The sequence below is a fragment of the Syngnathus typhle genome, linkage group LG10, assembly GCF_033458585.1.
Source record: "Syngnathus typhle isolate RoL2023-S1 ecotype Sweden linkage group LG10, RoL_Styp_1.0, whole genome shotgun sequence".
In the NCBI taxonomy this organism is placed as follows: Eukaryota; Metazoa; Chordata; class Actinopteri; order Syngnathiformes; family Syngnathidae; genus Syngnathus; species Syngnathus typhle.
In genome coordinates, this window is record NC_083747.1 from 5432638 (window position 1) to 5504169 (window position 71532).

Here is a 71532-nt window from a genome sequence, read left to right on the forward strand (position 1 = left end):
AAGTCAAGAGGAGGCTCTGCTCTCCATTTCAATATTTGCTCATTGAGGCAGATCGTACTACAGATGAGGAGAAAAGTGTTTTGGCAGCTCTCATTCATCCGTGCGGGAGAAACCAGAAGCTCCCGCCTTGCCGCACAAAGCCGGGAACAGCTGTCTGATCGATACTCGACAAAAGGCTGAGAGGTTAGAGCAGTCAAAAGACTGTTAACTAGCCATTTTATTTGTCAGACATTTATATCATTGTTTATGGTTCACCGCATCCCTTTCACTTTGGGCCAGGCGGCACACCTGTGCTTGGAACACGGTCAAGGCCTCATGACACGGTCATCTCGTTTGGGGGGCGGGGGGGAATGGATGGGGAATAATTTAAGTAGAGTAGCTATGAAAGAAAAAAACTAGCGGTCACTAAAATAATACGTGTTGACATCATCCAGCATACCAAGAAAAGTATTATTTTATCGGTGCTTTTAAAACGATATTGTTTGAGTTTTTTTCAGTAAATGATTAAAAATTTTGTGTGACACAAAAAAAGTTAGATAAATGTTTTACGCCATTTGTTATATAAACACATAGATAACCTTTTTTTAAGAATAATTGATACTAATTGATTTTTAAATGTGCGGAAGGAATCATAAGCATGTTGCTTATGATTGACAGTTCAAACAAAGACAGTTACTGACTTGTTAGACTAAATTATAATGTATAGTTGTAATGTTTTAGGCAATGGAAGATAATACACTATAAAAAAATCTATTTATAAATCACAAATGCCAATAAAAATGTGTTTTTCTATCACAAAAATAGTTTTTTTCAAAGGCAGACTAGACTGCACAAGATAAAATTTCACCTTCATTTGCAGTTGTTTGGTCATGCATGTGTTTGATTGCATGTTGTTGTCTCACCTCAAGGTCGTGGTGAGGAGCACAAGGCTTTGGCTCACACGGGCTGGCAGAGGAGGGGACCCTCTCTGGGGCTCACCCAGGCGGAGAGGGCCTTCCTGCACATCCTTTGTCACACCATTTGGGGCCCTTGTGTCTGAGCATCCTTTCTTTCTGGACCCTCTTGGCAGCTCCGTGGACATCTGCTCTTCCCACCAAACCTCCTGGTGAAGAAGCAGCAAAAAAAAAAATGTTGAGGAAAAATAACAAAAACAAGCAACAGTGCGTATTATTTGGTATTACGTCAATGAATTCATCCATTCATTCAGTCTGTCAGAGATTCCAACCCTTGACATTCCATTAAATTTTAAAATTAGAAATAATCGCCAGATGAGTTTATTTACTCAACTGTAGATGTGGACGGAGCTTCATCTTTAATCGTGTTTAACAATATTAGCAATAATTTAAAACATCAGAATATCCAACACGAGAAATGGTTGCGACATTTTCATTCATCACAGCCGGTTGATCAACATACTTGGATGCTGCTGTTTTGTTTAGCAACAGAGTTCAGATAACAATTAAATTATACCAACAAAGCACAATTTGAAGTAATTACAGTTATAACATAGGTTCCATTTTTAACACTAAAAAGTAGATCCCTTTATAAAGCACCAAATATGATTAATTGGGGTATCCAAGCGCAATCTTTCACTTCCTTTATTGAGCCAAGGCACCTATTTATCACTGAACTTATGACGAATAAAATACAGTAAAAATGATGTCATATCAGTTGACTCAGGCTGACATACTGTGTGAGAATGAGGCCTGTTTAATTAAACAGCGATATATTGCAGGATGCCATGACTTAGCAACTGATTTATTGTACATTCTGTCATCAATACTGGATCAATAAGAATATCAAATAATTAGGCATAACTTCCTCAGACAAAAGTGGAAAACTCATGGAATCCTGTATTTGTGGTTATGGAGATTAAAACTCATTCAATAAGCAGGAAAGTAGATAAGGACTATACTGTGACGCCACAAGTGATGACCCCGAGTTAGTTTTTTTACTTTCCTCCACAAAGCTCCTCATCAAAGTGTCGAGTCGACAGCCACGGCTCCAGTTGTTTTGTGCGTGCGGCGATTGTGCCGCACGCAATATTGCACCCACTTTATTCGTGCTCAGCGGCCCGGAATAAGTCGCTCATTATGGCGGCCAAGGGGACAGGTTTGGAGTTTGATGTCATGGCGGTAATATAGCCCCAAAGAAAGCCTTCAATGGGGACATCTGTTCGGGGTGGCTTACAGTTACAGCCATCGCAGCAACCTGTGCACCATCTGAACACTAACAGGCCACTGAAGATGCGAGTGAGGCATTCTTAGATTTTTTTTTTTCACTGCTTCTTCACAGAAGCAACATACTGGCTGTCACGCCAACCTTTGACCTGGGCCTTGCTGCAATGATCACTTGCTAATTTGTCACCAAGGGCCCAGCATGCACCCCCACACTCCCCCTCAACACACCCCCTTGCACCACAGCCTCATGTGCAAGACTCACTCTTGTAATGGATTTATTTCAAAAATGGAATCACCCCCAATTATACATAACTAAACATATTTATTTCTTACTACCTCTTTTTTTTTTCTTTACAGGGCATCAACTTTGCATATTGTAATGGAGGGGGTTGGCGGAATGTCTTCTAACTTAGAGCTAAAGGAATTACAAGTGTATCATTTATGTCCACTGTGCACAGTCACACTGCCCCATACAGCCCGCATGGGGTTGTGCCGTGCTGAAAGACAACACTGATCGGTGCGCAACGGAGCGCAGGAGAACGGTATGTAGCTTTTATTTATTTATTTATTATATTTAATTTTGACATTATTGTCACAGTAGTATTACCAGCCAAAGTCATCGATCGTTTGTTTACCTCTTAATCGCCATCGGGGGTATTTTTAATGAATGCGCAGTCCACAACGAACTAAGTCTAATATATATTTACATTACAATAGGATTTTCTAATATGTTAAATTTTAAGATTTTTAATCCTAACAACGTGCAAATAAACGGTCGCTCCCGATTTGTATTGCAAAAAAAAATAATCAGTCTTATATATGTTGTTTTAAAAAAAAGTTTAAAATACATATTATAATAATAACAATGTAATTAGGCCTAATGTATGTCAAACAATAAATAGTATGGCATTAGCAACACGTTTAGAACATGATGCAACGTCATCTAAATCCGCCTTTTTCAACATTTGCACCTGTGCGACATCTTTTACATATATATATAACGGTAACATTTTTTATACACCTGTGAGCAAAGTAGTGTGAATTAATACTGGGGGGAAGCTTGTGTCCAATGGAAGAAACACAAGAATTAATCAGGCGGTCCATCTATCACGCTGTGTAATAAAGGAAGCGACATGGCCAAGGCAGATGATGTGATGAATAATCCCTGGTCGTTTTAATTAACTTTTCCCTGTCCTGTAATGACCAAGCTGGTCAACAGAGCCGGTCAATAAGCATGTTAATATCAAACAAATAAAAGTGCAGATGATTAAAAACCTCCCGTGTTATTAAATTTGAAATTCAAATGAAATGTACGCTTCCAGTACGCGCTGCATGCAAAGCAGAGTCGAACGAGAGTGGCGTGCATCTAAACGCTGCACGCACGCTTTTGCCCCTAAGTTACTTAAGGGTCTTCGGGGGGGGGGGGGGGAATGTCAGTGAACCCCATTCAACAGAAGCAATATTTATATTTGCTACCCAGCTTGAGCCATGTAGTGCAATCGTTTATTTCCATAAATAATCGAGACGCCAACATTATTACCAACCGGCACTCTTCTTTTTTTTTTAATTTTGCAAAATGTGTACCATATACTCAAAAGCGCCAACGTAATTGACGTCAATTATGTGAAAGATATTTTAATATAGGATCACAAGGGTGGAGAACAAAGCTGCCTTTATATGCTGCTCAAGTTTGTTTATATTAAGTTTAAACCATGCAACTTTGAATTTAAAGCGAAAAAGATGTCGTGATTAAATAAACACTTTCGGAGGATTATTTAGTATAGATGAGAAACGTGTAGTTAATGATACTTTGCATCTGTAAGCAAAAAGGAGTGAGATTTTTTCTTTTTTAATGAAAAACATTTATTGACGCCCTCATGCTCATCCTCCCTTGAAGCAGTTTTCTTCTAATTTATGGAAAGTGATGTTCTGTAAAAAATCTCAATAAGTGGCCCCCTAATTCCTCCCTCCTTATTCACTCTCATTTAACTTTACCTTCCTTCCGCTGTCTTTTATTATGGAGGGGGCGGCCTGGGGGGTGGAGAGCCCTGTCTATTGATGACCTCACGGGGCCGTGCGGCGGCCGCGCGGCACGCTGGAGCCGCTGATTGGACGCCCGTGTCACAGCGCCACTTCAAAGCCGGAGAGGAGCTGCGGGACCGTGGAAGAATGGGCGGAACGCATCATTGTATTGCTCACCTCTAAAAAAAAAAAAGAAGAAGAAAAGAAAAGGAAAGAAAAGAAAAAAACGCTGCTTGGATTCATAAATATAAAAAGATCCTCTAGAGGAGGGCTGTGGGTTTTTTTTTGTGTGTGTGATGGCAACTTCACTTCTAGGGGTGAGTCTCCGAAAAGGACTTTCTTACTGCTTCAATTAGTTCTTGTCATTGGCTGCTCCTCTCCTGCTTGGGGGTTACACTTTCAAATCTGGGGGCAAAGTTACAGCAAAGTCAGTGCTTGGCTTCTATTTTCGGTAGATGGGAATAAAGTTGTGTCTGGTGCGCTTCTCTTGTTTGTAAAAGTTTGTCCAGGTACGCAGATTGCTGATGCAAGATTCAAGGCGTCTTTTTTTGTTCATCGCATGTTGAAATCAGTGCGCTCGCTAACTTGCTGCTTTTGTGTCCCTTCAGGAGGAGCCGAGGTTGGGATCGACTCCTTTAGCCATGTTGGCTGCAACATGTAACAAAATAGGGAGTCCGAGCCCTTCGCCTTCCACCATTTCGGATAATTCCTCCTCTTTCGGGAAAGGCTTCCACCCATGGAAGAGAGCCGCCGCCAGCAGTTGCAGTCTGGGCTCCGGCCTGTCCGGCTTCGGGGTGTCCCGCAACGGCTCGGCCATCTCGGACTCGTTCTCCTCCAACGGCTCCACGGGCTCCAGCGCCTTCTCCCTCACGTCCGGCGCCTCACCCGGCTCGCACTTTGGAAACGACTACTCCGTGTTCCAAGCGTCCGTGTCGAACGGCTCGCAGGAGTCGAGCCACCAGCCGATGTTCATCTCCAAAGTGCACACGTCCGTGGACAGCCTGCAGGGCATCTACCCGAGGATGAGCGTGGCGCACCCGTACGAGTCGTGGTTCAAGTCGTCTCATCCCGGCATCCCCGCCGGAGAGGTGGGGACCACAGGGGCATCCGCGTGGTGGGACGTGGGAGCCGGCTGGATTGACGTTCAGAACCCCAACGGAGCAGCACTACAGACGTCGTTACATTCCGGTGGACTGCAGACGTCCTTGCACTCTCCCCTGGGCGGATATAATTCTGAATATTCCACTTTAAGTCACTCAGCCTTCAGTACTAACCCCTCTCCGCACCTGTTGTCCACCGGCCAGCACCTGATGGACGGCTTCAAACCGGTGCTCTCCTCGTACCCGGACACAACCCCATCTCCGTTAACCGGTGCGGGGGGTGCCATGCTCTCAGGGGGTCCGCCCGCCTCCTTAGCGGCGTCCCCGAGGTCATCGGCGCGGCGCTACTCGGGCAGAGCCACCTGCGACTGTCCCAACTGTCAGGAGGCAGAGAGACTGGGACCGGCTGGCGCCAGCCTCCGGAGGAAGGGCCTCCACAGTTGTCACATCCCGGGCTGCGGGAAAGTTTACGGGAAAACGTCCCACCTCAAAGCGCACTTGCGCTGGCACACCGGCGAGCGACCGTTTGTGTGCAACTGGCTCTTTTGCGGCAAGCGCTTCACGCGCTCCGACGAGCTCCAGCGACACTTACGCACGCACACCGGGGAGAAAAGGTTCGCCTGCCCGGTGTGCAACAAGAGGTTTATGCGAAGCGACCACCTGAGTAAGCACGTCAAGACTCACAGCGCCGGTGGGTCGGCGGGTTCGGGCTCTGGAGGCAGCGGGGGTAAGAGGGGGAGCGATACCGATAGCGAGCACAGCGCACCGGGGAGCCCCCGGTGCCACTCCCCGGACCTGTTGCACCCGGCCGAGGCGAGACAGGGTGTGGTGGGCATGAATGGCCTCTAACTCTGCTTGAATGTCGTTTAAAGTGTGTGAACCACAAGAAAGTGTCGGGAGATGTTCTGCAGAGACATGACAGTGGCGGACATTACTGTACGTACTGTGTGCGTAATGCTCCATCACGGGTGTCGTTGAGAATGTGAAAATATTGGCTTAGACGTTTCTCATATGTGCACAAAGTTCCACCGTCTGGCCTTTGGGATTATCTCGGACTTGAAGATTATACAATACTTTGGTGGATGTTTCATCAAAAAAGGCCAACATATTTCTTGAATTATCCTCTACTTTGGTGCACTTGTACCATCGCAACTGTCATGAATAAAATAGGCCTATACATTTCCCAATAGTGACATGCTAGGCAATATACTTTGGCGTATCCACAATATATTTATTAAGATAATGAGCTATAGTGCATTTGTCCATAATCCATTTTTAAAGACAGTGGATAACATTTCGTGTATGCATAAAACTTCATTTAATTTAAAATCAACCAAAACAGTTTTTACGAAAGGGCATTCAAGTGTATTTATACTAAAGTATATGCACAATAATGAATTTCTTTTGTAAGAGAATAAACCTATACATTTTTTTTGTATGCAAAATTACAATAAACAATGTTGAAAGAATGGGCTTATTTTGAAACATAAACGATCATGTCTTAAGAAAATAGGAATTCACTCTTTTTCCTGTTGAAAAATTAATGTGTATACACTCATGTATCCACAACGATCCATTTGTATTGAGAAAATAGGCCCCTACGTTTTTTTTGGGGGGGGGGGGGCTGACTTCCGCACAACGCTCCATAATAAGTGTATTTTATCGTGAAATTAGGTCAGTACACTAATAATTGAGTACATGATACTAAGCGTTCAAAAGTCCATGTCATTAATTGGGGAAAATATAGGCCTAGATGCATTATTGGAAAAAAAAAAAAACGTGACAGTGAAGATAACAGTGCAATGCTCCATCATGCGTGTCGTTTATTTAGGGGAAAAAACAATACATTTCTTTTTAAACTGACATGTTGCTGTTCTAATAGAAATATCCTCGTGTAAAAGTGGAGGGGAAAGTTTGGTTCACGCCTTATTGTGCATTTTTTGGAGGGGTTGCAAAAAGTTGTGCTGTCATACATTTTGTTCACGGGCAAACTCTGGCACTTTATATAATTGAGAAGGAGAGATTAACATAGCTCGGTGTGGAATAAAAGGAATATAATTATGGGGTGGTTTTATTATATCTGACCATCACACACACAAAACACACACACACTCCCAACACACACACACACACACACAGTTTGTGTCCAATCCACATGTGCGTCAAGGCAAGTTTGCAGTTGAGGAGGTCGATCGTGTGACTGCAAAATGTCTGTAAATATTGAACCATGTAGGTTAGAATATATACGCCCATGTCAAAGGTGAGTAATGTATTTGTCCAGGAGACGATTTTGTATAGCTATTTCTAGTTGTATATGGACTCTAGTAAATATTTGAAAATATACGGAGATGTACTTTGAATTTTTTTGCTTTGACATGTTATAAAATGTATTGTGGGGAGTTCTATTTAACCACGACCTTTCTTGTATTTAGGGGTTTATATGATTAGGCGCACTTTTGAATTTATTTGTAAGGTTTGGAAATGAGTTACAGATTACCCAGTCTTGTTTGTTTTTGTTTTTTTTATTTAAGTAAGCATGTTGTAAAGTGATTTTAATTTTACAATGATGTCATTTTTTTTCTCCTTCTGAGAATGGCTTTTTATGTGAGCCACTCAATAAAGTCAGTATGGACTGAGAATCACTTTGTTGGGTCGATTAAACGATTGGCAATGAGTTATTTTTTTCTATGAAGGGAAATCATTCTGTATGTTATTTTGAACCATTTTAAAGATGGGTTACTTATATTTACTTACTTTATATTTTACATTAACGGGGCCTTATTTTGTATTCAGTTTCAATAACTGCATATGGGGTTAAGTATCAAAAAATGAAAATACATAGCTATTTGGGCTGACTTAATTTATTGTTTATGAAAATTCCTTTAGGCCAATGTATTAGCAGCTCTATGTGTGAGTGCTCTAAATTTTTATTTCAAGTTTGACTTCATTTACACTATTTTAATTTTGGTTGTGAATGTTGCTTTGTCGTATATTGAAAACGTACTGAGATTATATCTATTTAAAATAATTCAGTCATGAAAAAAGCGTTTATCCCAAGTGACACTGTTAATTGCCCAATCAAAAAAAGTGACAACACTAACGCATTTTATGAATTGAGAACATGCACGTACCTGGCGGCTGCAGCCGGGGTCTGCGAATCTTATTTTGACTTAATGCAAATAAATGTAAACTACTTACATTTTCCCTTGTAAATTCAATTTTTACATCAGCTTTGTATTCAAGAGTAAAGTGGACAAAACTGGCCAAGTTTCACCTATTAAAGCAAACAATTTCTAGTAATTGCTCTATATATCATTTTATAAAGACACCAGTATGTATTTGATTTTTTAATTTAATTTCAATTTTATCATCGTGATTATAAACATCAAGGCGAATTCAATTTGCGCTCTGCATGCTGTATGGCTATTTGTGTTGCACAATACCTCGAACACGAGATAATAATGTAACAAAAACTTTAAGAACTATAATTGCAGAGTACGCGAAAGAAAGAATATCTAGGTGTTAAAGGCGGTATTTATACATTCCAATAAATACATTTTTAAAGTATTCTCTACTGAAAGGATGAACGTGCGCGTCTACTTCAATATGCAACCTTTTAGCGCCCTCTATCGTTTAAAATGCTTTTGCAAACTATGTAAATTCGGATCAATTTTTAACTTTGACAAAACTCACCGAAATCAAGTTTTGTTTTCAAATAACACATAATTATCCTGTTATTTGATGCTGTCAAACAAGAATAAATCTACCAATAGCTACAAAGAAGTAATTTGCAGTAGTGCTAACCCATGCTGCAACAAAACAACTTTGACCCTCTCATGTCAAAATTATAAATGTATTTGCGTCTTTATGCATTAATGTTAAAGATTTAAGTTGTCTTATTATCTCAATTTTTCACACCAGTACATCCATCCACACCAAAAGTGTCAAGAGAAAATGTTAATGCTTCATTTTCTGAAAATCAAATGCCATTACTCTATGCCTAGGATACAGATATAATAACAAAAAAGGTCAGAGGTGACACTCAAAAACGTCTATTTAAAAAAAACATGAAGCCATTACATGTTGGGTCAACTGAGATCCTCTCTGGACATATGCAGTCAGCTTACCGATGAGGGTATATCGTCATCAACACCAACTCTCCACAAGGATCAGAAGGCTGCCAATCGTGGATGAAGAACATAGCAGTTAGATGTGAATAGTGTTTCCAGCCAAACCACATATTGACCCAGTCAATTGAAACACAAGCAACAGTCTCAAGATCAACTGTTGCAACTCTTTTCCCAGACAAAATCACAGGCTTGGTAACTACCACTGCTACCAAATGGACTGATCTTGAGTTTTGGATAACATTCAAAGTACTAAAACAAGTCAGAGTGTTCGTACTAACTCTGACAGGGTACTATTTTAAAATGAGTGAAACAACCAGCTGAAGAGTTGCAATGGAAAAGTATTCTCAGATATAAAATAAAAATGTATTTTCTTTTTCAGTGACTGTAATTGGGCTCCATCTTATTTAATTTATACGACCTTTATTTCCCAACCTTTATCATACTAGGGCAGCCATTAAAAAAAATCTCTCAAATACACATTTAAAAAACAATACTTATCATGCGCATTGGCAAATCTTGTGAAACTTCACCTCAAAAAGCAACCATTAACATTTTAATCCACCAGTGAGTTTTTCTTTGCTTTTATTTTTTCATTATATCATATGGTAAAACATATTTTGAAATTTTAAAAAACTTACAACAGATTGTGTCCATATTTGGAGGTTCCACTTAATACAACACAGTATAGATAGTTTCAACTTAGACACTGGGCACGATTTTAAAGCCTTACATTGCACTGTTGTTGACTATTGTGATGCTATGAATTAACTTAACTGATTCAGAGTTGGTCTCCATATTGACTCAGTGAAACCAAAAAGCATGACCGTTGGGAATTAAAGGAATGTTAGTGCATTGGCACCACCATGTGGCTAAAGTGAAAATACCTTAAGATCATTTTTCTTGCAAACTGAAAACAAAAACGAAGCAAGGCTGGATGCGTTCACCAAATGCTGAAAAGCGTTCTAAGACTACTTATTGATCGCATTGATGGATGAAATTTGAATTAAAGTAAGCCATTGTCTGCAGGTGAATAAAGCCATGCGCTAATACATAATTAATTTACAATTTAAATGCAGAATAAGATTTTCAACTGTATTAATATGAAGTGCCATTTTACGTATCATCATATGCACAAATATATGTAGTTAAATCATATATAGCTTGCAAAAAAAAAATCATGGCCCTGTGCATGATTATAAACATGCCAGCCTTCGTGTAGTTAATGAGTAAATGGTCAATTAGATAGCATGGCTGCTGTCCTTGACGGGGTTAACTCCAGTTAACCTTCCTTTGGGGTTTTATCATACAAAAGAGCAGTGATACCCAAACAAAGTAAAATCAGTACTAAAAAAAAAAATCCTCCACAGACAACTCCTTAGTACTATTGGGGAACCAGAATAGCAGAATTTACAGCACTCTGCTGTATTTTTATTATTATTATTATTATTATTGTATCTAAATTAAATATATGTATTTGATTTAAATCACACGTTTTAGCTTCCAGTGCAACATATTTCGTCACTGGCACGCTTATCTAGAAGCCCCCAAAACCGCCGCTCAGTTTCAGGTGTTGTAATCTCTCCTGCGTAAACACCGAGATGCATTGTGGGGGATGTAGTCCCACACAGCGAACAGGCCCCTCCTCCACCGGGCAAAGGTGTCCCTCCTCAGACTCGCAATCCCAACATGCTTGGTGTGTGTGAAGGCAGAGCGAAACCGTGACGAGGACACGCTTCATAAATCTAACAGTTCATGCTTTTGGAGCTTTTTCTGACATCGCAGCAGAGGAAAAACTACAAACATCTCATGCCGACGGTGGGAGATTTATTCTGTTTTAAAGTATCATCGTTATATACAGCATGGCTCGATACTGAAGAGGCAGTTAAAGCGTTATTAATGTGTAACCACTGGACACACACACCTGTCAGGACGCTGAAACACTTCTTGTTTTGTGTCCTGGGCTACTTTCATTTGAATGTATATGAAAATATTATGAAAATCAGTTTTACTATATTTGCTCAAATCATTGGCTACATCTAGTGGTGAAAATAGACAGTATGGACAGTTCTCAACTAGAGGCGCAGAAAGACTGTAAACGTCAGAATGCCTGACAAGACGAACCTGTTTTTGTGCATTGGTAGTAAGAAAGATTATTATTGATGACTGACTCATTGTGACATGCATGTCATGAATGAGTTGAAATCTCTTTAGAGCAACAACGTGACGCTAACAAGTGAGGCTTTCTTCCACTTTCGGGTACTGTTTCCCTACAAGAGACTCTCTGTACTGAAGAAAAAGTAACTTGAGCAGTCAAGTCTTTGTTGTTTCGTAGTTATGTGAAAAGTATTTACTTGAGCCATAGGTGACAGGTATTCCTAGTTGCAACTACTTCCTTTCTCAAATCTAGATGACAAATGGTGCGTATGTAATGTAGAAAAATGCTGATACAGTGATCCCTCGCTACTTCGCGTTTCGTTTATCGCGGGTTCACTACATCGCGGATTTTTTCCAAATTAAATAAAAAAACATTTAAAAGTCAAAATAAAACTTCTAAATTGAGGAAACGTGTCTAACACCTTTAGGACAATGTAGTGTTGCTCTAAATGTTTGTTTACATTCCTTTAGAAGTCCGTTTTCACGTGTTAGCACGATCGTTGTGTTCACTTTATTGTTCGTTTACAACTTGGGGAGGTTAATATAAATTTGAGGAGTCTAAAGGACCTATAAGCAACATTACTGCCTTCATTTCAGATTCATTTTCTTCTTACCACAGTCTATTTTTTTCCCCCTATTTACAGATGAAAATATGGCAAACTCCTTGCCGTGTGCAGGGAGTCTTATACGAAGCAAATCTGAGGGGACATTGATTGATCTGGATGAAAATGCTTTGGATGGTAAAGATCAGAATGGTAATGTCTTTAAATTTTAAACAATATCATAAAGTCTTCAAAGCAGAATTATTGCTAAAATTATGCTTTTTAATAGATGGAAATGTGCCTCAAACAAGAAAAAGCTATTACAAGTCAGGACAAAATCCTTTTTGGAATAAGCTGTCTGAGTCAAATCCTTTCTTAGATGACATTGTGCACAGCAAATCAGATAAGCTTATTTCCAACACATCCGGCACATTCCACGAGACTATAAACCACCTGAACACAAAAAATGGGGACACTATCAGCACATCTTCAGATGAGGACAACGCAGGGCAATTCCTGGAAAAGAAAAACAAAGATAACAGATCGGGGAGATGGAGGAGCGCCAATGACCTTCTGGATGGAAATTCTGAGCAAAAGGCACCAAAAAGGGGAGACATCTTCAAACCACCACAGCCTGTTTTAAATCCTGATTTTGAGTGGCTAAAAAATGATAGAGAAGCCTATAAGATGGCTTGGCTGAGCCACCGACAGTTAACTCGCTCCTGCCTGGACCTAAATCTGATAAGTCAGAGTCCCGGATGGGCTCAGACTCAGGCTTCAAACTTTCAGGTCATCTGCAAAATCGGCCATGATGGAGGCACAGTCCAGCTGCCAGACTCGGAAATCAGTATTTCTGTCCCAGAAGGCCACGTCCCTCCTGGTGAAGTTCAGGAAGTAACACTGAAGGCAATGCTTGACCCTCCTCCTGGACTCAACAACAACTACATGACCACTATGAGTCCACTTCTGGAAGTAGTCCTCAGCAACATCAACACAAAAAGTTCCATTTCCCTGAAAATTAAACTGTCCGGAGAAGTACGGAGAGACCCGCTGAGTCAGCTCCTGACCACAGTGGTCGGACTCTTGTCTTGCAAACGAGAAGGGCCCTATATTAGAGTGAATGACTGTAACATTGTCGAGAACATGATGCAGATGAAGCTCCAGCAGCTGAAGACACATTTTTATGTGATAGCAGTTGCAGAGGCCTCAGCTATTCAGTCCCCGGCTATGTCAGTCTGGGATTACCTTCACCGCCAAATCACTGTTGCCATCTATGGCCCCAGGTACATCCATCCGTCTTTCAAGGTTGTAATAGTTGTGTGCTGTCACAAAGAGGTACCGTCAAAGCTTCCCTTTTCAGATATTTGTCGAGGTAACAAACAACTGCCTCCACTCGTACTGCAGCTCTGGGGAGTGCATCACTTTAGGACTGACAATCTGCATGACCTGTTTGTTACCACCACTGTCAAGGGCTCCATGTTTAGAATAAGACTTGAGGACAAGGTGAAAGAAGTCAGGCAGAGTCAGCTGAAAATACGAACAGTGCTGCATTTACCGGTGGCCTTATCTTATCCTAGCAATAAAGACATAGGTCCATTTGAGTTAGACCTGCAAATAACCGAATCAAACTCCAACCCCATTGCGCATTTCCAGGTCCCTTCGCCTCCAGCCGCACCCATTCGATCGGAAAAACGCATGTCAAATCAGACGAGTAGAAAAGTCGTCCAGGTGTCGAGAACATCCTCAATTCCCGAGGATCGGTCGCCAGATTTCCCTATATTCAAAGACGGACCTGTGAACCTAAAATGGTACGGTGTAGCCCTAAAGTCAGTTCTCCGTCAATCACGTGTGGACTACCTTCTGGAGTACTTCAAGGGAGACACCGTGGCTCTCCTATCAAAGGCGACTGTTAGATCCGTGGGGAATTCAAAGGGAAAGGAGTGGTACATCGCATTCCTCAGGGGGAGAACTGGTTTGATACATTGCAAAAATGTCAAGGTCATTACTGCAGATCAAGTGATTGACTTCACCGGAATTCGCATGAGCACAGAGGTGCTCCTGGACAACATGACTCTGCCCTTCATGAAGCTTACATACATGTACTCGGATATCCAGACACTAGTCACGGAGCATCTGACCAACTGGAGAGGTTTCGCAAATGCCTTAGGGTATTACAATTTGTCACTGGACAGTATTACTCGCAGAGTTGCTGAAACGGAGGCCGACAAGGTGGCCTGTGTGCTGGAAAAGCTGAAGGAAGACTGCCACGCGGAGAATAGTGGCAAGAAATTCCTACACGAACTTATGACTGTAAGTAGAACGATATTTCACATTCACATTGTCAACAATCGGCAGTTACGATTTTGTTGTCATTAATCTGACTAGTGTGTTTGTCTTTTAAGGGTCTGTTAAAGATGGACAATATCAGTCTTGTGGCCCAGCTGATTCAGAATACGGTTATCCTGTCAACCGCTGTGGAGGTAGGGATTCGATGGAGGGAGCTCGCCGATAAAATGGGAAAGCTGACCAGTTCTCAGATTGCTGTCTATGAGGCCCCACACAGAGGAAAGAATGGAGAAGTTGGGGCTCAGGTCAGTTTATCCGTCTTCCAGTTTTTCTCAACTGCAGTTATTTTGACGACACTCTGGCTTATATGTTGCTGTTGATTCATTTTAAAAACATCATAAAAGTGGCACAAATTGTATTGTTGTTCCTCAATGTCTTACAGTTGATGTGGAAACCTGCTTACGATTTCCTGTTCTCTTGGAGCCAACGTTACGGACACAGTTACAGAGACATGATTCAAGACCTTCACTTGGTCCTAGATAAGATGAAGAACCCCGCTACCAGACAGTGGAGGCAGCTGACCGGCGCCCTCATCACAGTCAACTGCCTTGATCTCTTTCAGGCCTCTGCATACCCAAAGATCTAAGCACTTTGTAATCAGAGCACCATCCCTGCACTTCTTCTGTTTATCAACTGTCTTTGCCCTTTAACTGCAACAGTGAAAATAATGAAGGCCGGTTTATTCATCAGTACATTGTATTAATCTAAATGAGATAACACTTAACAGTAACTTTTTAGCACTGAAACTGAAATTTACTTTTTTTCTGTACTCATAAAATGTTAACATTAATCAAATAATTATGGTTGCCATATGTTGTATTGTTTTTTTATTATTATTATTATTACTGTGCGCTTCCAGACTTTCTTTTGAGTAGAGGTTCTATCACTTATATTTGAAACAGTTGATCTGAAACACACAGCAACTCTGTTGAGACACCAAGTAATGTGAAAGTCATTTACATGCATTAAATTGTATGATTTATATATTTCCTAAATGCTCTCCCAAACAGATATGAACATGTACTTGTAACATCACATTGTGGAAAGCACCGTAATGTCCGATACACAATGTTGCCAAATATTTTTAAGATGCACTATGGATCAAGTAATGCCATCCTCAATAAAGTGTTGCATTTGATGGAAACAAACATTAACTGCAATAAACCATCTGAAGGAATCAAATATGAAAATAAATGTGACTTTGTATGTACACGATGTTGCTGTAGTGGTCTGATTTTATTCATGCTTTTCTTTTTGCAAGCACTATTTAAACTTCAGTTACAGTTGAAAGCACACGCTGCTTAACTGAATTGATTTTGGGTGACGGAACTCACCTGAGGCAAAATAAATCTGCAAATTATAACAGGAAATAGAGCCAACTGATTTGGGTGATTTTAGAAATGGAAATTGAGGTCAAGGGCACACTGGATTTAGTTCAAAACATTTAACAATAATGTAATTTTTAAACAGTGGTTGAAACCTAAAAAAAAAGGCTTTTTTAAAAGTACTAAAAATATGCATTAAAGACATAAAAACAAGCATCAGAGGTGTGTAAAATGATGGCAAACAAATGCAAAACAGGATTTGGCCAAATAACACTCAGGTTTATTTTAGAATTGACTAAATAAAACACTTTAGTGATCAATGCTGAGGTTTGAGTAGAGTGTAAAGCTTACTTACATTGCAAACACAGTTGAAACTCTAAAAGTCGATTTCAAATAAGCCGCCTTTGCATACTTTCTAGGTGTGCGTCATTCGGAAAAAGCCTGGAGCTTACGCACACCTCGTTAAGTATTTCCGGTCGACAGACGTGACGTTTAAAGTTATTAAATACAACTTAGGAATTTTGCATGGTCAATTTTTATATGGTCACTGTATTTTAATAATATAGTGCATATATTTCTTTTAACTCAACAGGTTTCGGTCTCCTTATTGAAGATGAAAAAAAGACGCTCAAAATATGTCATGACATGTTTTAACCAGGTGATGGCGCCATTGTTCAAACTATATCGAATAACTCTGAGCTGTTCAGAATTATCTACCAGGGCATAATAAAGAATAATATTAGTATAGTTCCTTAATATCCGCATCAGCAGATTTAAAATCCCATTTTGAAGATTTGCTGCAAACTCGAAGCTATAATGGAGTAACGAGCCACTGCAAATTAAGATAAGTGAGCTTGGAAGTTTGTGGTAGGCTGCTTTCTGCAGCCAACAAACTTGGGAGCCATCCACAAATCACTTTGTATGAACAGAAGCATTCCTCTGTCCCCCTTGGGTGCACCAGGCTTCATTTGAGTTGCCGCCATGATTCCATGATATATGTTGGGGCCAAGAAGTCATTTGGCTTTCAATTTATTAGCTTGCTGATTTATGCTCACTGCGGAGGCTGTGATGGAGACTCCTACCACAACACCCACCCTCTTTTACTTTACACCCTAACAATCTAGTAATGGATGACGTGAAAGCTGAGCAAGTTGGGTAATTAGAAAAGTCAGGTGGGTGGGGAGAAAAACATTATACCAGTTAATAAGCATGCACTTCATTTATCAGGGAGGATTGAGTCAACCTGATTAAAAGTGTGTGGGGGGGGTAGTGATAAGAGTCGCAGTGTTTGAACATAGTTTGTGGCCTGCGAGGAGTGTGCTTCTTTTTTTTTTTCCCTGTGCTTTGTGGATTTTCTTTCAGTACTGCCGCTTCCTCAAGCATTCATTTTTTAAAAACATACCAAGATTATTCTTTTGTTCCATTCAGAAAATCCCTGAAACATACGATTGAGAGTTAGCAGCATTTTTGCGGTGTTACAAGGTGTGCGATGCCTTTCTTCTGACTAACAGCCTGCACGGAGCCTCTTCCAATGACCACCGCTGGGAAGGAGGAAGCTCCATTACCACATGACTCACTGAAAGAAAGAAAGAAAGAAAGAAAAAAAAAATACAACGTGAAGTGTTTGGCAGCGTTTCGGAGCAGCTTTGTGAGTAATCTTTGTCCACATCCTGGCCGCTTGACTTTTCTCTCACTTTTTCCATCTAGCGGTCTTACAGAAGTTGAATTTCATGAAACGAAGCACACAAATGAGCCCTTTGAGCTTTGCGAAACATCAGCGGAGAATCAGTCAGTGAAACCATGTTAAAAGGAGTCCAAATTATTTATAAAGCCCTGAATCAGCTCCTTCTTATTTGGATCCAATGTAATCCTATGTGGTGGTCAAAAGTTTTGTCAGGTGTACAGCGACGGTGTGGGGGATGTGCAGAGAGCGTAGTTGCTGACAGGCCTGATGCACCAAGCGTGACACTCCTAGTCCACCAGTGATCTAAAAACCAGATGGAGTCAACAGGGTTAGCGTTGAGGTATGCTGATAATCAGCAATGTGAGAGTTTCCATAACACACATGCCTGCCATCGTAAAGTCTCGGATTGATGAACTGCCACCGCCTATTGTTCCCAGCTGACTTTGAGTAAAAGGTCGTCCAGTAGGCTTTATTATTATTTCTTTTATATTCATATGTTGGCCTATTTGCAATGTCTAGTGCTTAATATGTGCAGTCCACACTATTATTTCACTTGTTTGTTCGAATTTGATGATAGTGACAAAAAGGTTGTTTAATGTGAAAATAGTTTGTCTATATCTTCCTGGCAATTAACTGGCAACTAGTCGAAATGTTATCGCCGTCTTTCAAAGAGTCAGTCAACTCAGATATAGTCGAATAAAATAATGTGGTGGGCCAGACCGGGCCCTCTGCCCTTATGTTTGACACCAATGCTACAGTCGCAACATTAAATCTTGGTGTGATTTCTCGTTAACAAACTAATTCACAATTTTGAAGCGTTTGCACCTACCCAGAAGAACCTCACACTACTTGAAGCTGTTGCTTCAAATTATTCGAGGTGATAATCAAGCTTGAATGACATCACGCCTTGATGACATGCCCAGCTGGGTGACCACACAACTTCCTCCATGATGAGTGAAAATAAACACAACTCCCAAGAGCAAATACACAAAAAATCTACAATCAGCTGAGCGCTTGGGGGTAAATCTCTCAAAGGATGTGTCCTTGGCTAATTTGTGTCAACCAAAGGCAGGCTGAAGGGTTCCTGTTCCAAAAACAACATCGCTAGAGAGGTAGCCCATTGTGTCCTGGGTGAGGAGGAGGAGAAGGGAAAGGAGGAAGAAGAGGTCGCAGAGGTGAGCAGAGATGCAGCTGCAGTTCACGGACCAACCTCGCATCATTTATAATCACGTCTCTCGATGCATTATGGGATATGCTCGTCCGTTCTGAACCCTCGACCCAACGAGTGGAATGACAAAACGAAAAAAGATAAGATTCCAGGCTATTTAATATAGAAGTCAGCAGGATCTTCTGCTGTGTTGTTCTTGGCGAGAGATGGGAGACCCTCCTCCGCCCAGATCATTCCCCGAGTCGTGACACACTCGCCCTCACATCTTCAGTTGATTCGCCGTGATTTGATTTAGGAGTTTGATTCATTCCGTGACCAAGTTCGTAAGTCAAATTGCTGGAATGTTAACTACGTTTTCATCATCGGAATGACATTGGTTAACATCCGCTTGTTGCTTCTTGGACGTGTTTTCTTTTTCGACTTTTGATTATGAATCTATTGCTTGCAAAATAAATATATAGTGTTTGGATTAGGACGTCTTTAAAAAATATATATTTTATATTCACTACAGAGCAGCGGGCTATTGTTTATAAATTAACATGGCTGATATTTAGGCACAAGTGATTTTGCCACATCAATTTCGCTTAGCAACAAGAGGCCATGCAAATGTGTTATGTAACCAGGAAAAAGATTAAGGGGCGATTCTGTTGATTTATGTGTCTACAGTTTGTCTAGTACGGAATCAAAATTTGATCCCGCTTGTGATGTTGTTCTAATGACTCAGGGATTATTTTTTATTTATAACATTTCCCTTGGAAGATACATTGGAATTCATCTGTGCCCCACCAATACAAAAACACCACTGTTGCACTGATATGTTGCCCAGTAGATAAATCTGTCCGATTTTATTTTTTTTTTATTCCGAGAGCTTTACACAAACGCAGCATTTTGTAAACCCAACGCAGCACCTGTTTAAAGCAAAGCCGCGATAAAGCTACTGTAACTCAGACGTTTTCATCGCGTGGGTCACTGCACTGGTCAGCCTGCTGCAGCGGCCCGGGTGAACGTTTGTGTGTGGTCTGCTGGATGCCGCCGAGCTTTTATAGACAGCAGAAGGCACGGCTCACTACGCTCCAGGTTTGAGGATTTAACTGCAGCTGAGGAGCCAAAAACACACACGCTGAATTTCCACTTCTAAAACAAAATGTAAGGGAAAAGTTAGTTAGTGTGTGTCAACTTCCACTACAGTACATCAACCTTCATTAAATGGGAATGCCTTGCCTAAGGGAGATTCCCTTTCTTATTGGCAGTACAAAAGTCATATTTTATTACTATATTTTGTCATAGAGTAGCAAGACGTTTATTCACTGCAAAAAAAAGATCAGGCAGCCTAATCCCAGTAATTCGTCGAAGACGATTCACAACAGAGAGAAATTGACGAACTGATATACTAATTAGTTTTCCCCTTCCAAGTAAATCCCTCCGGAATCGAATGTTCTCTCCCAGCCTGCTCTGCCACACTTTTCTTCCATGAACCTCTGCAGTTTTCTCATCACTGCCATTCTGATGTCATCCACATCTTCAAAACAAGTCCTTTGGTGACTCTCTTGACTTTCGGTAAAAGGAAAATAAAATCACACAAACGGTGCTTCTAATCAGACACGGATAGGATCAACACGCAAACATATGTTTTTGCCAGCGTGCCACTGCTGACGGCAGGCCTTGGCTCAGACCGAGTGCAATTGTGCAACAAGCAGGAACAGAAACTCGAAGCCCGATTAGAATGGGCAACATCAAAGCCTGTGTGCTTTAAAGACTTTCTTTTACTGCTAGGTCCAGGAGTCCTGGCTCCTCCATGTCCAGACGGCTTATAAAGGCTCGTTTTTATCCTCACCTCCCTTCTCGACACCCCAAATCATCTCTCACAGGACTGCCGCTATCAGAATAAAAAAAAAAAAAAAAAATCCCATGTCTGGATTTCTCTCCTGAATGGCACATTCTGTTACTAACGACAATGTTGTCATCCATCGCTTAACCTCGTTAGCGCCCTGGGGGTTAATTGACCTCTCTCGCCCTTTTTTTAAAGAGCCCTGTCTTTCCTCACGACGCACAGCTGATCCATCTCGGCGAGCTGGCATCGAACTCCGGCTCGCTTTAATGGAGTGAACGCGGATATCACAGGCAATTGTGGGAGCGTCATGGCTACATAGAAAGGGACTGCGGTTTGTTTTTGCAGCAGATACGAGTGGGCCGATAGAGAAACGTTGCCTTCCAAGGCCCCAGCAGAGAAAACAGACAGGTCTCTGTGGATCTGGCTGGGATTCAGATCGTATAGTGAATGAGATCCCGAGCTGCATTGATGTGACCTCTGGGAGGGCGCGCCATCACGCTCATTTTTAGACCGTAATGAATACTTAAAGGATCACAACGACCGAGCGGGAGCTCGTTGATAAGTGGATGAGTGGACACACGTCATGGCGTGGACTTTTTTTGTATTTGCGTGTGTCCTTTCCCGACAGTGGGATGAAGGTTAGGTCTTTATTAAAGATCAACACCGGTGGAGTTGTCCCGTGATGACATCATGTAGTTGAGAACCAGCTGTGTTTTCTCAGAGTCACTTCAGCAGCAAAGAACTGAACTCGGCAGTGCAATCTGCCAAGGATTATAAATATAGAGTTGGCCTAAATACAAGCTTCTATTTTTTTATGTATGTACCGTGCAAAAAGGCCTGCGCCACAAGCTTTGTTGTTTGAATGACCTTTTTTAACCAGTGGCATAGTAAATAACACGATGCAGTTAGCAGGATTACAGGAAATGAGGACAAAACCTATCTATGGAGAGGAGTAGCGACATTGGGTCTAGCGAGAACGTGAGATCTGGATAAAAAGAACTGCTACACTATTTTATGTTATCAGTGGTTTAGTCATCATATTGACCATGTAAAAACCTGAGACTAAATTCAAATACAAATCTCTCCACGATATGAACCACTAATCCGCCATGTTGCCAAGAAGCTTCTCTTTCCACATAAAAACATCACTAGCCTGGAACCCTCCAAAGAATTTGTTCCAGGCTGCACGTCGACCTACACTTTGTTCGTAAATTCAAACAAATTTTCCCCTTGGAAATAATAGAAATGGAATAAATCTGTTCTTTGTTGCAACCGTTGCCATCGTAACATTTTTAATCACCATGTTGAAGTCATATTTTTGACACAAGTGTTAAAAAGGGATTGAAATCAATTCAACAAGTTTGATACTCTGGAAACCATGCAGAAGAAGATCATGTAAGCGCCTGGGAGGTGAGTCTCATCACATTCTGCCATTTAATTATTGATGAATCGTTGCTTTAGCCATTTTGTAGTGAGACGATTTTCTATGTCGCTTTCTAGTTGTTTATACGCTTTTCCTCCTCTGAGGACCTGCTCCATAGAAAATGAATAAAGACTGCTCCTGACCTGCAGGTAATAGGTACTTGCTGAAATCAGTACCATGGACAGTGACAACCCACAGGTGTGTTCACCTTGACAACACACTTTCTGATTCTAGTTCGTCACCTGGATAAACCTTCATTTTAATGCTCATTTATGATCGATTTAATCTTTTTGTTACAATGTAGCCCAAGTTCCACTTAAACAAGCATGTGTGTGTTATTGGTACCTGGAGGTGCTCCCTTTGGAACAATACTTCACTCTCAGGCCTCCGCGAAGATGTAAATGGATGGTTTGGTTGGTGTTGTGACCTCTCACCCCGAGTGCCCCCCGTTTCCTGAACCAGATGCTGCTCCCGTGGACCGGGGCCTTCTCAACCTAAACAAAGTAATCCTCCACTAAACAAGATGGATATTGTATCACCGTGCTAGTAAATACCAGAGGGCCTTGCACACAAAGGTGCCTTCTCCTCTCCATTGGCTATGCCGACTCAACAGGGGGGCTCTGATGCGCGCATTGTTTCATATCCATATGCACAAAGACATAGTGTAGCCTGTGATTTATGATGCTTTTTAATGATCCTTTTAAAATCGACATTTGTGGCTTATAACCAAAACATGCCCTCTTGTGGGGAATATAATTAGAGCATGAGGGAAAAAGTTGGCCAATTTTGGCTGCATGTGCAATGTGTCAGATTGGGCTCATGCGTGTTGCATAATGAGACGCGTTTGATCTCCTTGGGATTAGGTCAGACTATGGAAACATTATTAGCCAACGTCATGTGGGTTGCATGCATGGTTGCATAAGAAAATGTGTGATTCTTGGGGTCTGTGCAGTAAAATGAAGATTGCAGATTGTCCCAAAAAAAAATTGGGCTGCGATCTGACCGAGGAGGCAATTTGTCCCTTGACGCAAAATGTTACTGATTTGGTTGCGTACGCTTTTAGTTGTATTGGTTTGTCTATGTTATTTCTTCTTCGAATGTAATGGTGTCTCATTTGTACCGTCTAAAGTGCTTGAAACATGAAAAGGTTTAGGAAATATGTTAACGTGTCATAAACAGATGTAAAGTGAAGGGTGATAATATGCAGATATGATTGAGGTTTTAATGTAATAATATGCTATCCAATAATACTGTGGTTGAAGTGGTGTGCAACTGTACTATTTTGGTTACCAGCTGCATGGGTCAAAATATTGGACCGAGAGACAGACAGACAGACAGACAGACAATGCAAAGATAGATAGAGATAGATAGACAGATAGACAGATAAGGCAAAAGCAAACAACGATTTCTTTTCCCTACTATGATGTAACGATAGAGAACCGTTATCTGGATTTCTTTTGTCACAAGAAGGCCCACCTCTCGAATGACGTCGCTTGCCGTCTCGTCCAATCGCGTGCATTCCCAAAAAGTTTTAAGCCTATAAGATGAGGGCAACTTTCTCAAGTGTCAGAAGATTTGTCCTCCCGGAGGCCTATCTATGGATACTTTGGAGTCTTCTGACTGCACAGACCTCCAGGTGGACTAACCAGAAGACTTGATGACAGGGAGGTAATATTTGGACTCTTTTAGAGGGGGCGCGCTATTTTCGTGTGGCGAGTGGAGATGTCCGAGGAAAATTTGGGGGAAGAGTCGAGCAGCTCCCCGGTCTCCCCTGTGGACAGCCTGAGCAACAGCGAAGGGGAGGCGGACACCCAGCCCAAAAGAAGCGCAAGGAAGCGCAGGCCGAGCAGGAAACAAGCCGCTGAAGACTCGGACAGCCCCATCGCGGCAGGGGGTAAGCGGGGCAAGAAATCGAGCAGCAGCGGCAGCCCGCAGTCCCTCGAGGAACTCCAGAGCCAGCGAGTCATGGCCAACGTGCGGGAGCGTCAGAGGACTCAGTCGCTCAACGAGGCGTTCGCGTCCCTGCGCAAAATCATCCCCACGCTTCCCTCGGACAAGCTGAGCAAAATACAGACGCTCAAACTGGCCGCCAGGTACATCGACTTCCTGTGCCAGGTGTTGCAGAGCGACGAGCTGGACGCCAAGATGTCCAGCTGCAGCTATGTGGCCCACGAGAGGCTCAGCTACGCCTTCTCCGTGTGGAGGATGGAGGGCGCCTGGTCCATGTCCACATCTCACTAGCACCGGGACGGCTCTGGCCCAACATGGTAGGCAGGGCCGCCGTTATTTTTCCCCACTAGATTGCACGCATGTTTTTTTCTTTGCTGATGTATAGTCCAATATAGTTCCCCCTCCCCTCCGCTAAAATCAATGCATGCCTATTTCTCCGTGCAAAATAAGTTATGCATATTGTCAAATATAGTTTTCCCCCGACTAAAATGCATGCCTGCTTATTTTGCTTGCTAAGTTTCTCCCAGAAATGGCTAGAATGCATATTTTTTTCTTTGCTGTGGTGCATCGTGCATATTGTCAAATATTTGTGTTCACCTTGAAAATGCATGATGCATTATTATATCTACTATATAGACGACTTATAGTACAGGAAACAATCAGGCAAACTACCTGATGCAAATTGTTTTTCTCCCAACTATAGCACAAGACAAAATGGCAGTTATAGTTACATTTTGGGCTAAAATGTAAAACATATTTTTTAATACAATGCATTATAAGGTTCTCTAATATTTGTTATGCAACTAAATTGTAATGTCAATAATTATTCCAACTAAAATGTCAAATATGTTCAATTAAAATGCATGTTAGGAAATGCCCCATGTATGTAGTTGAAATGCATGATGCAAATAGTCTTTTTCTAATGTGTCACGTGCAAGTAAAATAACACTCTGAACTGATTGCAATGACATCCAATACAAGAACCTGAGACTTAAATCATTGTGTGTGCGGTTGACCCTCACAGGTGACTGCTGATTCTAAACTTCTCACATTCTGACGGGACATACCTGGAGTCCAATGCTGGATACATGGGATCACTATTTAAAGCAAAGACCACGGAGGTGCTGTAGGGGATTTTTTGTTTGTTTGTTTTTGCAGCCCCCTCACACCACCCACTCTGTTGACGGTGTATTTACATGTTGTTGACGACGAATGTTGAATATATCACGGCTGACGCCTGTTAAGAAGAATTGCTTTTACTACATGTATTGGGACTTATTTCTGCAAGCAAGGCAGTGTAACTTGCATGTGTGTGTGCGTGTGCGCGCGCGTGTGTGTGTGTGCGCGCGTGTGTGTGTGTGCGTGTAATTCTCTACTGGTGGTGTAGCCCACATATAAGGCTGTCTTTGTGGATCAAACCTGTGCAAAAAATATTTTCAGAAAACATTTATTTATTTATTGGTATTACAATTAGGAATACATCCTGTGTCTGAAATATAAATACATTCCTATTTTTATTATCACTTTTGTAAATGTTTGTATATTTTTTGCAATAAAGAAAACGAGAATATTTTTGCCTTAATTTTTCTTTGCTCCTTCTAATTGACGATTGTTTGTCAGGGTATTAAGATGCACGTGAGAAACGATCTGGCACGATGACAAAAGCAGATTGACTAAAATGCCACCTCAAAAAAAGTTTTGATTACATATATAATTGCTAGATAAAACAAAAAGAAGTAACTGCAAAATACACTGCCTTAATATACATATGCAAAATGACGTATTTATTGCTCAGTATTCCTTTGCGTGTAAATTAAAGTCATGGCTTCTACCCACACATTTGCATAAATAAATAAACACTAAAGAACACATGTCAACATGCTAAGTGTTTTCATTTAATTTCTTTTTTTATTTATTCATTTGTTTTCTAAGCTCAAATATTGTAAATGTAAACTACCGATGCTGCGTTAACAAAAACCTAGCATCCGGAGTGCAGCGAATGCATTTTCTTATCGTTCCGATATTCTAATAATCTAAATTGCGTCGGTACATAAACTGACTAGTTTTTTCCAAACTACAGTTTACGTGGATAAATTAACCAACATGATATAAAGCGACTTCCGGTGTCCCGGTGCGTGCTGTCACCGCTTTGTGAAACGTTTAGGTGACGTGGGAAAGTTTTTCTCACTGTCCAAAAAGAAAGCCGTGACCGTTTGAAGGTGTGTAATTGGCCTTCGAGGCATGTATGGAATTCCCAGATGTCTATGAAATTTAAGGAGGCCGTGAAGGTAGCGTAGACTAGGGGGCCACTTTTGCTGTTTGCGTGGGCGGGAGGGGGGACGCCACAAACCCACAAACACATCCACAGGCTCTCGATTGACTTGGTGAATTTTACATTTACCTATCATAATAATCATCTTATATTCCTATTGCACTGAACGCACCACACTCGCCTTGAAATTGAACTAACGCCAATTTAAAAACACCTTTTCCCCTGGATGAAGCAATCTTAAATATGTTTCCTCTTTTCAGAAAGCAGTTGCCAATTGAGGCACACAGAATGAAACCTATTTAGAACAGATGTTAGGCTTTTTTTTTTCTTTTTTTGGGGAAGGAAAAAGTCACGTGAAATGAGCAGATGTTCAGAGTGTAGTGAGACTCACACAGTGCATTGCATCGCAGTGCACGGACGGAGGGAACCCGCATGACACGCCGAACTGGAGCCGAACCGAGCCCGACATCACGCTTATCAGCCATTCAATGGATTTTTATCTGAATGATCGCGTGGGCTTTGGGAAGTGGACGTGGGCTCATCTGCATGTGGGAGAAAAAAAAAAAGGTAGGGTATTCGAATTAAATGTGATTTATTTAAATGTATTGGAAAAGATTGCATGCCTGCGTTTTGTACTGTAAGTGCTGACGAATTTATGAATTATGCCACGTGTAGAGATTTGGGAATTTCTGTAAAGAGGTCAACTCTACCCAAGCTGTGTGCGTGTGTGCGTGCGCGCGTGCGCGCGCGCGCGTGCACGTGCGCGTGAGTGTCTCAGTGGGGCGCATGAGAATTTTCATGCAGCTGTTTGAGGAGGGAAACTAAAACCAGGCTTAGTAGTGACAGTATCTAATTAACAGCTATGTATTTCACTTGATTCTATGACTGTACAATAATTCAACATGGGGGAAAAAAATCAGATTAGCTTTATACAGTTTGTGGGGAAAAAAGCACCCATAAATTATAGTATTGTTCTGTAACGTTGATACCTGAGCTAAAAGTAACAAATAAGAGCTATACTGATAAAGAACAAATAGTATGTGATTAGCATTATCATCTTAGTAGTATCACCAGATCTAAAATAAATAATCATTTTCTATTTGTTGAAAATATTTTTCAAACAGTCCCATATACGTATCGGAATATAATTTCCCCCGTTACCTTTGAATGTATTGTCACTATAAATGACTCGTGGGATTTCTTAGGTTATTTCTAATTGTGCCCTATCAATTTTAATTAGCTAAGTTTGTCCTCTTTCCTGTTCTTCTGAATTTAAAATATAATTAAACATTTACTCAATAAATTATGCTGGATTTAAAAAAAAAACATAGAGTCAATGTTAATCTGTGCGTCAAGAAAAGGAATATTGGAACCATGTGTGCATAAATACAAAGTTCTTTGCTGGCTCTTTCAGAAAAGAGCAGGTGCAGCTTCAAACATGTCTGTGGCTTGAGAGTAAAATTTTCCAGAGAACCTAAAAATAAAACAAAACCGCCATGCACACTCGCACATACTTTTATCATAACTAATGTAAAGCTAACACTTATAAATGTTTTGTGTAATATTGAACCAAAACTTTCAATTTTATATGTATAATTATATATAAAGAGCATGTAGGTCAAAAAGTTTGGCCCCTAAATAAATAAATAAATAAATAAATGCTCCGAATAGGTTGCTATTTTATTGCCCAGGGGCCGTGTGTTTACAAAGTAATTTAAAAATTCCATTAGTGACATGAATTATGTTTAACAATAAATAAAAAAATAGAGGTTGCAATTTCATGCTTATTATAATGTCGTTAACTAGACAGCAGGTAGTTTAAAAAGAAAAACTTAAATCCGATGGTAGTAAAGGAGATCATAACAATTAGCATTCTCAAGCCCCCGTAATCGATGCGGCATAAGCCTTGCAGGATGCAATTTGTCATTTTGACAGTTGGCATACTGACACAAAGACGTACAGTAGAAAAACCATCGCCACGAATGACAGATTGGGGGGATTGGTTCCCAAACATTTAACATCAAAAGAATACTTAGGTCTTCTAAAAGAGGAAGTCTTTAATATGTTAAATGCACCCTCACTGAACACAGAATATTTATTAAGTTTCCAAATGTACCGTTTTTAGACATCTCAGAGTCTGGCCATTTTGCCATTTGCTGTCAAGTGAAAATGACATTGCAGTTCCTCAAGTCTCAGGTAACAACCAAGCACAAGTCACCTGTTTTCTGAGTTTGGTCATGTGACATTTGCAAGTTCAGCTTTTTGGCACTTTCAGCCAACAGCAAGTGACAAAATAATGATCATATTGAATGCTGCATTTTAGGCTGCATAGAACATTTAAAGAAAATAGTTGGCTTGACTTCCCTTGTGAATAATGACAAAGTGTAATGGACATTAAAATTAAATCAAAAGTGCAAGTTCACAAACAAGCTGTTTTTTAAAGATTAAATGCAAATCTATTTCACCGAAACATTTCAAATAACTTACTGTCGTGAGTCTTTTACTTTGTGGTATTACTACCCCGATATTGACCTGGGTTAGCTGATTGCTGCTCAAATTTGCAGATCGATTACATCCCGGAGAGAAAAGAAACCAAAACATTAACTTTAACAGAAGTTATTTGCTTTCAAAAAAATCTCTTTTAGTAGAAATCTACATTCAAGTGAGCAAAATAAGAATACGTGGTATGTTTTTGGCTACACGTTAAAAAGCGTGTTTGCTTTTATAAATCAGTTTCAAGGCTTGGGGACGTAATGCATTTTTCACTTGGAAAATTACATATTTTAGCTCATAATTTGGCGGCGGAGCTTTTCATCAGAGCCAAAGGCTGTCTCGTGGTGAGGGATGACGCCATGACTCAGACACGCAACCTGATTTGAATCCTTTGATACCTTTCTGAAGGGTCCGGTGGAAACCTGCTCGACCTCGGACGCGTATGATGCGTGCCACCCAGGCTGCAGACAAGACACAAATCAGTATGTTTAGGAGGAGTACACAATGATGTCACGGACAGGAAATGGCTGGGAAAAGGCTTGGCACCTCCTGGAATTGGCTACATCCCCATTGGCTCAGTGGAAAAGCTGGAATAATAAACAGGCAATCAGAAGGCGGCGTGAGCGTACACAAAGGCCGTGCAAAACTTTGCAGATGATAAAATCAGATTTTGGGGGCTCAAAGGCGATGATTATTTGTGGTCGTCGGTTGCCCATAAATAGTGGGCCCCTCTCGGAAGTATAAACACCAGATCAAACCATTTCAAATGTTCTTGTTTATGTTCAATCAAGATGTTGTTTATATAAAATATATGTTTATAGATCTATATACACACATCGAATAGATGTGAATTATATTTATATAGAGTGGAATCTCTTCGGGGGAAATAATGAGTTGTGGGACAGGTCGACCGCCACTGATTTCAAGACGTATTTTCCCATAGGAAATGATCATTGTAAAACTTATAAACCATCAATTAAGGGTTTTATTTTATTTTTTAAATAAACTATTGAGCATTCTGTACTGTTAGATGTGGGTAAAAAGATGTTAACTACTGGAAATCAAAATAAACATGCCTTGGATTCTACTAAAAAAAAACGTACTAAAAATATTTTGTGGGATTAAATAGAAATATGCGGTAGGATATATTAAGCATGTTAAAAAAGCAAAAGAAAAAGCAAAATAACTTCAGCCTCTAACGCTCACTGATCTAAATAAATGCTGCAAAAAAGAAACAAGTCCAGAAAACAAAGCAACACACACGCAGAGTTAACCCAGCTCAATATCTTAATACCTCACACTTTGGAATCTCCACTCACTGGCCACATCATTAGGAACCCTGGCGCAATTTATTCAACAATTTTTATTGTTGTACTTTGCAATGTTGTAGCACTACATAGCATTACGCAAATAAAATTGCTTGCCTCCGTCTCAAAACTTTCCTTTGCCATCAATATACGCTTCCAGCATGTGATGAAACGTGCCCGTGTGATGCAACTCCGATAAATAAATCTGTTGTTATAACTGATAGCAGAGACCTTGATTTAACTTTGATAAGAGTTTTGGGTCTGGCTCTCGATTGTTTAAGTGCATTAGAGAGACCTGATCCATCATACAAGCGCCGTGCACATCCTCTTGAGAGCAAATGCATTCAGAAGACAATTTGTCCTTTTATTGCAGTCGAGAGAGAAAGCCGCATTGCCAGAGGGGATTACAGACACAGCCAATTCCTGATCCCGTCCCTGAAGGCGCTTGACTCCCCGGGTATTAATCCCATGTGCCTTCATTAACCTGGTGGCCCACCAATAGCGGGGCTCACACTGATAATTAACGTGTCATTACCTCCACTTACAAAGATCCCCCTGTTGCTGCGACACAGTTTCAAACACTCTTATCCCGTTAAGTGGATTCCAGGAAGGCGGGATTCTTTTGTGGAAGCGAGGCAAGTCAAATTGACCATCAACACCCTCTTCTTGAGCAGACGCTCGGCGCTTATGTCAATAAATTGGAGAGAGAGATACACTACATGTGAGTTTCCTTGAGTTTTTTAATGAAAGAGAAAAAAAAAAGTGGTATTAAAGTCTAAATACAGTTCTGAGGTTGAACGCAATCAGTTACGGGACGCTGGGCGACCTCCTGTTTGGATTTAGAGACAATTTTCCTCATAGGAAATAATGGCGATGGAATCCCTCTTTCAGTTGCAGTAGTTGTTGCCATAGTAACCCATTTATTAACTTTACAGGCAAAGCATTCTTTAACTGCAATACAGCATGTGAAATACATTAAGTGCTACATATTGAAATGAATTACGATTATAAAGCTACAAATTCATGCATGGCACTTTCTCATATGAGTAATAAACAGGTTAACCATCTTGATAAACAGCAAAAAGCCTGAACTCCAGAACTCTGTGCTCATATATTGGCTTAATGTGCTATAATCACTCAAAGTTGGCAAAAATCAACAAGAGCAGTGCTCAATTTCACAAATATTTAAAAAAATGACGATGTGTGGTGTAAACATGCAATGAAGTATGCTATTGTGTTTATCAAAATCAACAGAGTTTATATGGTGTCAAATTTAACATATCCCAGGGCACTAAGAGATATATGGTGCAGGCTCAGAAAGCATAAGAACATAATAGAACATTCCACGATGAAAACCGACTCCATCAATCATGTTTCCATTGTTTACTGTGGTGAGACGTAATAACAAGGCTTGTGTTTGTTGTGTGGTGTTGCTTGGTTGTAATGTGTATCTGAAGATTTGACTGTCCTCTCTGACATTCCAGCTGGGGCGTCATGGCGACACACCATCCCTCTGATAAAGGAACCATTTGGATGTCAAGAAGAAGTCATATGAGAATTTAGTTCATGTAAAAAAAAAAAAAAAAAGGAACGCTACACATTGAAGACATTTGATTTGTTTCTACGCTGAATGTTATGTATACAGCATGTCAGCCATGTTTGTGGATTGAACATTTGTCTTTTGGGCGTTCACATGTGCACGGAATCTACACAAAAATGCTTTTGATGACAGAAAGGAAAATGTTTAACTTTGTAAATCCTATTTTGGTGAGCAGGCGCAGGTACGCTCGGCGCAAAAACTGGAGCACTTTCGGAGTTTAGTTTACCACGTTTGGAAGGCTGCGCCAGATGATTGACTCTTTGGTATTTTCAGATTTTTCTGGGAGTATTTTACAAAATTCCAGCATTTTTATTTATTTATTTATTTTAAAAATGAGGTTTTGTTAAGAAATAAATAAACGTTTTTTGTTTTGCGGACAAACCAAGGTATCCTTGGCCCCACCACGTCCCCCCCCAAGGAAAAAATCTTAACTCCGCCAGTGTACAATTGTAAATCCCATAAACCTAGTTATCAATCTGAAACTTGTATATTCAACATCAAGCTGGCAACATTTTGGTAAATTACCTTTTGATTCCTTTTTGTTGCAATACATTGTATATGTCAATGATGTTGCATAACCTGCATGCTGGGTCTTGGAAAAGTTTTAAAAACCCTACAAAAAAAATCCATTAAGCCGTAATGTAAATATTATGTAAATGTATATGTAGGAATACCCAATAAAGTCTAAAAAAAAAAAAATCTTCAGAGTCAGGCTGCACTTTTTGCTGATCACCCCACCACAGGTGACTGATAAAGATAAAGCCCTGCTTATCTGCTTGTCATCGGGGTGCTCCTCTCAGCAGATGACCTTCGTAGTAAATCAAGTTCAAAGAGGACGACTGGTGTTTGGCAGAACGTTTTACATGAAAAAAGTGTTTGGTCAACCTCTGCCTCCACCTTCTTTGATTTGGAGCGTTCTGTGACCCGTGAAAGAGCAACAGCAACCCACTCAGACACACTTGATAAGCCACTTAATGACTTTAAAATCGTTAAATTTGAAAACACTATCAAAACAAAGGGAAATTATTTACAGTGCACTCACAATCATTTATAAAGAATGTTTTTCCGAGGGGCTTTGCGATAAATTCACATACAGACATCAAAATAATTCAATCGTAAATTGGCATTGTCATTGCACAACATGCAAAGCACCAACTGCTTGAATTTTTGACATTTTTTACTCTGTGATGATTTCAAATCAACATATGTAGGCAAAGGGACTCCAAAGAATGTTAAATTGTTTTATAAAAAAAAAAAAAAAAAGGACCACGCAATATGCCTCCACACTAATGTGAAATAAGGACACGCTCACGCAGGCGTCTGTGTTGCACCTACTGTGAATTTTATTTATGTTTTATTCTTTCCATGTAATGCAAAGACAAGGGTGTCCAGGCACCTGTTAGTGCAGCGTATGGTTCACATTCATTTACAATTCCCGGTAGCATGAAGATCATAGCATAAAATGAATACTGCAGCCTATAAAGTATCATTAGCACAGAAATGCTCTCAGTATATTTTTTTAATATTCTCAGGCCACAATGCCCACCTGGCATCCCACTGAGATGATGAATGTGGTGTTATTATATTTCATTGTTCCTTTGATTGAATTCACAGGCACCAGGCAGGGTCTTTAGAAAAAAATGATGTTGAGATAAATTGAAAGTGATTGCCAATGAGTCATTCTGGGTAGGTTTGGCCACAAAAACACTTGGCTAGGCTTAAAGTTGTCAAAAAGCAGTTTTGAAAAATGGAACATAACGTAACTCAAATGGACTCAAACACCCTCGTTTATTGGCCTCATCTACCACCCAAATTGACCATCCAACAGGGAAGCTTTCGTCTTTAAACACTGACCAAACTACCAGCGAGGTTGTAAAAGTATGGAACTTAAACAAATCATTTATGACCTTCGGTACTCTCTGCTTGCCTCCTAATTTACAACACTGAACCTAACACCTGTTTTCTTGGGAACTTACTCTACATTCGGCCAATTTTGAAAAACAATCTGCTGCTTTTCTGATTATTCTCATACAGCACTAATATCTTTGGTCCTGGTTTGAACATTCCTTGAGGCCATTTTTAAGTTTATATAACAGAGGTGGGAGGAAGTCAAGTCTTCATCTCGAACAAGTCCCAAGTTACTGTGAGAAGAATCAAGCAAGACAGGTCAAGCCCTCATTAAACTTCAAGCAAGTCATTACTTGGGTTAAGAAAATCATAAGTCATCAATTTAGATACATTGCCACATTAGAAGCTTTGCACTCAGTATCTGCTAGCTCTACTAATACATAATCAAATAAGTTTTCTTAATAGGCCCAAACTAAGTCTTCATATTACCGATTTATTTTGGTCCTTTCAACTGAATACAAAAAAAATGAGACTTAGATAATTTCACCAACTATGTTCTCCATACACGTGTTTGCACGCACTTCACAAAACATAACTCAATCTACTCACAAAAACAAAACAAATGAAAGAAAATTTGTAACTTAAATGTGAACTAAACACAAATCTTTCCCTTGCAATATGTTGTATGTGCTCCAACTATTTAAAACACGGCAAGCCAGTAATCAGATTTTTGCTATTTGTAAAGACAGAATTGTTGCTATAGCAACAAGAAATGTATTGATAATTCTGCAGTCGCAAAGAAAATAATTTTCATCTGTGATTAATCCCATTGAAAAAAAAAATCAGCAAGTGTACCTAATATTGTGGCTTGTAGCATGCATTGAGTCTTTCTCATAAATGTAACTAGATAGGTCTCGTTTGTCAGATTTGACGAGATGATTGATACACAAGAGATCACCGGCAGAGAAACACGAGAGATTTGTTTTCATTTTGTCCAAACATCCAATCAATTTGACAAGTTGTGAATTTACCTCAAATTCATGCATGAAATATGCATCCATGATTGGTGTAGATTTATTTTGTTTTATTCCTCCCCTAAGTTGAATATCCAAAGTTTAAAAAGCTCGTTGATTATTGAACTAATCAAGTCAGTGTTTATTTTTTTTTATGGACAGAGGCAGGTCAAGAGAAAGAAATGAGTCCACTCCTTTATTTAAAAAAAAAAAAAAGTACAAAATAAAAACTAGACTGAATGTCAGCGCAAAAGCATTTGACTTTCTGTTGTTTTTGAAGCAGCCCACATCATCCAAAAGCTAAGAAATACACGTGGTGGCTTCATTTTCCACAGCCGACGTCTCAACTCTGTTGGAAGCACTTCAGGGAAAACAGAAAACGTGTTTATTCTGTGTTACAAGCATATTATCACGTTAAGAGAATGATTAATGTATTGTAATTGGATTGCTTTTATGTGGACAAAATTTGAAGTATTGCTCTGACGTTAGCGGAGAGTTTTCGTGGGGGGTATATGGAATCAAAAGTCTCATTTTGGCCTGTAGCTTAGCATGAAAAGTGGCAATACATCACTCAGTCTCTTTGCTTTAACCTTGACACAAAAACGTGGAACACCAGTAAAAGTTGTTGACTGTTAACTTAAGCAAGCAGATGCAGAAACAAAACTAATTTGTACCAAAGTATTCATCATTCATCTGCCGCGTACTATTCATACTATATGTTGTTTCAGTGCGTTTCTTTGACCTTTGACACTTGGCCTAGAGAGATGCAAATCCCCAAAGAACATAATGGCTCCCTTCCTGTGTAAAAACGCGGCCGTAAAGGACGATAATTAGGGTTGTCATGGCGACAGGGTCCGGCAAGCTGATGGTGCCACGATCGCTCAGAGAACTTCAAACGCTATCAAAGCTCCTGCCGGGCCAGTACAACAGTTCTGGTTTGAATTAGCGGCAGACTTCCACGCTCGCTCTTTAAATTCAGATCAATATGGAGGACCCCCTTCTAAAAAAAAAAAAAAAAGACAAGGGAGAGAAAAAAGCCCGTGCTAGAGTTCTGGTCCAGACAGACCCAGGGTTCTGGATTTCATTAGAGACAATTATCTTATCTGTTTCATCTCACGGCTGCCCCAAAGGTTGGCAGGCGGACCGGCGGGCTCTTTGCAGTTTGAGAAGGCCCGCAGCCAGACAGAGGCCTGTGGATGGGGTCCTTTAAACACTTGCGTCCCTGCTGCTAGTGATCAAATATTTTCATGCTTTTGTGAAAAGATTTTCTTCTTTCAACCCCACAGGACACTAAAAACACAACATGGCTGCTGTGGCTATTCTGGGATTTTGAACATATGAAGAAAATTCGGGCCATCGTTGTTAGTTTTGCTCGCAGTCGACGCTGCATGAACGTGCCTGCAGTTGAGTCGGGTTTCTCGAAGCTGGTCTTCATCAGTGCACAGTGCGCGCCACTGGTACCTGTCAACACCGCCGTTACATTTTACAATGCAAAAACATTCAGTGAAGGTGCACGATTTTAAAATCGGGGGATGCAAACTTTGAGTTGTAATATCAATGAAGAAAATTTGGATTGTTTTGTTTCAATTGCTGACGGTTTCTGAATCAAGATGAATCACCTCATCTGGAAATGTTCAAAATATCAGGAGGCTTTGCCGTCTTACGGACATTAGAGCAGAAGATACAATTTTGGCAATCAGGTAAGCCACGGTGCCACAGTTTAATCCGAGACTAGAGCGGGGACGATGCCCTGCCGGGTCGGATGAGAATCGGGGGTTGGGATTGGAGGTAAATAAGCTGAGAGAGACATGAGGCCCAGGACCCGGAGCCTGAAATTGAGAAGCCTCCTCATCAAGGGTTAGGGATCACGGGGCTAGACTTCCCTTCATCAACGCCAAGCTGGGAAATGCAGAGGACAGCGGGGGTCAGCACATCGCCTGCTGTGCGGATGTTACCGTGGCAACCAACCCCAGGGCCAAAGAAAATAGATGACAAGTACAATAATAAGAGGTTTAATCACCAAGATCACTTGGCTGCAGGGTTTGCAGAATCGCCTCTCAAGGCTCCCAAATCCGACCGCCCCAAAAAAAGTGCTTTCAGAAAAAATGAGTCAGTGGGGTGGTGGATTTCGTCCACACTTCCAGAAAGCAGGCAACCTTGAGGGACATGCTTGGGAGACTCTCCATGAGCAGCCATTGAGAGATTCCAGTCCACTTCCACCGGGAGATATTTATTTTCCGGTTCTTTGTACTGGGTGCCCTGCAGATGGAATCTCGGATTGTCTTTAAGGGGAAATTTTATGACTTATTAACTGTCAACAGTTCATAACCTCAGAGGAGCTATTTAACGTTCTCCTGTGGTCGCACCAGAGAAGTCCATGTTTGATTTGGACTGGAAAGATATTTGTGTGTTTTCGCTCTCCACCCTGCCCACGAGCGCAACATACAAAAAAGAAAAGCTGTAATCAGCTTAGACATCATGTGAAGATAAGGAGAATGTTTAGTGTGAAATCACATGAACAAAACTCTTCTCATCCCAGACTGTCTTTGGTTGTTCTTGTCTTCTAGCCTGGATGTTATATCGGGCTTGGTGGAATAGTGTCGACGGTGTCACTAAATCATTTATCACCAGCCAAAAACAACCATGATGAATAATTGAGTCCAGATGTAGCTGGTTCATGCAAGATAGCAAGGTTCATTTCCTGTCTGTGCTTTGTAAGACAACCTATTACACCTCCCAGGCAGCTGCCGGCTACACCGACCCGGCCTGAACATCAACACTCCTCAGGTGTCAGTGGAGGAAGCACTCAGCACGCACAATTTCTATAGATTCAGCCAATCACCAAAACTTTTCGGCAACTTTGCAATCTTCACTGTCTGCATGGAATTTACTGTGTATTTTCAAAATAATGCTTCCCACAAGTGACCTTAATTGAGAAGGTCAAGAGACTAAAGTCCAAGTGACTAACATGTTAGCAAAGCTAACATAGTATATTTTCAAATTTGTGTGGCAGGTAATGATGGGTAAATGATCCGACCAGCTCACTCAACATTAAAACTTTTTTTTGTTGGCCATTATTGAGGCGCTGTAATGGATTAATGGCATATTCATTAATTTCATTATTCATTTTATTTATTCATTCACTCATTTCATAAATGGATTAATGGCATATTCATTCATTTTTATTTATTTCATTATTAATTTTATTTATTCATTCACTCATTTCATAAATGTATTAATGGCATATTCATTCATTTTTATTTATTTCATTATTAATTTTATTTATTCATTCACTCATTTCAAAAATGTCTTTGGGTCCTTGAAAAGCACTATATAAATTGATTGAATATTATTATTATTATTTTAATGCCTCAAGCTGATTTGATTTAAACGATTCCCAGGAATCTGGAATGGATTGTATTGGACTTTTCCATTCCTTTCATAGGCTAAATATTTTTTACTTACATGTTCATATTAAAATGTATCAGTTACATGTAGAAATGCAACTCTAAGTCTTTTTTTTACTCGCACGTGGCATTCTAACAAAAACTGACGTGGTCCTCAGTCAAGGTGACAGCCAAGTTTGTTTCATTGCTTCATAACCAAATGTAACCTAAAGAGTTTCTAACATGACGCACACATACACTTGCAGCCAGTAGCAGTTGCTTTGTTTATTTTACAGGCTAAAAGATGTGGAGGCCATAACTCTAAGGCTGCCTTAAAAGCATTCTCTTCCGGGCCCTCGGGCTCCATGTGGAAGTCATTAAGGCTTCCATGCAGGTGACTGACACTGAGTGACCACTCCTCATGAGCCATACGTGCGATAATGAAGCACAGCTTCCTATGTTAACTTTATATTATTTGACAAAGAGTGGCAGATATTTTTTTTTCCCCAACTACTCCATTGTCAGAGTCATCAGGTATGTAATGAGCGGTACCAGGTGAATGTTATGGTTCCTCAGTCCTTCTATATTCTTCTGACAAATCTGGTTAAGCTCAGATTTAAATTGAGTGACATTGACCTACATATCTATAGCTGGGAGAATTGGAGCCTTTCAAACTGAATTCAGGGCATCCATCAAATCCTGCATTAAGTGTATACCAGCTTGCAAACACAAACACTACGGTGAATATGTTCCTCCCGACAGAATGAATCTAGAGATGGATGTCAGGATTGTTTGGAGGAAAAGGTAAATAGTGAAGTGGCTTTTGGACTTTAATGTTGTGTTTACGCTGTAATTAGTCTTCTCAGAATGAGCCTGCTGACAGAGGGCTTGAGACTGTGTGGCATGATAGAATAAACTCCAAACAGCCCCCGTCTGAAGAATCCTTCAATGCTCATAAACTAAGACGCCTTGCACAAACTACCGCCTCTCGTTTTCCGAATGGGTGGTCTGACTTTTCCTCGTCTGGCTCTTCCACCAAAACCTCTTCCTTCCACTTGTTTGGTCTTCTGTTTATGCTACTCATTCCACTCACTTATGTACGTTTACATTTTGGCCTTCATTTTTCTCCCTGCCCCTGTTTGACCTTCAAGCTCCTAAATGCAAAGAATCCATTTTGAAATCATACATTTAGAGATTTGAGTCAATCAAAAGTTGACATTTTAAGAGAAGCTGCAATTTTCAAATATGTCTCCTCTCAAAAAGAAAGTTTTCATGATGAGAAATAAATACAAGAGACACTTGTTTTACTCCATCGTAGTAATTTATAAGTGTCTCCCTGTTTTTTGCAGTTTCCTATGAGGTGAGTTGAGCCGCAAGCTCCAGCCCACATGGGTTATGTCACTACGGTGTCCACCTGAGCAAACAGGACTAGGAGGTTTTCTGGGGGCAGACCAGCGGGGAACGAATTGGTGAGGTATAGGTCCAACCGAGTGACAGCCTATGTATAATAACATTAGTCTTCCTCCTTCAGGACACAACTCTGTTCTGTTTTTTCTCTCATTTTTTTTTTCTTTCATGGTATTACCTCCAATAGCAACACATTCCTGTCATGCCTCACTGCTGTTCCCTGTTTAGAATTCTCATCACAAACGCCATTACACGCACGGGCTGGAGTCGACCGGAGCACCCGCCAGGGAGAGACTGTGGACCCGAAAGTTGTCCAAAGCCTGCAGTAGAAAGATGAAGGCGTTCCAGCAGTTATCCTCACGCAGACTTTTTTTAAAAACCTATGAGTAATACTTGAATTGTCCGTAATAGGAACACAATGTTTTTTGAAGAGCGAATAAGCGATGACCTCACTTTTTGTATATATATTTTTTCCTGACACTAAACTGTCTCGATATCAAAACTGTCTTTGGTATACTGGGATGGATGAACCCCTCTGACTTCCAAGCGGACGATTTATGATTATGAAGTGGAGCCGCCTTTCAGGATACCACATCTTTATAGAAAGCAGACCTGCTCCAGTCTCCAGGCGCTCTTTTAAGTCGGCCCAAATGCGGCACCAGAGGACCGGAGCAGCCGTCACTCAGCGGACGTTCTGGATTTCGTTGACCCACACTACAGCGTGTTAAAGAACAGAAAGTTCAACACAACGAACTTTAAAGAAAGAAGCGGCCGGCAATAGTCACTTAAAGTCTGGTTGATTTCATGAACCTGTTGTACTCTAGAACGACAAACACATTGTCCAAAATAGGCCTTCACATAAAACTTGTGATTTAAAAAATAAAATAAAAATTATGATGACGTCTCACTGGCTTGTATCGAAAATTCAATTTAATGTTCGTCATCAATTTGGACGATGCAGTCTGTTTTAAAACAAAATAGAGCGACATTAGATTATTGAAAAACAATTCCACTTTATAACTGTAGGGGGAGCCCAGTAGTGACTATTCTTAATTGCACACGTAAATGTAAACACACCCAAGCACTTTTACAACAACAAGCAATGAGAGGAAATCACACAAATTAAAGCAGGCTGGCTACATTTGTGTGGCAATTTTCCGCTTCCACTACTGGCACAAAGCAGCCTCGGTCATGGGACATTAACACCCGACCATACAAAGTGGCATGCAGTACCAGCCCAACCGCGACAAGAATTGATCTGTCATTGACCTAAATTCACAACAACAACTATATTGACTGTGGATGATTTGTCAGATTAAGCAAGGAAACACTTAGTCACACCAGCGTGGGCATGCATGCCCGTCTGGTGGGGTGACACATTCTTACATTACTGTTGTCGTGATGAAGGCCAACATCGTGCCTCAACTCTGCAGTTGCTCGGTTGAAACTTTTATGCAGCTCCAAGCTGTCACCCTGCTGTTTTTCCTAAAACAGGAAATTGTATAGTTTATTCCTAAATATAGGTTGTGTGGGTTATACAGTATTTCTCAAGGGCACACTTAAGCATTTACTGTATTGGCTTCTGCAATGCAAAAAAAAAAGACTTACAACAATCTGGATGCCAATGTGATTGCCACTGTGGTAAAACAAAGGCTGAAGTAAGTCTACATACGGAGATTTAAATGTAATGTAAGTACAATAAATGTACACTGCCTTTCAAGTCCAGTGCTAAAAGATGAAATAAGTCTAGCCATGGGAATGTTCTAGAATTTATAACAATATTATATTTCTAAATGATAACAATGACTCGTAAATGTTCATCAAATTTCCAAACAACAACTGCAAATAAATTTTCCAGATGTTTTCTGCAAGTAAATTTTCCAGATGTGCTGACTGAGATCATCATCATCAATATAAAATGTGATATATTTTGTAACATTTGTAAATTAAGGGTTAGGTTCAGCCACAGGTGGATTTTTTTTTCTTCTTTATAGATGGTAAAATTTGTAATGCACAAGCTTTTATAGGTTAAATTTGAAAAACAAAAATGACTATCTCCAAAACTTGGTGCTGGAGAAAAGTTTGCTTTTGACAATAATAAATAACTCAATAACTCAGTGAATAACTTATGTTTACCTAAGCATGAGTATTGTTATGTAGCTATTAAGATCTGCTTTGCATTTTCAGACCACAAACTCTGTTGTTGCTTAACGAATTCTCAAAGTGGAAGTTTTCTGTAAAAAAAAATGTGGATTCTATGCAAACAGCCCCTCTGGGTGTAATAGTATGTTAACGTTAGCGCTCAGTTGATGCTATTCCAAGTATGAACCACATTGTGGCCAAAGAGTCTACCATTTATTATGATTATGTTCTATATTCTCAGGGACTTCTCCTTATGTCACTCTTGCATACCGCCATTCGAGCCTTTAGCTTTACCCCGTCAGTAGTTTGAGATTGAGTTCGTTTACTCCGTAGAGTACCATTTTCAAAGCGTAGCAGTAAATGTACAAGTCGGGCCACCCATCACACACTTGAGGCGTTTCATGCTCTGCAGTGTATTTGACATCATTTGGAAACCAAACAGATGAGCAAACATGGCGACGGCAACATTAATGGACCTTGAAGCGCTGATTTCCCAGCATTGGTGACCTGCTACTGAGTAGACTCTCATGTATGCACGCACAGATGTTTCCCAAAGAGGTCCAGCCGTTATAGCATGTAGACATGCAAAACAACTTCCATGCATATGGATTTCTGACTGGCATAGTACTGTGATTGAACTGAATATAGGGAAATTTGATCATTCCAAATGTTTTACTGTCTGTGTCATATTAAATTATTAAGGTTAGATGTTGTATAGTTGTTGTCACACACTTGTCTTAAAACAAGGTGTACAGCTGTTGCCTACCTTGTTGAAGATGGAGATGTCCAACATGGAGGCAAGCAGGCAGAGGTACAGAGGTCGTGGCAGGCAAAGGTTGTCGGCAAGCAGGTGGAGCCAATCCAAATTGTTTGTAATCCAACAAAGGATAAATAATCTGAATGCAATGTTTCAACATAAAGGGTTCCAAGAAGTCAACTAAAGTTTGCATCCCAAGTTCTCCTAGATTCCAAAGGATGCAAGCTTGAAGCAGTAACAAACTATATCACTACTATCTTCCATTGCCTAACTGAGGATGACTACCATGCGGGAGCAGCCATCTTTACCTGGTCAGGTAACTGATCAAGTGACTGACCAGGTGACCAAAGGCTGTGTCAAAATAAAAGTCCATGGCCCAAGGCCAGGAAATCTTCACCAATGTTCAAAATAAAAGTCCATAGCCCAAGGCCAGTCAATCTTAACCAAAATAAGAGTTTAAGCGAAGGAAACTAAAATGGCTCCAACATATAGCTAAGACGTGTGGTTATGACGAACATATTTACAATGGAGCTAATTTTCAATAAACAATGTTCAATTTCTAAAATCTAGTTTTATGTGTTATTTTTGTCAAAAACCATTTTGAACAAAAACTAGAACATCATTGGTTATTTTGTCGCATATCATTTGTCACACTGTGTAGATTCGACAAGACAAATCCCAGTGGTCGACGGCCACAACCCTCAACTGGCAAAATGAGTAGTTCCGAGCTGGATCTGCTGATGGTCTGCTGGCATGCAGCTTCGGAAGAAATCCTGTTTTTTGCAAGCCCTCGGGATGTCATTTCAGCCAGCAGTGCAAGTCAGGCAACACTTACAAGCACAGCTTGTCCGACCATTTGGAGAGCGGCAGACTAGTTTTATGGTCTCTGTACTGGACGGGGTAAAGACATATAAAAGTGCCTGGTCACTGCAATCAAAGCAAAGAGACGGCAACCCTGTGACGCCAGAACTGCGGTGATGGTGATTCTCACAGACACGAGAGGCCAAGTTTGTCAGGCCAATGGCGAGGTTCCATCGCAAGGTTCCACAGTATCAGTCGGGTCAATCAGTGGCTGAGACAAAGCAGTTCCTAAAGCCAGGCAGTCTTTGAACCCAGCAGGGAGAACTCCCCCGGGTCTCTTATCTCATTAAACTTGAAAAGGTATAGTAATCCTTGAAAGGCTAAGATAACAGTAAGGTTGGCGCTAGTCAAGGAGACTGACAGCATTATTAACACTATCTCCGATGGGGTCATCAGTGTTTTATCAAAGAAGACAGAAGGAAAAGTTATGGACTTCTTTCTCTGCTCTTAAAAGGATCTTTTCTTTTAAACTTCTTCAAGGAGGTGTTTTTTTTCTACTGTGGGATATTTTTCTATACCGGGAGTTTTCTTTTTAGATCCTACTAATAGATTTTACTTACAAAATGAGCTCAAAATATTCAGAAATAAAATATTCTTCTCCTTCTCAAAGATCAAGTTGTCATTTTCTACACTTCCTCTGCCTTCTGTGTCCTCTGAATACATTCCTTTTGTGAAAATAAAACGCTTCAAAGCGATTACTGAAGTCCCCATTTCCCCATTCTGCAGTACATGCAAGCCTCCAAAGATTTAATCTTGCGAGGTTTATGATTTAATGGCAAATGGCAGCCAATGAAGGACAAAACGCTGGGCCTTGGACAGGCCAATGCATCGCGGGCCACAAACATTCAGTCAGCTTTCAGCAGCACGCCCATCTGACATCAGCCCACCTCCCTCCTTCTTCTCTTTTTTTTCACGCCAGGACACAAAACACTTCTCCGTCGGCCGCCAGTGCAGCACTGTCCCACGTTTCAAGTGCAGTTTAACAGCACATGGAAAGAAAAACACCACGTCGTACCAATGGGTGCCAGATTCATGCAAATCTCAAGGCGCACGCTTGAAAGCTGGAAATTTTCCTTTGCTGTTCTAAGCTGTCTGTCATCGTCAACATTGGTGGGCAGGAGCTGGCAGAGTAGAGTTTCACTGAATACATGTCTTTACTCGTTTATCTCGGAATTATGAGGCCATGATCTTATGTGATGTCAAACGCTCAGCATATATTGAGATTTGTGGATAGCTGAGCATTACCATGAAAGAGCAGGATATGTGGTGAATGCTGTTTTACCTTCTGCGGACGCTGTAATCAAAACATGACATCAATCTCCTACAGCTTGCATATGATTGACAGCCATCATGCTGTGAACGGATGAAGCACTCGGGAAAACTATGCTCGAGGGCCACAATCGACTTAACATTGCATCCATCCATCCACCATTTTTTTTGGAGCCAAGCTAAAGTTGATCACAAAAGACATTTTTGTCTTCAATGAACCTAACTAGCATGTTTTGGAATGTTGGAGAAAGCATACCAAGATGCAAACCTCTTGATTGTGTGGAAGATGTGCTATTCACAACTTGCTGCCCCATTGTAAAAAATAAAATAAGATGCAAAATAAGTATGACGGCGATCGGGGTGTTTCCTCAGTTCACTTTCTGTTTCTAACTTGGACTTAAAGTTGATGTGTGCTCCAGTGGTCTTTATTTTGGCATGTGTCCTGCCTCATTACATCAAAATGTACAATGTTTAAGGGAGCGTTGGGCTGGCATCAAAAAGAGAGCAAAAAAAGTTTAGCCAATGCTGTAAAACTTTAACATAAAATTCTATTTAATTTGTCATTTGCAAACGGGAGAACTGTCATCCTGTGGCATGGAGCTTGAAATGCAGGCTGCAGTGAAGCTGATCTCCAACCTTGTGGTCCTCAGGGCCCAAAGAAACATTCCACATCTTTTTTTTTTGAGCGTACTGGATTCATTTTTGGAGTCAATCAATCAGTCGTCTCCAATGACTACCACAAAACGACCACGCTGCGGGCTGCGGGTCATCAGTCCAATTAGTCGTGATGGAAGTGTGAAGGGGCCAAAATGCTGAAACCTTCTCAAATTCAACACTCTGCAGCGCCGTCCCCTACGGAGGGCTTCAAAGGCGAGCGTACGTCATGGATAGAAGGTTAGGAAGCAAGCCTGACGTGTGCGGTCGAAGCGATTCCCTTTGATTCATGTCGGTGTGACTAAATCAAAACTCAAACTTCCTGCAAGGAACAAAGTTTATTTTTTTCTCTGAGTGCTCGCAAGCTCTTTTGTTGCAACTTACAGTTTACTAGTTAGCTATGCCTACATAGCATTTGATTTTCTTAGTTAAATCGAACCTATGCAGGCATTCCAGAGACCAAATTATTTGTGGAAAAAATTATAGAAAATTTTCAGGCTAACTCATTCAATCTCAAAGATGGTGCCGAACGTGAACTGTAATAAACTCTTGTATGTCCTGTACACGTTTAGCAGAAAACAATGTGGGCCTCTGAGACTTTTGATGGCGTGTATGGCATCTCAGGCCAGCATCACTCGCTAAACGTGCTGTGAAATTGCCTAAGCTGTGTTTGAGGGTATGCATGCAAGTCATTCATCAGCTCACCTTATCTTGACTGGACTAATGCCACCACAATCTACCCTGCTCATTCACTTCAAACGATGCACTCGGAAAGCTTCTTAAACCCCCTGTAAAGACTTGACATACATGCCTGAAAATAAAAAGCTGCTTTAGCGTGAGAAAAGACCATTTGTGTCAAATTTAACAGGCATTTTACAGGGGGAAAAATTCCAAAGGTAAAGGGTGTCCATCAAAAGTCAAAAGGAATCGTAAATCGTAAATTGTTCAAGGACCCATCATTATCCTAATTCAATAAATATAATCAAAGATAATTACCATGTCATGGGAATATCTTCTTCTTCTCTGAAGGTCACATGCTAAGAATTCCTGACCTATTAAATAGAAACATTCTTAAAACTAAGGATGTCATATTACGTGATGTGTCACGATCATCAGAGCTTTTAAAAGGCCAAAGCTAATTATGTTTGTTGTATTTATGTGTCTGTCCTTATATGTGTGTGTGTGTGTGATGTTTTAAAGGGAATGAAAGGAGCCACTTCCATTAGCTGGGAAGCGAGTCATTTGTGTCCACACCCACAACGGCGCAAACACCCATTTCAAAGTGCAAAAGAATGTTAACTTCATCCAGGCATCCAATTAGCTTGTGTCGGGCATAAAAATCAAGCCCGTTGTGTGAAGAAACACTTTTGAAATTACATCACAAGACAGATGTATTCAATTGCGGCGGTTTAGTTCTTCTATTTCATAAATGAGATGTCAGAGTGAGAGGGTGAGCGTCTCAATAACCAGCAAAGAGGCGAGAACTTTTGAAGGTAAATTAATTTTATTTTTATTTTCTTAAAAAAAGGTGTCACACAAGGCCAAAAGAAGAACAAACAAACAAACAAACAAAAAAACTCTTCCTTTTGACATTTCACACCCAAGAAGTTCTTCTCTCGTCATCACAATTCACTCAAAGAGGCAAGAGAAAAGGACTCGCGTTGTTCTGACGGTGTTTACTCAACCTAGCACAATAAAACCCGGACAAAGTGACATGTACGGTTCATAAGACAGACAGCTCACGTGGATCCAAACACAGACTCTCACGAGCAGTTTTACAAACGGAACGGGACAGGTTTACAGCTATCCGATACATTGGACTGATCACTTTTAAGACAGACTATACATGTCGCAATGGGCACTTTTAAGGGAAATGGGATCGAATGAGAAAAGGTCCCATCCTGTTTTTTTTTTCCTTTGTTTTCTTTATGCCTTACATCAAACCTGCACGTTGAGGTAAGCATGCCCACTGGGGAAAAGAGAGGAAGCCATCTCCCATATATAGGACTCCCTTGACCGTATCCCCACTCACTTTGTAATTCGCCTTGACAGTAAATCAATTGTGAAGCCTGGCCCTTTAGACTCCTGACTTAGTCCAAGCCAAGGCCCTCCTCTCTCGCAAACATTCTTGCACACATGAATCACTCCAACTCCTGGCTTCTAGAAGGCATTTCCTGCCCGGCCCTCTCGCTCTCTCTCGCTCGCTCGCTCTGACTCCTCTACTGAAAGCTGGGCAGGAGCGTTTTGATTTGGACCCGCAGGGGAGGAGAGCTCAGCTAACACGGGGCCCAGACAGAGACAGAACGTTAGCGAGTGAGTGTTGGGTGATGCATGTGCACCCGAGTCGCTGGTGTGGCTGGGGGGGGTGAGCGCTTTATCCTAAAAACTGCAATCCGAGCAGTGGACCGTATTCCATCGACATCGCTCAACACAGGGGAGCGTTCCCGTGTCAGCATTTAAAATGTACATTCTGGCTAAGACAGATGTTCAACCTTTAACATAGAACATCAATGTAGATTTTCCAGAATAACAGAGTAGGTATACCCCCCCCACCCCACCCCATCCCTTGAACATACTGCAAAGATTCATGATCATATTCAGTGCCGAGGAGCATTCAGTGGTGAAAATATGCACGGTGGGAGCTGGAGTTGGCTCGTCCGCACCGTGCACCTGCCTAACCTGTCCCCTTGAGATAGCGTAGACTATGATGCTAAATCCACAGTACATAGACAGCGGCCATGTACATCATCTTCTGTCAGCCGAGTAGACTCCAAACGACCATAAGCAGCTCGTTTGTCTTGGTATTATGTACACAACAATGTAGCCTACATATTTACTACGAGGATGGCGGATAGTCTCAAAGGGAGTGATGAACGAGTGGAAAAGGGATGGTTTGCCGCTGCGGCCGCAAAGGGCCTACAGTGCCGCCGTGTGTGTGCGCGTGTGTGTGTACACTACAGGGATGTGCTGCGAATGTTGGAGTGTGTGACGGGCTCCCCGTAATCCTCAGATCATGGCTCTTATCACCAGCCTCCCTTTGACCTGGTGAAGATAGGAGCTCCTCTCCGCCTCCAAGCTTTCGTCCTCGCTATCCAGGGGCTCCTCCTTCACCTTGATGACCCCGTAGTGCGGGTCGGGGAGCTCCACGCTGGAGCCGCCGCTGCTGCTGCCGCTGCTGCTCAGCGTGTGCTTCCGGATGACTCCTCCGGGGGGCAGCCTGTCCTCCTGCATGCGCTCCGGCTGCTCTCCGTGGAGCAGCTCCTCCTCGGACTCCTGCAGGTGCGCGCTGGGTTGACGTAACTGCTCAATGGACTTGGACAGCAGCTGCAGAACACATTGACAATAAGAAGAACTTTATTCTACATGCAGCAGGCACGCACTTTCAAGCATAAAATCCAATTCTGAATATTAGGTCATGAAACTATGCAGTATATTGATTCACAATGTAAAAGTTTGAGTTCAATTGAAAATTTCTGCAAATTGTCAGAGAATCTGGCAAGACTTTGGCTCAGTAAGCAACGAAAACTCTTCAAGTGTGTTTTGATTTTCTTTGGCTTCTTAACAGTTTTGTGTTGCTGAGATGAAAAATTGCCACGATAACCATTGAGTCAGAAATCGCTGCAACATGAGAAAGTGTCTGGATGATCTGAGCGGTACAATTTGTGATGAATTACTTCACTTTGGTCATTAACTTCTCTTTATTCTCGACAGTTGAGAATAATAAAATGTTAGGAGACTTACAAAGTGATAAAGGCTTTATAATGGTGACAGTTCACTTTGCATTTACTATGAGCTAACTAGCAGTTAGGGCATGAATTAGTTCAACAGTTCCACCAGAAGGGGTCTCTACAGCCAACAACGAAAAGTGCCTGCTAACCAAATTATCTACAGCAGGTAGGCCTTTTATAAATATCTCGATTAGCCTCTTTAGCTCAGCCTTTGTAAACACCGTGCAGACTTTTTCCAAATGCCTAATCTCTTGTAAATTTCCATTGCTGCCCCCTACTGTAGCTTGCACCGGAGGTCGTGTAAAAACAGCCCCCCCCCCCCCCCCCTGACAAGCCTCTACTGGGAAATTAATTAGGGCAATGTTTCACTGATCCCTCGCTGTAAACACTCAGGGCTCATCCCTGATTAGTGGCCATTTATAACCTCCGCTTTAAGTGGCTTTACCCCACGATCTCATTGGGTTGGATGATCACAGCCCAGTTTCTTTTTAGATAAAATGTAAACCGTTCCCAGCAAGGGTGCCGTGGGAAAAGTAATTAAATTGTATTTAATTTATCCAAAATTATTCATACTTTACACGCACATTTATGTTCATCTACCTATTCCAGCGACGTATAGTAACAATTAAAATAGCAGATGATGCAATAAATCTGCGTATTCACGTTGTGATTTATACAACTGAATAAGTCATGCGAGTGCATCAGTTTTGTGTTCTGGGGGTTTCAAACAAAATAGAAAATATTATTGGGCAGGTTGGGCAGAACTCCCGCATACTGTATAAAAAGGGATGTCAAACTCATATTTGATATGATATTATACTCATTGAAATCAGTGACCGGTAAAAACAGATATTGATAAAAAATAAATACATATATAATACATATAAAATAATAATAAAAGTAATAAAATTGCTACCAATATCTGTAGTTTTAAAAAGTGAAGACAATTTGTAATTTTAGTATTGACACATGAAGTCGATGCACAACTTGTCTTTGCGGTCCACATAAAATGATGTGGCGGGCCGCATCTGGCCCCCGAACCTTGAGTTTGACACCGAATCTGTATAAATATGCATGTAAAAATTTGGAGCAGACTGGACAGCTATTTCCCAGACAGCAAGCAGTCTCCACATAACATAAGATCCTTTTCAATTCGCTTGGACCGTTGAAGTGCCTAAAGTACCTCTGTCTAGGACAGTAAAAGAGTTCAAATGGCCTCTTTAGTGTGAAGGGGGAAAAGGTAAGAGTCTATTTGGGGAGAGTGGTCTGATGATTGTAAAATGTCTCCTCAACTGGAGGCCACTATCGGACGAAATAAGGACCGTCACCTATTCTACGAAAACAAAACTGCCATTTTGATGCTTTACTCAGAAATTTCAAGATAAAGATGGTGCTGAGACGCACGTGTCAGCTGTACACGTCAGTTACCACTTAGCTAAATTTTTGCTTTTTATTTCCTCCTCAGTGGTTTCCCATTCCTCCTTCAGGGCCCAGTGTTGGGACACAGTGCAGCTCACACAATGCCGCCTTTCACAGCGTCGGTCACCTCACACGCGTCCCTCACCAGAATAATTACTCTCTTGTGTCTTGGCGAGGTGACCTCGGCTAGCTTTCAGAAACACAAATATTGCCACAAAGGAACAAAATGTATTCTGGGCTTTCCCCCTCCTCTCTCGCCTACGTTTGAACTTAGCTGAATTGAATTTCACAGTGTTAGCATGTGAACAACACTGGTGCCTTGAGCTATGATAACAGAATTAGTGCAAGGGAAGCATTTCTTCCCCATTTTGAACTTCTTTGTATTGCACATTTACCGGCAGTGGAATAGCGGTGAAAAACAAACTATGGGTCAAGACTTTGGGTCAAGACTTTTAAACTTCAGCATTCTGGAAACGATGGATGTGGATTTATATCCTTACAATAAGTCTATCGGAGTGATGGTAAAACGAAGCTTCAATTTGCTTCATGAACCAGTTGTTTTATTATTGCAGAACAGATTTGAAGTTTTTTTTCTCTAATCATCGATCACTAGTCATAGTATCCCAGTTGTCCAGGAGAGGAAAGACAGAAAGCAATAAGCAGAGACAAACCTTATTTATATGGACTTGCTGCTGGTATTGTTTCTGCTTTTCCAGGAAGTGTTGGTGTTGCTGCTGGATGACAAGTTGTGCCAGTGTGTTCTGAGGGAGTGGCGCTGACTGGGTCCTGTTCAAGGGCCGATGTTTGGGTAGTTTTGGCCGAGTGCTGGATGAGCAATCCTTCATGGCCAGAGGGGACAGGGGGTGGGTTGACAAGGAGCCTGGACCTTGAACAACAAAGCCCAAAATATTAGGTTTGCTTAGGATCATTAGAAATAATATTTATCTATTTTAAGCAAACTGTTCTTACCAGTGGAAAGCATCTTCTGCTGCCTCATCTGCTCCTTCTGGAGAAGGTGCTGGAGCAGAGCCTGGTGACTGGGGCTCACTTTGGATTCCAGACCATTCTGAAGAGGCACAGGACCTAGAAGATGTCCTGTCAGTCCATGCTTGCTCTCTATTGATCTGTCTTTTAGGCCAACAGCCGCCTGAAAAGAAAAAATACAAATGGTGATTCACTTCATACATGTCTGTCGTAATTATGAACGTTAAATGACATAGCATTAAAAGATGGTGAAACATCACTGCTGCTAATGACCAGGCGTCCTTGGAATGTGCCAGAGCCAAACAATGACAAACCACATGTTGGGTTATCAAGATTTGCATCTGAGTGGACTTGGGCTTTTTAAAAAGTGGTGATAAATGAGGTGGAAGATAAGAGCAGGCTTGATACCAGACAATATTTATCTAATGGGTGATAAAAGCTTTGAAGGCCACAAGGGTCAGTGGCCTGTTGTCAAAATGAAGGAGATGCAAAATTATAAATGACGACCGAAAGATACTTACGCTGATAGGTGAAGACGCAGTTGGAAGCCCAAAAGAAATATTCGGTAAGGACGGGGATGTGTATAAACTCAAGACGGACACGGAGCTCTCTGGTCGGAATAATCTTGGCTGCGAAGGCCATCGCTATATGACACAGGACAGAAACAAAGAGAGACATTACTTCACTTGTGGGAACCACCAGCAGTTCAGAATGTGGCCTAGGTAGTTAACAAAAACTAGTAAAAGTAGTGTTCCTTCATCCCCAGTGGATCAAATGCTAGCTGGTCCCCGTCATTGGGCTGTGCCCTCTAGGAGGACACCACCAATGGGGCACACTTCCTGTAGCCAGCAGAGAAGGGGACCAGCATGTGGTTTTGGAACAGCCTTGTTTATCCTCGCGACCCCTACCAGTACTCGATGACCTGTACGTGGATATCCGGCCCATATTCGACCCGAGGGACCCGTTCCCTCTGTAAAAGGATACCTAATGTAACGGTGCATCAACATGCATTGCTTTTGCAACAGGCATGAGGTCTACAGGCAACCCGGCGCTCCACCAATGACTTTTCACGAGAGCTTCGGCTTGTGCTGGAACAATAGCAAGCTTGTGTGTTGACGTTGCTCGCGACGCGGGTGTCTTTTTGGCTACCAGCGCCTGGGATTTCAATTAAACGCCACGGTCCGTTTGTCTCCCCGAGCCCTGATGTCAGGGCGTCTCTGCGTTCCCTGTCACTGGAGGTCCTCGCGAGAGTAAACAACCATGGTTCAGGAAAACACAGCTGCTCTGTTGAGATTGCAAGTGGATGTGTCATATCTGCCACCCGCTATAATGGTCTTCTTTGTGAGCTCGGTCCAAGGGGATCTATGGGCCAGAACTCGGCCTTGAATCTATCAAGGAATGCCTCAGAGGAGGCGCGAAGCCAAGTCAATGACAGAAATACAATGACAAGCCAACAGCCCAACTCGGAGCCAAACTTCAGATTTTTTATTATTTTTTTTATTTTAAAAGCCTAATTGTGCAGAACATCTGGAGGAATAATGTGAGCGTTAAAAAACGAGCAGGATTGAAACTGTTGCTGTTGTTTGCTCTTAAACGCTCACATTTCCTGCAAAATGTGTTGTTTTAACACAAGTAAACCTGGCGCAGTCGGACACACGGGTCAAGCTGTGCCTCTTTAATGTCGGTGTGGGTAGTCATTTTCACTGGAGGGGAACAGACAGAGGGCAAATGGCTGTTTTTATAGCTGCGAGCAGAAGGGCAGCCAAGCATTTTGTACTTTCACCCCATCTCGCCAAAACCTTTTTTTTTTTAAACATGCATATGCCACAGCTTCCTTCATTTGGCAAATAAAAGGCACTGCAGACATTTGGCCAATGTACCTCAGTTTTTGTGGTAGTAGGCAAAGAGGAGGGTCCATTTTCTGCCCCCAAGGCACTGGAGGCCCCGATGGGGGAGCTGGGGCCGGAGCCAGGGGCACTTTTTGTGGGTGTGGAGTCTGCAGAACATATACAAGATACAAGTAATGAGTATTCATGCACACGATCCAACTATATAATAAATAAATTATATATATATATATATATATATATATATATATATATATATATATATATATATATATATATATATATATATATATATATATATATATATATATATATATATATATATATATAAATATATATATATACACACATACACACACACATAGACATAAAATATATATACAAATATATACATAAAAAAATATAAATATACATATATATATCCATAAAAAATACATATACATAAAAAATGTTTTAACTGCCATAAGCTTGGTCTCATACCCATGAGCTCGAGTGCCCTCTTCTTATACGGTGTGACGAGGTTGCCATCTTTTCTCTTGAGCATGGGGCTGCTCCGCCTCTCGGCTACTTTCTGTTTCAGTCTGGACCGTACCTTCAGGTTGGGCTCGGAGGCTAAAAAAGAAAGAAGATAAAAATAGCGAGTGAACCTTCGGTCTCAGTTTATTCTCTGAGGGTGAAAAATGACCCGATGGTGTGAGTAAGTCAAAGCAGTGTTGTTGTTGTTTTTCCCCTCTAGCCAATGTAATGGAACTTGTGAAAGCAAACAGGAACATCATAAAATCAGACTATCAATCAAGTTATTATATTATCACACGTCAACAATTTGAAATATTCCCAAAAAATTGGATCGATGAAATGACTCAATATCAGGCCTTTTTCCAAATCATCTGGACTAAATTAGCTCGCAAAACACTGAGAAATTCTGCCGCTACCTGCCGCCCTGGTGACCACAGTCTGATACAGTAGCAACAGTTAAACTAACACAAAAACATGGCAGATGTTTCAAGCTCCCCACAACACCCCCCACCTCCTAATTCAAAACAGAAATACCAATACACTCCTCAGTTTTCAACAGCCAGGCGGAACCTTATCCAGATAGCAGATAGACCAGCCAATTTTTCTCTTGTGTGACTTTTCACCCAATAATTTCCAAACTCAAAATTAGGAACACTCGACTTGAAGTAGATGTTACTAAGGATACTAAGGATTTTAACCCACGCAGCCAAACAAAGACCCAAAACTCCCATAAGATAAAATACGCATGCTGCAGTTATGTAACGTTATGTAAACCTGTTACACAACATCTTTTTTTTTTTTGATTATTCAGTTTGTGAATCAAAAATGTTTTTTGTGTGTGTGTGCATACATTGCGAAGATCATGCAGCTGAAAATGGGGAAGTAAGGTTATGATGACGTAGGAGTGCCGCAGGGGAGGATGAATATGGAGGCGGTGCTGGAGCGTAGATAGGGGCACAGTGGGCCAGATGCTGCTATTTCTGGCATTTGTCAAAGCAACCAAAGCCTCATCCCTAATACGTGGCGGCGGCGGACCTCTAATCCTGTGGGTGTGAGGATGAATGAAAGGAAGGAAGAAAGAAGAGAGGAGTGGGAGGGAGAAAAATGCTGCTGGGAGTCCTGTGAATCTGCTTCACGCCCCACTGCCTTGATTGCTTTCTATTTTTATACACTGCTGCTGCCACTAAGCAACATATGCCAATTGGTCACCACGGGAACGGCAGACAGCGGCATGGGAAGGAACGCTTTCTCACTGGTCCCCGCGGAAAAACACAAAATCGCCCTGATGCTCCGAGATGCAGAAGGCAATTATGACGACCTTAAAGTGCAGTAGAAGCTTTATGACGGAAAGGTTAGATGGGCGAATAACGTGGAATCCCATCGATAATTCTGAGAAAGATGAATCAATCGATTCAGTGCGTATCTAGACAATTACCTCCACAACATGCATTTTTTTAATCTAAATGCCATTTTAGGAGGTTGATAGTTATGGCATGCCCCAAAAAAATAAATAAATAAAAGATGGTTTCGTCCAGGTGTTTCTGCTCTCGTTCTTGAGTACAACTAAAATAGGTTGACATCAATCATAAAACAACAAGTACGGTATGTACACCGGAACTCGCTTGATATTTAGCTCGGTCCTAAATATAGATTCAACTTCCAAGCAGTAATCCCGCCTCTAAAATTCCCCTCGTGCTTTAAAAGTTAATTGTTGAGTAAATATTATAGTTTTAGCAGAGGTTAATCCAGATACGCAATAAAACTTTGCCTGAACAGTTTGTCTATTTTATTTATAATGGTGACTGTTCTTCCTCTTAAGTGAATAATATATGAATCCAATAAGTTATGATATACATTTTTTTAACCTATCCCTGGCCTACTATTTGGCAACCGCCAACACTATTTCCTGTTAAACTTGGAATGGCTTGACATTTACTGGGTTTGTAAAAGTCCCAAGACTCATGAAAAGAACCACGTGTGACAAAATATATATTCCTGACAAATGCGATTATGAAACTCTACCAGGATAAACAATGAACTTCGCCCTTTGGCCCAACCAAGCAGTCGGGTGTCTCACGCAGAGTACTTGAGTCACCTCCATCTTGTTTTGAGAGCACTATCTTTTCTTAAACAAACAATCATGTCAGGGCCCATCCCGACCGCGGCAACACCTGCCAATCAGCCATCGGTGGCGTTCGGTGGCTGGGAACAACGCCACCTTTGTACGTCAACCTTTAAAATGGCTCTAATGAAGACGGACAGGAAGTGGGGGAGGAAAGACTAAGCAGGAAATGACCACATATAGATTCAGGAATCTATGAAGCAACAAGTTTTATCAATGTGAGACGTCAGCACAATTCCTCCGAGTCATCTCGAAACTGGGTATACACAAATTAACCAGTAGGTTTGTTTTGGAAATTAAAGAGACACTGAGGGGGAAAGAACATAATGTAATTTGGTGACCTCATAGCGGAGTTTTTTTTTTTTTTGGAGCTCGCCAAGTCTTGTAAAAACGAAGGGATGGGAATTATTTTTATTTATACAGCATTCCCCCAAAGGCCTCCTCAAGCTTTAAACCGCTAAATTTTTTTTACCTTTCGGTGGGAACCTGTGTCCGTTCAAAATTACTTCTAAAGCCCAGAATTTGGGAAAGATTTAACTGCTCTTATTACTGCATTTATTACTTTCTTTAAACAGTTAATCAGAGAGTATATTATTAGTCATGGTTCTAATAATGATATAAAAAACAACATCATTAAATGTGTCTGAAATTGTTTCAAAGTGAACTATGAAACAACTAAAGAAGGAATTCAAGTGTCCTCATTTTGTGGTTCCCTGGATGAATGAGAGAAGCGGGGGTCATAATGAGCCTAACTGACCTTATTAGCAGGTCATCAGCAACCCCAGGAAACACTCAATAGCTCTATAGAACTCTTGATTGACAGAGGTCAAACGGGATCTTAACTATAGCCCACACTGTTAGAACTTGTGGTACAGTCCTTTTTGTTCTTCGAGGTACAACTTGTACTCATGTACAATGTGTAATGTAGACTCCATAGTAACTGTTTTCTTTCCCAAAAGTTTACAAGCTGGGAAAGCATTAGATTTTCAGGCATCATCATAACGAGCCAATACATCAATAAAGGTCCAGTTATGTATTTTTGACTGCAAGTGGAGTCTAGTAAATGCAAATGAAAAGCAAAGTATGCACTAGGTGTATATTTCTAGAATTGTTCTATGTGTGTCACACATATGCAAATGAGCTGACCTGTCTTCCTCAAGGGGAAGTCGTCCTTGCCGTCAACGGGTGATGGCAGAGTGTAATGGCAGGTCGGGGACATGCCGCCCAGTGGTGGAGAGCTTTGGTCCAGAGAGATATGATGAGAGGACCTGAGGACACAAAACAATAAAAGGACACAATGCAGTGGAGCAATGTAAATGTGCACCTCAAAAGTGCTTTACATTCATTTAAAAGTAGTCACCTGTACCAGAGCTTGGGGTGGTGGATGAATGAATGATTGCCACCATTACCGGTGGGGTCCTTTGCTGATTTGCTCAACAGAAACTCTTGGAGTTTCTGCTTCACCTCTGTACTGGCCACTGCACCTGTGAGACCAAAAGGTGCAAGAACAAGGATTGGGGTTACCCTAAGGATATATGACTTGTGATGCATATGGTGAATTCCAAATTATTTCTGTTTGAACTGCTCTGTTTTTGTCCCTTGACGTGTAGAAAGATCCCCCCCTAGCGGCCAGCAAGAATTGCAACCAAAAAAAAAATGTGAGCGAGAACGCTTCTATTGCAGGCCGACAGTTTCAGGGCATCGTTTCAAATTACCTGACCTGGCAAAGTCATAAGTCATCTCTATTATTAGACAGAATGTAAAAACAGAAATGAAACCTTAGACCTTAAGCTATTCTCATAGTTCTATTAAAAGATATTTTCAACAAAATTCCAGGATTAAATGGCACCAGGAAGCCTTCGCTATTTATATTGCTTTAATTATAGTCTTTTTTTATAATGATCACCTTGAAATTACAAAGATCCTCTTAGCCTCTTAATTTTAAAACCAAGCTAATAATAATGTGATAATAATACATTTTAAAAAGCAAACCTGAAACAATGTGAGACCATTAGAATATGTGACAAAGTTGGAAGATTATATAATACGAAACAAATGTCTTATATATTGTAGTTGAACTTTTTCCTCTCCGTTTTGTGTATAGTGAATATATTATTTAATAATAATAAGTGTATTTTTCGAGAGTGATTTTCCCCCTCGGTGTGGAGCTCTTACTCTCTCTGGCTCGCTCTTTGGCCCTTAGACTCATGCTGGAGATGTGCAGCTCTCGCCGATGCCTCTCCTGCTCTTTCTCCTGCTGGTTCTGCTGCTGGCTCTGTTGATGCTGCTGGTTTTGCTGCTGCAGCTGCTGTTGCTGCTCCAGACGGCGCTCCTTCTCTGCAAGTTCCTGCTGCTGTTTCATGGCGTGGAGCTCCTGTTGAAGCTGAGAGCGCAGCAGAACCAGTGGTAAGCCTGAGGAAAGCAACTCTCGGTGCTTGATGTTTTGGGAAATCACAGCTATTTTTGTGACCTTACTGTGGTTTTGTATTTTACAGTGATGGATGATTTGATGCTTGCATGTGAAAAAATGTTCACACTGTGCTGTAAGACTGTGATGCTCAATTTTTCTCCCTCATGTTTCAAGTTAAAGCTGACCCACCTTGAGGTGCTCCTGGAGCTGAGCCTGGTGCTGACGGGTTAACTTCTCATGCTGTTTCTGGAACTCGCTGATGAGCAGCTGCTTTTGGATCTGCTGCTGCTTTTGGATGAGAAGGAGCTCCTGCTGCAACTGCCGCTCCCACAATCCCGGGTCCGAACCTGGCCCCAGCATCCTCAGGTCTGTGCGCAGGTCTAACGGAGATATGGGTTCCACAACCAGTGGGATGTCGGACTTAATCTCCACTGTATTCCAAAACAAAATAAAAAAAGAATAAAAATGAAATGTCAAATACTGAACGCGTCTCCGTCACGAGACTCAGCGTTATATCAGTGCTGCTGTATAATGAAGCGCGAGGAAGAGAAGGAAAAAAGTGAGAATCATGAAGGCAAAGCTTTCTCTCATGCAAACCTGTAATTATAATCGTTTCTAAAAACAAACACTGGATCACATCCGGCAGAGTCTACTGGGAGCAGCTGTACTGAGAGGACCCAGTGGACATTTGGCACGGAGCTCACAGTGGACATTTCAAGTATTTATTTAAATCCTATTTTATAAACAAACGACATTCTTCTCATTTCTCCTAGGACATCACGTCACTTATAAATCCTTAAAGTAAAATATTTTTTTTAAGGATGACGATCATGGTGGCATATTACTGTATTTTGAGATCTTGCCAGTTTTCTTAATGAGTGCTGACGTTAATCGGAAGTGTTTTTGTCATTACGTGTAATTGGCAGCTATGAAGAGACCGAGCTTCCTTTCGTGCTACGAGCTCTGTATATAGAGGGAAATGATATGTAGTTAAAAACACGGAAGACTAGTTCATCTTCAAAAGAACTATCTATGAAGTCCATTTAATTTGTGTAGCTGCACATACTGTATAATCACCCAAATTCTGTTTTTGACACCAAAGAAACATCACAACCCATTTGAAATCCCAGTAGCTGCAATTCGATGTATTGAGTGCCTTCATTGCCTTAATAAACACACCTCACATTTGTCATTTTGCGTATTGCGACACTATTTCCTTCCTTTAAATATTTTTAATCACCAGTCACTATATTTATTATATACCAGTCAAAGAAGCATCTTCTCACTAGTTGCCATCATTCCCTCAGGCAGGTACACCGATGTTAATTTGCATAACAGCCAGCATTGCATTTGTACGTGGCGTTGCTGATTATATAAATAGCGACATAAAAGCAAGTGGTGCAATCCTGGTCTGTGACAACCCCCACATGCGAGTATCCGCCACCCTAACTTGCTGCTGTCATAGCAACAACCAGCTACGTAATTATGAGCACACACCCCATCCTGCAGCTATGGAGTCTCGCCACATGTCATCTCCTGCCTACTGTGCCAATGTGACATGTGGACTATTATATCAGCTCTTCTATAAAGACGGAGTCCCCAGCAGAGAGAAACACAATAAAAAGAAAAATTGCACAATAGTGTGTGATAGTCTTAGAAGAGGTTCAAAGAGTGAAGACAAACAGTAGGGAGTCCTGGTGTTTCTAAAAACAGCTTCAGTGAAATGACAGAGGAGGGCACCGACATGAAAAGGTACCTGTAGATCAGACTCCTCTATGTTGACAAGGAAAATGCATCTTGGCGTGCAAGTACTCGACAAAGGACTCTACTGTTTACGGGCGCTGTTCCAGGGACAGCCGTGAACCTGTGAACCATTCAAGGACTCCGTGAGTCAGACACCGTCAGTGCTACTTCTGCCTAATGGACCTAAAAATAGCAACAAAAACACCTGCTGGCAGGAGGAGAACTCGCCACTGTGATATTTAATTAATCTCATATTTCATCCCCAACCCTGACTGCGAATGACATTAAGGATCTTCACTTTGATCGGCGCATCAAGCTGAGGCTCTATCACTATTTCTTAGACGTGGTGGTGGTGAGGGGGGGCGGGGGGATGTAGGCGGGAGTGTGAAAGCTTAAGGCCACATTTGATAACCGAGCCTGCATGAAATGGCCCTTGAGGAAACCACAACAGCCTCACGCGCCCGTGCTATTCTTGTCCACCCACCGTCCACAAGAATAGCGCAGAGCCGAGCGCCAAAGTTGAGGGAAAATAATGAGCTCCTTAAGGTATGGTGATTATTCAAGCGTACCAATTGAAAAATTGACAACATCCATCCATCACGACTGCCATAAAAAAAAAAAGTTCTTCAGACTATATATATACTTCACCCCAAAACAAAAGGCATTTTGACAAAAAGCACACGCAGTACTTTTAAGCCCGAAAACAGAAATCTTTAGCTTCTGTCAAAACGAAAATAATCCGTAGGCAGGCAAGAATACCGAACCTCCAGTAACTGGGGCCAAATATAAATGCTCTTAATATAGACAATGTGCGAAAGACTGTCACACTTGTGAAGCTGCCATCTTAATTTAACACTTGCAAAAATAAAAGCGCCATGTTGCATTCATGTAATCTTCAAGTCATAATCAGGCTTTGGGTCATGGTGACCCTTGATGCAAATAAATGTTTCTAGATTAGAATGACACCTCTCACGCTTGGACGGCAGCACCAATGCACCACGCACTGGTAAACAAGATATTTATGAATGACAGCTCCCAAATGTGTTTTTAGCCCCAGGCAAGTACCCTGTTGCCCCATGCCCAAATTCCTCCCTGTAGAAGGCCCGCCGAGCGGCGATTGGGTGACTCACGCCGTGTGCCCACTGCAGTCGGAGCGCCAAGGATCTTAAAAGTGTTTACTCTCCTGCTCTGCCTTGCTCTTAGTTAGAGTGACAATTACAGCCTTAATTTGAGATGGCTGCTCAGAATAAAATGGCTTAGGGAGAAGCAAGTCATTCATAATATAAATAACACTCACTAAACACAAAGCTGTTCTTAGAACTTCACTTCCATTGCACCAGTTGCGCGATTCTGATGTTGGATAGTATTAATCATCTTTTACAAATAAAAAAACTGGACATAAGCAGTACTTAATCTCTTTATTCCTGTGGCATTTTGCCCACATTTACTAATCTAAATTCTCTCTGACAATCAAAATAGAAGCAGAGACAGAAGAAGTGGAAAAAATAAGATGATCTTAGCGACTGCAATGTGGCACTGGATCGCTCATTAAGTGCCTTGTTATTTTGAGCAGCCTGCAAGTCTAAAGCAGGAAACGGCGCTTTATTTTTAAGACGTCGGCTCGTCCTTGCCGCTGAGCCAGATTTCAGACTTGCAGTGCTATCTGTTAACAAAGAGGCCTGACCCGGATCACCGTGCAAGCTTGCTGGCTCCTGTTTGGCCGTCAACAAAAACAACACACAATACCCCAGTCATTAATTATTAAAAACAACGACCAAAAAATATCTTCTAAAATTGAAAGTCAAGTCCTATGTAAATATGGCGATTTTTGCAGAAAATATGACTCATATTCTAATACATCAATCCCCAGAAATCAATTATACCGACGGCGGGAGCCACAAAAGCATCCTCAAGCCTTCTTCCTCATAAAGCCACAAAGAAAAATTGAAAACAACAAATGGATTATATAACCTATTATTCTACTTTTTTGTGTACGTGTGTCGTGAGCACTTCAAACACCTTCTGAGGGGACATAAAGGTAGATGAGCCACACAAGGGTACTTGGAAGGTAGACTATTATTCTTTGCAAGCTTCCTATTGAAGTGGCTTTGCATCATGTTTTGCACTCAGACTCAGCTAATTAGTTTCCTGCTTTGAGAGCCCATTTGAACAAGCTTTCGTCTGATGTCACTAAATCACTCGTATTTACGTGAACTACTTGAAATTAAACAGTATTATCTGAAAAAATATATATATTATGGTCAGAGCAGATTGCCATCATAGCTTACTTAGACTTTCAGGATTAGTTCAGAAACATCTTGGGAATATTTGTCAAAATCTCAAGTCATTTACCATAAAAGAAAAAACAAATCCAGCAGGCGAATGGGTTCCACTATTAATATATGTTCCAAGGCACTGTTATATCAGGAGCATGCCAAGATGGAATGATAATGCACAGACGCCTAATCTTAGCAAGCTAATGCCATAAGCCGAAAATAACTCACCTAAGAATAGCTGACCCACAGAATAAGCAAGAATTCGGACGCTCTGTGCAGCCGTTGTTTGACAAACAGGCCTCGCACACAGAGGACAAGACGTGTGACAACATGATTTATTGACAGATGGAATGTGTCATCCTCCTGTCTTCTTTCCAAATGGCCTCTCGGGGTTTTGCCTGCAGTCAAACTCATGCTTGTTGTTTTTTTTAAAAGACCAAAATTCACATTTGATTTATTTTTGTCTCACCTAATTGCTATTCAAGGTATATGACATTAACCATATGATTCATCACTTTGTCACCAAACACCCATGTCACGTCTGACAATCAAAGACTATGCAGACCATTCAAACATTGAACAATTGCAAAATGCATGACAAACAACGTCCTGACTCATCTTAAATCCCTTTTGCTGCCAACTCATGTGAGTCAATACATTGCCGTATTGTAAATTTCCATTTTATGTTAAGCCAGAAATAAAAGCACTGTGGTCAATGTTCGGAGAGAAACCTTTAAGTTGCCCCCCTCTGCATTTACCATGACACTTTTTCCACTTCCCTAAAAAGTACACGAAAACAACATCCCCTTTATAATCTCAGTGACTCACTTTGACCGGTAAGAGTTTGGGAACAAGGGTTGCACACTTCCTATTCATATTGTTTAGCACAATGACAGTTCCTATTAGAAAATTCAGATCGGCTCGAACGCTCAGCATTAGAACCGATTAAGAACAGAAAGCGACTTATGTCATAATAAATACCTCGATTCAGGAAAAGGTGCGTGATCCTACCACGAAGCCCAGCTGAGAGTTGTTCTTTGCACAGAGAAAGAGAGACAAGCTGCGCGCAGAGTTGGGTGGAAGAGCGAGCGAGAGAGCGAGAGAGTGGGAGAGACACAAGTACACTGACGATGTGCGATGTCAAGATGGAATGCACGAGTAGAAAAGCCAAGAGAGGGGAGAAAAAACTAAAAGATGACATCCCGAGGTAGAGCAACTAAAAAAAAAAAAAGGATCACCTGAACTGTTCACGTTGTGCATCCTGCTCTGGTAAAGGAGCGGATGGGCTCCAACGCGGCCGTCTGTTGTGGAGAAACTTGACTCGCCCTCGTAAATCGTCTGCAGCATACTCCACTTAGCACTCGGGTCTCATCGCACGCCGTCACCAAGAGAGCCACCCCTTCAGCCACCCGGGGGGAGCGAGTGCCTTCCTCCGCCTCCTCCTCTGAGACAGCACTCTTCACTGGAAAGCAGGAGTGCTCTCGATCTCTGCAGAGCTGTTTGCTTTCAGCCCCGGCCCGGCACCCAAACACTAAGACAGTGTCAAGCTCCCTGCTTTCTCTTCACAGCAACGTGTCAGAGGGGAGCTTGCAAATGTTGCCTGGCAAAGTCGTGTAGTGTGCGTTGAGCACCTCACTCAGGCGAGCAATGCAAGCTGCGGAGGGAGGGAGCTTCATTTGCATGTGAATCAACAACTGCGTGGCCCACAGGTGACAGAAATAGAACAATAGCCAACCCTGGCTAAAAATAGGTCAGGCGAGGCGCAGGGATTGGAGCAGCATTGATGCGTTTAAAAATACCACACCAAACACAGCTGTCTTCTGCAGTTTCTGCCAGAAGGCATGTCTCCTGACTCCCTCTCTGCAGATGGAGTCTTGATCTCCCCTCCCTCTTTGAGTTGTGGAACAAGTCTCTATTTCTATCTTCATTTTGTTCTCTCAGGTGGACGAGCAGTAGGATCCCCTTTACACATTGATGTAGTTGTCAAATGATTCACAAAAAGAGCTTCTTTCATGTGATTCACAAAAATGCCGGCTCTATATTTAAATATCTCCTGCTGTAATCCACCACCAAGGCATGCTTAAAGATGATTTCCCAGCACTTGTTCACTTTTTTAGAAGCCAAAGCACTGGACTAATCAGTCAGCATTGGGTTGTGTCAAGTCGAAATTGAATCGTTCGTTTACCAGTGAGCGGATGGAAATCGGAAAGATTATTTTGAGTCGAACTACTTGATCTTTCTCAAACCGAGTTCGGTACGGCGACGGCACTTTGGGGGAGAAAGCGTGCTGCGTCCGTCTATTTTAACCCCTCAAGGTACAATTAATGCTAATACGCCCTTTAACTTAAATCTTTTTATCCCAGGAGCCTCGGGTGGTCCAGTTCGGATGTAGGTCAAGGCAGTGAAAAAATAACCAATTATCATCTCATCGGAATTATGCTTGTTGAAATGATTTTTAAAAATCAGATCAGTTGGCTACAAATAGAGCCCAAACAATAAGCCCTCTCAACAAAGGCCAAAGCTCTAAAAATCCTAAAATGTGTCTACCCAAAACAACAATAACCACCATTAAATAAAAATAAATGAAGATAAAAAATAATAAAACAATCAATGGAGTTTACCTGCATTTTAAATCAATGAGAAGAGTCTGACCAATGCAATGTTCTTATTTACAATATTATTGTCGTATATATGATTAAACAGACAGTTTAAAAAAATCTGGTACTACTACCATTTAATCAGAATTGAGCACCGCAGTGCCTTCGAAGCAACTTTCTCCGACTAACACCCAACATGATATGTTGAAGTGGTAGGCCACATAAACACTGTGTTCACCGAAGACACATTGCCGAGTGTGTGTCGGCTTATGTGCGGGGTTCGAGTGTGTATTCAGGCCAGTGCTGTTACTCGGGAAGCATGCTTTCAACTTGCCAACTGGAAGATGCCGTAACAGCGCGACGGCAATTACATAAACCAACTGTGTCAAGAGTATCTCCCATGGCGTAGACACCCCCCCCCTACCCCTACCACCACCATCCCCATGCAACAGCCTGTCTAATGTGATGTATAATGTGGGACTATGAGAAAATGCAAACACATTAGTCACTTTTAAAACCCAAACCCTGAGAAAATATACAATTTCATGAGTATTCTATTAATACGCCTTCCAAAACTAGCCAACATCCATTGTTGATATAATGTGACTCCCTCCCATAAAAGTCAAATCAAATCTGACCACTAAGGCAGCTTTGCGACCAAGCAGCCTGTGCCTTTAAATTTTTCATCTTCCTTCATAATTTGACCTGTCCCCCAGCCAGGGGCGTGGAGCCAGAACAGCTATTTTTAGGTGCTGCGCTCTGACGACTGGCTGCGGACGTGCACGCGCACACTCGCGTGCACACGCAGAAAGACTTTTACAGTGTTATTTCAGCTAGGCAAACATTGAACCCCTCCATCCTTTTATCACAGCCAAGGAAGTCAAAATTGGCTGAATGAATGTCTGACATTAATTATGCCACTTATGAGCCAATTAGCCAGAATAATGAGGAAAAAAATCAAAACTTCTACTTTGTGAAACTTTTACAGCTCTTGTCACTCCTATTCGTTATGAAATGGTTGGCAGTCCCACTGGATAAAGATTTGCGCGAGAAATAAGAAATCCTCAAGGCGAAGGTAAGGATGGCTAAAGACTCCATCTGTCGCAGCATCTGTCGGAGCAAAAGATTGTTGAGTCCAGCCCCAGAGGCTGACCTCCACAAAAGCCAGGAATAGTTTCTCGAACGAGGAAGTGAGTCCATCACATGAATAATATGAAAATGGAAACGCTATTCATATGAGCGAAAGCGCTGCTAAAATTGAATTGCAGCATTACTTTCTTCAATAATCTACCAAACAATTTATTTACAAGTGGCGCTATTTTTTCCAACATGCTTTGTATGTTACTACTATAAATTGGAGGCAATGGATTTGCAGTTGGAGGCAATATTCCCATCCTAGTATTTAACTTGAAATATATGTTAGTAGTGATTAACCTAAAATGTTTATTTCTAACTTGCTTCCTGGGGCTGATGAGGGATTGTGGATTGGAAATAGCTCCGTCCAATTGCTAGGGGCCCAGTAAACCGGCAATGTGGCGAGACGGTTATAGCTCCTTGTGCGTCACCCGTGGCCTTTGTCTACTTTAGTCCTATTAAAGCATTTAAGTGTGAAAGTCAGCATCTCCGCACGATCGTCACTCTATGTACTGCCAACTGTGTCTCTCTGTGTGTATGTCTGACCCATTCAAGTTTTATGTATATAATTAAGAACGGGTGATTTATACGTTGATTTGTGTCGTCATGCATACAATTTTCTCCAGAAAAAAAGATTAAGAGCCCCAACCAACAATGAATGAGAAGCATCTTTTTATGCATGGCTTAACTTGAAGGATCTACATTACAGGGGTGTCAAACTCATTTTTTTCACAGGCCGCATTGTAGTCATAGCTTTTTTCGGAGGGCCATTATGACTGTCACCCCAAATAAATGTATGAGCACCTCATATTATATACAGTAAACGCTACAAAACAAACTGACAAATAACTCGTTTTCAAATCAGACGAGTAAAAACTGGTCAAATATATATATAAAAAAAAAAGATATTATTAAAAGTGAATACAATTTGCAATTCTAGTAATGACACATGAATTTGATGCACAATTTGTCTTCGCGTGCCACATAAAATGATGTGGTGGGCCGTATATGGCCCCCGGGCCTTGAGTTTGACACCTGTGATCTACAAGGATATCCAATCTATTATGAGAAATTGCGGTCAGCATGGAAGAGCTTGTACGTTTCTTTCACATTGACTCTCTCACTCCGTTACTGGACTAGTCCCCGAGTCAACACCCGACTTCTGTGGCTTAATCACCATGGCACTGCTGCCTTGTGACAAAGTGTGCATGATGAAACCCAGCAGGGAACCAGGCGGGAGAAGGATAAGTGTTGCAAGAAATAAATTAGGTGGACAAACACAGCTTGCTATAAATGTGATCCCGGCTAGAAAAAATGTGTTGTTTTTCTTTTCAGAGCGTACAATCCATTTGTGCGAGGGAGTGAGCGTTTTATTGTTCTCTGAACTTCAGGGCCATTTTCTACTCACGCGGGAGGGACTGTCCATCGACCAAATACAAAAATATGTTTTGGTCGATCTGCATTTGACTTTGTGCCTGTATGGATGCAAAATTTCCTCGTTAGAATAAGATCATTATATGTATTCAGAGGAGATTTCCCCCCCAGCAACCCCTGACGCAAGAGCCCCGCCCCCTTTTTTCCCTGAGGATAATCTCCCTGGTTGCCCTGACACTGAAGGGAAATTAACTATCCTCCCAAGTCCCAAATGACCTTATTGGCCCCCATCTTACTTACATCAGTTCCTCATGAGTCACCATATTGGCGGAAAAGTTTCCATTCATTTGCAGCATGGGGGGGTGGGGGGCTGTGTGGGGTGCTTATATCACTGCACTAGCCTCTCTACCTGTTAAAGTTTGGAAACTTATAAACATTTTCCATTTACCTCGCAGTCAGTCTCATAAAAGCGTAAAGGCTGTACAACTGTTGATGTGATGAAATCCAATTAGTGTGTACATCTGGATGTGTTATGTGAGTGTTTCCTCACTAATGATTTGGGTACGCTCACTTTTTATTAGGTTACTCTGTCTGGCATCCTGTGGTATTTCCTGTTGGACTTTCAAGGCAATATAGAATTTACTTAACAGGTTGGATCAAATAACATGGGAGGGGGTAAAAATTAAGATCGTCATGTTCGCTGCTTCGTTCTGAAACGCTGCCGGCAAGTTTGGCAACTTAGCTAATAATAGCACAGTTAATTGCAAGCCAGCTTCCGCTCTCATAAAAGTGAACAGTACAAAGTTTCTTCCCCTCATCAACAAGGCCCATAAAGGCTCATGTACGGGAATTATAGTTGCTTTTTTTTTTGTATTCAATGATTTTGTACTATCCTTAAAGGTTTATTATTTATTGTTTTTCTATCTAGTTATTTTTACTCCCTATACTCAAGTACTCATGCACATTTATTTGTTTGTTATCATTTTTTTTGGCCATATCAGAAAAAAAAAGCTAATACAAAAATGAAATGTAACATGGACTCCTCGTGGATGCACACACATCATAATAATAATTATTATTATTATTGTTGACATTATAATCGAACCATAGTAGCTTTATTGTTTTTCTATCTATTTATTTTTACTCCCTATACTCCAGTACTCATGCACATTTATTTGTTTCTTATCATTTTTCTTGGCCATTAAGCTGATTCCAAAGTTTGTCACAATTCAAAGGAGGGATTTATAAAAAATATCCGTAGTGTGCACCAATGCACCATCAATCATCTGCTGACTCCTCTATGTGCGTTTGAAAGTACAGCCTGAAACCACTGAAGCACTGTCCTCCGAAATGGCAAAAACACACTTTCAAAGCAATTTCAAAAGCATCCACGTATTGTGCACCGGAGGTCAGTTTACTTTTTAACTTTGAATAGGTCTCTGACGCTGTGGATTCATCTGTTGCCACTGGCTTTCTATAAATAGACACGGCACAAAGGCACACTGGAAACAGAGGGCAGCGCTTGGTATTTTTACTGATCAATGTGCTCATCTCTGTTGGAAAGCATTGATCGGCTGAATCAAATTGACCATGTTGTTGTACAACTTCCGCCTACATACATTCAGCCCACTTTGTTCATCACTCAAGAAACTTTAGTCCCATAAGCACATCACTATTTGTTCTCTGATCATCCATCTTAATGACAGCTTCCATTATAATAATCTTTTTTACATGATGGGAGAAAGTGGAATTGTTGCAGCAGCAGTGAAACACAGGAAGAAAGCAGATACATCATGTGTAACCGCATACAGGCACACAAGTGCAATTGCAACCCTGCAAAGCCTGGTTGGTTGACCTTAAAATATTCCCTGAAGGATTCGTAATAACAAAGGCTCTCTATCGGAAGCGTTCTTGCAGAGCACATCCTGACCCAGAGTCTGCAATGACCCTCGGAGGGGCCTGGAGATATGATCTTAATATCATGATAAAAATACAGTACATATTTGTGGAACTGCTGAATGTTTGCAAAAACTTGTCTTTCTAAACACCAGCTATGTTGTTTTAACTACTGTAGATTCTGATGCAAATGTGAAAATGATCATTATGAAACACCAACTGCAATCTTGTCACTGACCTTTAAAGACAAAGTTCCATTCGTGCGGTACATACCATGGTCTGGCTCGTACGTTGTAAGCAGGAAATTGAGTTTACTATGGGAAGGGCGGTTTGACGCTTATTGTCCGGGCCACTTCCATCTACGCCAATGCAGCTTGACGGTGCAGTTGTTCAATCTGCAGTGTATATCTCAAAGGCCTTTAGAAGCAACAATACCTCCCAAAAACTAGCCCTTCCTCTTATCGTTGAGGCAACACAAAAGCACAATAAATAAACAAATGAATAGATAAATAGATAAATAGATAAATAGATCGATACGTTGTAAAAGCTTCTTTCGCCAAAACTATAAGATGTTGCCTGAGCATGATGATGAACAACCATCGCACATTAAACTCTACAGTACATAACTTGTCTAAGATCCCCAAGTGAACTTTCTAAATAAAGCCCCAGGCAACTAATTTAAACAGGAAATGATAAATAAAGCGTTAAAAATGTACCCCTTCATAAGATTGTCTTCAATTTCAGACAATATGCATGTTTGTGTTTATGGGTGATGATGTAAGACACACTAATGGACATGACATTTTAATTTTGGAAAAGAATGTTCCATTCACACTACAGTGACACAAACAGTGAACATTGAAAATAAAGACCCGCATGAAATTTGAACAGGCTTTCTTTGGTCATTGATAGCTTATTTGTTTTTTGTGTGTTAATCTTGCTAAACTAACTAACTAACTAACTAACCAACCAACTAACTAACTAACTATATGCTAAATTATCTATCTATCTATCTATCTATCTATCTATCTATCTATCTATCTATCTATCTATCTATCTATCTATCTATCTATCTATCTATCTATCTATCTATCTATCTATCTATCTATCTATCTATCTATCTATCTATCTATCTATCTATCTATCTATCTATCTATCTATCTATCTATCTAACTAACTAACTAACTAACTAACTAACGAACCCACTAACTAACTAACCCACTAACTAACTAACTAACTAACTAACTAACTAACTAACTAACGAACTAACTAACTAACTAACTAACTAACCCACCAACATACTAACTAACTAACAAGCTTAACAAATCAACAACTATAACTATTACAACAACAATAACTAGAATTAAGCCAAATGAAGCATAGTACATTTTCTTTGCGTTATCATTGTTTTTCTTTCAATTGATTCTGTAAGTCACTGACTGGAATAGAGTGGACTTGATAATGGGATAAGTGGAATAGAAGGACTCGTACATTTATCTGCAACATTGCACCCTGCAGGTTGACCCAGTGAAGAAGAGCAGCATTAACTGTTTGAGAGATTACACTGCACGGACATATAATGACCTACAATCAACACTCAACACTTACAACTGCAAACACACCAGAAAGAAAAGGACAATTAAATGGAAATAAATATGCACAGTAGTTTCTATATTCCCACCATGCTGTCTTTTCATATTCCATCCTAGCAACCATTTATTATAACATACTATATTCCCATTCAGGGTTGCAGGTAGCCAAAGCCTATTGTAGTTGACATGTGGCAATTGGCACACTACTGGACACCAGCAGTCAATCACAGGACCCACTTTGCCACTGAGCGGGAAGCCAATTGAGTGCTCGGCTACACCTTCAACGATGACCTCATTTCATATTTTCAGCCACAATTAATATTATAAAAATGATATGTGAATAAAAACAATATATATATATATTATCATGAACTCAAGTAATTGCTTGGAGATACATCACATGATTTTGTGTCCATTATATTTGTCATCAATTGAAGTAAATATAAATATTTTGGGCCCAGCACCACTTTTATGTGACTTTTACTTCTCAAAGAGAGTGAAAGTCTGTTTTGGAAACAGGTGGGTCACTAACCCCTTCACACATCTCTAGCCAGAGATCCCTTTATGAGGCCTCTGCTCTATTATCCATCCTGTGTGTCCAATCCCTGTGTAATCCATTGCGGGATCCGTTAGTTCTGCACATTTTACGCAAGGTAGGGAGGGGCAGAGGCCACAATCACCCATCCCTGTATAACTCACGGGATGTTTGGAGAGAGGTGATGGTTGCCCGCAGATGAAAGGTAACAACAAAGACATTTTTGGAATAACACACTGTGAAAAGAGGTGGAGGATGATGGGAAGACAAATGGTCTGAAGTTCATCTGTTTAGGCCATCAGGGAAAATGACCCCACCCTAAACGAGTGACAATCTGCCCATCAAGTTGGTCATACTGAAGCTTCTGAAGCATAGCTCATTCATCACCGCCATTGTTTACGCCACACAGACTGACAACAGCAGGATGGACTTCACTCACAATGTAGTTGATTGACAGCGAGACTGATAGGGGAAATAAGATACGGCCAAAGAAAA

The 71532-nt window shown here is 41.1% G+C and overlaps 4 protein-coding genes and 2 long non-coding RNA genes across 13 annotated transcripts; 5 read left to right on the top strand and 1 right to left on the bottom strand.

Annotated features, from left to right (window-relative positions):
* The first annotated feature begins 4269 nt into the window (after positions 1–4269).
* sp8b (sp8 transcription factor b) lies at positions 4270–6383 on the top strand. 2 transcript variants are annotated; one of them, XM_061289294.1, is made up of 2 exons: positions 4270–4711; positions 4811–6383. In XM_061289294.1, the coding sequence occupies exon 2, from the start codon at positions 4844–4846 to the stop codon at positions 6149–6151; it is 1308 nt and encodes a 435-aa protein (XP_061145278.1). In that variant the 5' UTR covers positions 4270–4711; positions 4811–4843; the 3' UTR covers positions 6152–6383. The 2 variants fall into 2 exon arrangements, with proteins under 2 accessions (XP_061145278.1, XP_061145277.1); XM_061289293.1 differs by having other exon boundaries at positions 4271–4519.
* A 4704-nt stretch (positions 6384–11087) lies between these two features.
* On the top strand, positions 11088–15689 carry macc1 (MET transcriptional regulator MACC1). Its single transcript, XM_061289292.1, has 5 exons — positions 11088–11247; positions 12231–12341; positions 12418–14438; positions 14531–14719; positions 14857–15689. Exons 2-5 carry the CDS (start codon positions 12239–12241, stop codon positions 15058–15060), a joined length of 2517 nt encoding a protein of 838 aa, XP_061145276.1. The 5' UTR covers positions 11088–11247; positions 12231–12238; the 3' UTR covers positions 15061–15689.
* Positions 15690–23460: 7771 nt separating this feature from the next.
* twist1b (twist family bHLH transcription factor 1b) lies at positions 23461–25425 on the top strand. The gene is made up of 2 exons (XM_061289812.1): positions 23461–24172; positions 24880–25425. Exon 1 carries the CDS (start codon positions 23628–23630, stop codon positions 24144–24146), a length of 519 nt encoding a protein of 172 aa, XP_061145796.1. The 5' UTR covers positions 23461–23627; the 3' UTR covers positions 24147–24172; positions 24880–25425.
* Positions 25426–26376: 951 nt separating this feature from the next.
* LOC133161325 (uncharacterized) lies at positions 26377–31530 on the top strand. Its single transcript, XR_009716064.1, has 3 exons — positions 26377–26694; positions 29029–30648; positions 31412–31530. It is a non-coding gene; the product is annotated as an uncharacterized LOC133161325 (long non-coding RNA).
* A 6264-nt stretch (positions 31531–37794) lies between these two features.
* Positions 37795–40081, top strand: LOC133161182 (uncharacterized). The gene is made up of 2 exons (XR_009716022.1): positions 37795–39243; positions 39410–40081. It is a non-coding gene; the product is annotated as an uncharacterized LOC133161182 (long non-coding RNA).
* A 6268-nt stretch (positions 40082–46349) lies between these two features.
* Positions 46350–63673, bottom strand: hdac9b (histone deacetylase 9b). Of its 7 annotated transcripts, none has more exons than XM_061289237.1 (11): positions 63148–63673; positions 58080–58321; positions 57656–57863; positions 56847–56964; positions 56627–56748; positions 53323–53454; positions 52876–52991; positions 51517–51639; positions 50981–51158; positions 50683–50897; positions 46350–48188 (listed from the first exon to the last, which is right to left on the bottom strand). In XM_061289237.1, exons 1-11 carry the CDS (start codon positions 63254–63256, stop codon positions 47871–47873), a joined length of 1881 nt encoding a protein of 626 aa, XP_061145221.1. In that variant the 5' UTR covers positions 63257–63673; the 3' UTR covers positions 46350–47870. The 7 variants fall into 7 exon arrangements, with proteins under 7 accessions (XP_061145221.1, XP_061145219.1, XP_061145220.1 ...); XM_061289235.1 differs by having other exon boundaries at positions 56841–56971; positions 57654–57863; positions 63148–63670; XM_061289236.1 differs by having other exon boundaries at positions 56841–56964; positions 63148–63669.
* Positions 63674–71532: the final 7859 nt, after the last annotated feature.

What these genes read in the sequence shown, in the direction of transcription:
- sp8b (XM_061289293.1), top strand. Translation starts at nt 4,499, where the DNA reads ATGGCAACTTCACTTCTAGGG. An exon ending in TGGCAACTTCACTTCTAGGG is followed by an intron (nt 4,520 to 4,810) that starts GTGAGTCTCCGA and finishes GTGTCCCTTCAG; the next exon opens with GAGGAGCCGAGGTTGGGATC.
- hdac9b (XM_061289230.1), bottom strand. Translation starts at nt 63,110, where the DNA reads ATGTCATCTTTTAGTTTTTTCTCCCCTCTCTTGGCTTTTCTACTCGTG. An exon ending in AGCTCCAGGAGCACCTCAAG is followed by an intron (nt 57,864 to 58,079) that starts GTGGGTCAGCTT and finishes CTGCGCTCTCAG; the next exon opens with CTTCAACAGGAGCTCCACGC. An exon ending in AAGAGCGAGCCAGAGAGAGT is followed by an intron (nt 56,972 to 57,653) that starts AAGAGCTCCACA and finishes GCACCTTTTGGT; the next exon opens with CTCACAGGTGCAGTGGCCAG.
- twist1b (XM_061289812.1), top strand. Translation starts at nt 23,628, where the DNA reads ATGTCCGAGGAAAATTTGGGGGAAGAGTCGAGCAGCTCCCCGGTCTCC.
- macc1 (XM_061289292.1), top strand. Translation starts at nt 12,239, where the DNA reads ATGGCAAACTCCTTGCCGTGTGCAGGGAGTCTTATACGAAGCAAATCT. An exon ending in GGATGGTAAAGATCAGAATG is followed by an intron (nt 12,342 to 12,417) that starts GTAATGTCTTTA and finishes GCTTTTTAATAG; the next exon opens with ATGGAAATGTGCCTCAAACA. An exon ending in TCCTACACGAACTTATGACT is followed by an intron (nt 14,439 to 14,530) that starts GTAAGTAGAACG and finishes TTGTCTTTTAAG; the next exon opens with GGTCTGTTAAAGATGGACAA.